The 72,089-nt window shown below is 32.9% G+C and overlaps 1 long non-coding RNA gene across 1 annotated transcript; it reads left to right on the top strand.

Moving 5' to 3' along the window:
- Positions 1-15,733: 15,733 nt before the first annotated feature.
- On the top strand, positions 15,734-69,627 carry LOC144581867 (uncharacterized). The gene is made up of 3 exons (XR_013533284.1): positions 15,734-15,887; positions 16,601-16,753; positions 68,977-69,627. It is a non-coding gene; the product is annotated as an uncharacterized LOC144581867 (long non-coding RNA).
- Positions 69,628-72,089: the final 2,462 nt, after the last annotated feature.

The raw sequence follows: 72,089 nt of genomic DNA, 5'->3' as shown, positions 1-72,089 counted from the left end.
TAATTTTCTTTTTCTAATGTAATTTGCTCCAGTAAATCAAAATAGATTTCTCAGCAGAAGATTGGGAAAAAGATACACTGTGTACTTCAGATGTCCGTGTGGAATCCTTTAACCAGTTATGTGACATTTCCTTTATTCAAAAGTCTATTTTTGAAAGGAATTAAGATATGGGAGTTTGGTGAGGTATAAGAAAGTTCCATCTGATAATTCAGTTCAGGACTCTCTCTTCCTCAGACATAAAGGAAGTATTTTGCTAGGTAAATAAAGTACCATCTTAATAGACTGACACATTCTCTTATGGATTATATAATCTACTAGCTACTAACAAAATCTCTTAGGTGAGGTCGTTCTAATTATGTATTATCTGCTACGTGGTTCATAATCACCACCTCTATGGTTGATTGTCATTAATTGCTGTATTTTTGCAATTGGAATCAAGAAGATCCCGTTATTAGTACTGACATTAGGGAATGTAGGTCAACAGAAGCATTTCATTTTATCCTCTGCCCACAGAAGGCAACCATCAGTACATCTCCAGGGTGCAGATGCTCCCTTTACCAATGACGTTCTTAGTGACTTTGTAAAGAGGTTACCCTCACAGCCTACTCAGTGAGTGGATCCCTTAGTTTGTTTTCTGTTCCTTATGACAGAATACCTGAAACAGTAATTTATATATAAAACTTGATTTCTTAATGTTTTGGAGGCTGAGAAGGCAAGGTCAAGGAGCCTTATCTGCTGGTAGAAACTGCAGGGTCCCAGTGCAGGGCATCACATGGAGAGGGGGCTGGGTGTGCTAGCTCAGGTCTCTCTTCCTCTTCTTATAAAGCTTCTGATCACTTCTGTGATCACTTCTTAATCTACTAGTCTGTTAATCCATGAATGAATTAGTCATTCATGAGGGCAGAGCCCTTATGACCTAATCACCACCCCACCTTAAAGGTCCACCTCTCAATATTGTCACATTGAAGGGTAAGTTTCATCATGAGTTTTCCAGCAGACAACCACTCAAACCACAGCGGTGAACATACTTAGTAGGTAGATAAGTTCATATTATATGATAAAATTTTCTAATACATCGATCTCCAAGATCTTGCTAAAATTTAAGTAGCTTTGAGAAAGTCTACTGTATTTAGTTTTATTTCCCAATACCGCCATTCTAAAAGGGAATATTAAGGGAGCCAGTCTAGTTTAATAGCTTTCCCATTTCTCAAGGGTAAGAACAGAAATTCAAAATGTATGCAATATATAAGTATATAAATATTTAATATTTAAATATATAATGCATATTTAATATATAAATTTACATATTTATGTATTATATTCATAAATGCAATTTATTTGAATCTGAGTTTAAAACCTGTTTCAATACACCATTCTATTTACCAGTTGCTCTTTAATAAAGGGTTAAGTCTCAAAGAAAGCCTGGCACTATTTTTTGATTAGACCAAAAATTTGAATGCCATTTATGTCAGCAAATTAAAACTGTTCCTAAAAACTACTGATCTGATAACCTAGTACTTTCAATATTCTCCAAATTCCTTAGGATACTAAAAGACACAGGTAACACTGTGGCTCCATGTAGGTGATGAGACTGAGATGTGCACCTAGCATAATATATTAATTGTTACCACCTACTCCAATACAGCCCATTTCATTACTACCTTTCTCCAGAAATTGTGCAACTACTTCCTTACATAATGCATTCCCACAGGTATTTAAAAATATTTAATAGTTTCACTATGAAACAAACTTACCTGTAAAGTGATCACACTTCTTGCTATAGTCATATCTTCCATCCCAAGTAGAATTAACTGGAGATTAGAATGTATGTAATTTATTAAATAAATTTCTCTGATTAAAACAGCTAGTACCTTAATAATGCAAATCATTTTGTCTTTGTCTTTATCTTTACAATCCATGATTGAGTGCTAAGTTAAAACCCTGCCCTCTTTCTTCTCTCATTTTGAGGTTCCTTATTTAATTTAACCATTTTTCTTTTGTACCCTAGAGACTACTTTCTTCTTTTTCCCTTGTTTTTATTTCTTGATTTTTATTCATTAATTTTCAGGACTGTCTACTCAGGTTGGCTGGTGGGGGGTGGGGAGTAACAGAATAAACTTAGAATGAATTTTGTAGCTCGAACAAGCAAACACTAACCAGTTGGTCCTCCTAACACCTCTCTTAATGTCATTTTTTTCATTAAGCTCATCAGGATTCTGACTTATTATTTTTTGGGACCATTCCAGACATAAGGGAGAATGATAGAATACAATATTGTATCATATATGCCTAATTAAATAGTTGTATTTTTAAACTATTATACCAAATTTCTATAAAGGGCAAGTTTCAATGCCATTTAAGGATTTTGGCTAGAAATTGTCTAATCCATTTAATAATTCCTGTACCATTTACAATTAGTGTACTTTAAGATAATTCTAATGTTTATACTATCTTTTCATATTTAGCCATCTTATTTACATTTTGAATTATAAACTTTGTAAAGCAAACTATCTATTACCTTATTCTACTTCTAAAGTTGTCTGGCACAATACTATTTTCAAAATTGTTTTTATGATTTTTAAACTACTTGCTCTGCATGACAGTTAAAAAAGTACTAATCAACAAAAGATGTTTATTTTAAACTTGATTATCAAACACAACTTGAAAATGTGATGTGTATAATATAAATACCTCAATCTATCCATTTATGTGAGGCATTTTTCCAGAAGTGGTAACACACCAATAATGTTTTATAATAAGTTTTATTAATTAAATATTAATCTTATAGTCATGTGATTTCAACTACTTGAAAAATTTTTTTGTGTTTTACATAGGTGTTAATTTAGTTGTTGAATTATCATGAGCTGTGATTCAGTATTCCTTACAGCAAGATGACTTTCCTGTTTTGTCTCTCTTCCACAAAAGGTAACCATTCAAGTATTATTATAGCAGCCATAAGGAAATCTGTAAACAAATTAATCTCTTGGCAATAATTTTATCTGTCATCAAAAAAAGATGTTATAACTGAGGTTAAATAATAAATTAGTTAAAAAAATTTTTCTCATGCTTTCCACTATTGAAAACACATTAAGCGTACACATGAAAAGGCCAATACAGTTAAGAAAATGTTAAATAATAATCATTACTTTATAGTTGGCCTGTATGCCAGAATTCCTATATGGAATAAAGATGGTAAATAAGATAGCTAATGGCTGTGGAGTAATGTAATGTTTCTCTCAATTAGGTATTATCGGTTGCTTATTTGTTTCATGTGGAAAATTGTTTGGATGTAGCTTTGACCATAAACTTCCCTGAATGTTTACATTTGCCACATGAGCATCAAGATCTTGTTGACTATTGAAAAAAATAAAAAACAAATGTGATTGAAGAGGAAACAAGTTATCTATGACTTATGTATTCAACACACATTGTAGATAACTGTTATGTCTAAATTTAGATATCCTACATACATGTTGAGGACCAGCACAATGCTTTTACTCCATGAGTATTTCCCTATTACTTCCAGTAAATTTAACCACTCCCATTACTCACTCTCTATCAGTTACACACAAATGCAAACAGGGAACTTATTCATCTCATTTGCTTATTCACCCTTTAAGATATTTTGAGTTTTGTAATTTTTAAGCGTGAGGTAAAAGAGAGCTGTAGGCCCTGTCACTTCTCTAACCTCACACACTGCTTACGTAAAATAGATGTTTCAATAATTTTAATAATTTCAGTTATTTTTGTATTTGTATTGGATTTTATTTTAGAAACTAAATAGATTACTAATTGGATATCTAGATATACAAATGCAAACACACACACACATATGAATAAAATTAATTCTATCACTGTGAAACATTTGCTGCACAGGAATTTCGTTGTATGCTCTACTCTAGGTTGATTGAACACCAATTTATGCCTGAATTTCAGAATAAGGAAGTTGTCTGATCCCTGCTACAGAATGGACACTATTTCATTTTCTTTACTTGATGTAATTTAGATAGAAAATGGAAAAAACATTTAATTTAAAGAAAAAAGTTCATAAGTATTAGATGCATGCAAAGTACCACAGATCATTCACAGATGTTTTGGTTTGAGATAACTATGTAGATTTATTTTTACTTTTTTCTTTTTCGTCTTTTTTTTTTACTTGATATGTTATTTTTTACTTCTATCTGAAAGCTGCCTAAGAAAAATTGGAAGGTAGCTACATGTGCCATAAAAGTTGTCATCAAAGTTATGCCTGCTGTTTTTTTATATCCTATGCTGTTTATCCTTATCCATAATTCATTGTTTATAAAAAAAAAAAAAAGTAAAGAAACAATCCAAAGAATAAATGGTGACATGGTGTCAAAGATGCCTTGGGAATCTGACACTAGAAAGCGGTTACTTTTGCATCTTACAATTATCTTTTCATGTAAACACAAATTCTCAGTGCATCCTCATTAATTTTTTTTAAAAATCTCAAGAATTGTATTAGTTTTATTTTTTGAGTAGGTGCGAGTCCAGAACATTATTTTCATTATATCCCCCCAAAAGAACTAAAACTTGAATATAATTATGTAGAATTTATATAAAGCTAGCTTAGTTTTAATTTTTTTAATAATGCACGTTAAATTATATAAAGGTAATCAGAAAACATGCATTTTCAAACATGCTGCTGTAGGTGGGAAAGCTATATCAGGAAGAGAGAATACTTAGCTACAGTTTCTTTGTCTTATAAGAATCCAGCACTCCTTGTTTAGAACCAGACAAATGTCTACGGAATTTGAAACTATGTAAGAAAATGATTTCCTGCTGATTTTTCAAAAAAATAAGGTAAAGTGATTATACCCTGTAGGAATAACAGGACAGCAAACAGTCAGCAGAATACATCAACACTTCATTACATTCAAACCAGTCTCCTTGCTTTGGGTCAGGGCAGAAAGAGGATTGTTTAAATCTTGCCTCCAATTCCCAGACATATTTTTTAAAAAATCCACAAACATGAACAACTAGATTGGTTTTATTATTGGTTTTATTAATACTTTCAGTGTAAACAAAAAGAAAGTCAGAAAATTATTTTGTAACTTTTTGAAGGCCAGATGACAGTAGTGTCAGAATCCCATCTACCCTGAGGGCTTTCAGGATAAAGACCAGGAGTCTGAAGAAAAATTCCTTGTTTTTTATTCCAAATATTCAACTTCCCAGGTTTGCAACCTTGACCAAGTTACTTAGCTGCTCTGTTTCAGTTTTCCCATTGAAAATAGAGATAATTATCATATCTACAAACCTGTTAGGGTGGTTATGATTAAATGAGTATGAAATTCTTATAACATTGCCAGGAATATACTAAATATGCCTACTATAAATCTTGGCTGTCCATTTACTATCATTCTTACCTGAGATATAATTATTTATAAAGTCTAAGAAATTCATTATTTCACCTAAATATATTGGAAAAGTTGTTGGCACCATACCAAACACTAAAAAAGATATTTCATATAAAAAATTAAAAAAGAAAAACAGATAAATTTACAATACAGTTAACAATTTTTTCTGGGTAAGATAATGAAAGAAAGGCAGAGACTCCTGGGTGTTCATGCGAAACGGTCTCATTTATGACTCTACCTTTGACATGGTCATATTCCTCTTTATGTGAGGTTTATATCAGAGTGCAACATGGTCCGTAAGTCCTTGCATTTTGTTTGGATAAGCAAAAGGAGAAACCACCATTATTTCAACCCTGTAGTATGGAAAGCAAACTATATAAATAGCAAAAGAGAACCAAGATTGTTTCCTCTTGAAAATAATGAATAAGTTAAGCCATGTCTAATCTAGTGAAGTGAAAGAATAATGTGATTGCCTAAATTTATTGTAAAAGAGAGTGATTTTATAAACAGTTAGTAGCTTTATTAATTTAAGTGATTTTAGATTTATTTTCTCTAAATATATGTATAATTGTATAAATCTTACAATGCTGTTTGTTAAAGTGGCAATATTCAGGGTAGATTTATGTTTTTATTTGTTTAGATATATTCTTAAATTAGCTTTAAACCTTTATTGTAAGCCTTTAACATGAAGCCCAAAGGAAAGCAGTTGAAACAGAGATTTATTTTAAAACTTGAATTAGGGTGGAGAGTCTTATAAAACAGATACAGAGACACCAACATTAAGTAGGCCTCCAGACAATTAAACTAAATTACTCCTTCAGACTCAGGCTGATCTAGTCACTCTTATAAATTTACTTTAGTCACAATGTGAAATTACTGGGAGAAAGACAGATTTCTTTTCAGTGGATAAACAACAAATAATTTAGCATCAACTGAATACGAAGAAAACAAAATTGAACAATTGGTTAGGAAACCATAATTACTTCTTAAAAAATTAACAGGCAAATTTTCCACAATGTTGACTTAATAATTGTATCATTTTCTTAAAGACAAAACAGATGAGTCATTAAACATGCAATAAGAGATTTATGGAATGCTTTGTATGATTAACAACCTGAAAATAAATTAAGATATATATATTTATATATTTATAAATATTTATATTTATATATATTTATGTAATTATATATATTAATTATATTAATTATATATAATTTTATATATTATGTTAATTTATATTAATATATTATATAATAATATATTAATTATATATAATAAATATACTATATTATATTATATTATATTATATTATATTATATTATATTATATTATATTATATAACAGAGAGGTGTCTACAACAGTGACCACGGAACAATGAAAATCATACAGTTTGAATCAGGCCTGAACAGATTAATAACCAGTACAAAATAGCATGCCCTGGTGTCTTGGGCTATCAAGTTCTTCTTTCTGTTCTACACATGCCTCTTTGCAGCTTTCATCTACATCCTAATGAGAAATTTACTAAAACCAGCTGGCAGAGAAGGAAGGAAGTTGAGCCTGAGTCTCATATGGCTCAGCACTTTATACTGGCACTAGCTGAAAATCAGTTGTTGCCACATTTCAGTCTCACTTAACAGAGGTCCTAAGGAACAGTTATGAAAAACTGTCTCAGATTTGTATGGTACATGTGGTCATTTGGTTTTTAAAGAAAGGATGAGTGACCTGAAGTATGTGGATTCCAGGATGGTGCCAAATGGTTTGAGAAAGTCAGTTCCTGGAAGGAGTAAAACTAAAATACTCAAAGTAGAATGTCTAGAAGAATAGTCCAGAGATAGACATATCCACATGGCATTCTGGGTTTGTGCCCAGAATGTGTGGATTTTTGTGTCATATGTTAGAGCTCAACCGAAATCTTCTACAGCACGTCAGCTCTCAAAACAGTGTTACAGGGTGGCTTGACTCGTGTATTTTATCTCTGTCCTCTGTCACCACAGTGTTTACACAATGAGATCAAACAGCCTGGGTGGCAGGAACAGGGGATAAGTATGGACCCAGAAGCTCTCCTTCACCAAGACTTATTTGTCTACACTCACTGAAGAATACACAACCTACCCAGAGAAGAGACTAATATTGAGGCCTTCATATCACACCAGGTATCTAAGTGGCACATTCAGAGAGTAGCTGGTGGTATATCAGACAACTTCGATTCATCCTAACCAAATCCATACTTTCTTCCCTGTTTACAAAGTGTTTGCCATACAAGGGCTAAGGAATGCTTAATCTAATCCCCAAATAACCCATATGACATTGTTTCTGGCCAAAAGATGCATTTTGCAGTGGAGCTGATAAGACAATATGTGCATGACAATGGAATCTAATCTTCTTACCATATACCTGCACATCCAACAGAACAGTCGTTAAACACCCAATTGAGGTGCCAGCTTAGCAACAGCATCCTGTGGGACTGGGTGCTGTACCCTAGGCTATAGTAAATCCACTTAAGCAGGTTCTGCTGAGATTCTGAGGATTCCTTTTTAAGCCTTAAGACTTCAGTGAGCTCCGATAGGAATTTTGCCAGTATCTGCATCTTGTTGCCTGAAGTCTTACTACAAAGCTATGTGCAAGGCAGGCTTATAGTGCCTGTGAATTAACACTTACTCCCTACAAGCATCCTTAATCACTGATAGAAGAGAATTTGGTACATAAACATCACAATTTGCTTGCCTATATTTCCAATTGTTTTTCTGTTGGGATTAAGTTCAATTAACAGCTTGATAATACACCCTTTGATGTCTGCCTTCTTTTCCCTAATGCAGTTCATCACTTCTCTACCAATATTTCCTTCATTTCTTAAATAACGTATTTCTACTTGAGATGTTTCTCAAGCTAACACCTGTGCAAAATGTATATCTGACATCTGGAAACCAAGGAGGGGATTATTTTGAGTCAAAATCTTGGCTCCTCCTGGTTTAGGCTTCGGAGGACACAGGTGTCTAGGAATTTATCCATTTCTTCCAGGTTTACTAGTTTATGTGCATAGAGTTGTTTGTAATATTCTCTGATGATGGTTTGAATTTCTGTGGAATCTGTGGTGATTTCCCCTTTATTGTTTCTTATTGCATCTATTTGGTTGTTCTCTTTTTTCTTTTTTTATCAGTCTGGCTAGTGGTCTGTCTATTTTGTTGATCTTTTCAAAAAACAAGCTCTTGGATTTACTGATTTTTTGAAGGGTTTTTCGTGTCTCTATCTTTTTCAGTTCTGCTCTGATCTTAGTTATTTCTTGTCTTCTGCAAGGTTTTGAGTTTTCTTGATCTTGCTCCTCTAGCTCTTTAAATATTGATCATAGGGTGTCAATTTTGGATCTCTCCACTCTTCTTATATGAACACTTATTGGTACATATTTTCCTCTAGAGACTGCTTAAAATGTGTCCCAGAGATTCTGGCATGTTGTGTCTTTGTTCTCATTGCTTTCAAAGAACTTCTTTATTTCTGCCTTCATTTCATTGTTTATCCAGTCAACATTCAAGAGCCAGTTGTTCAGTTTCCATGAAGCTGTGTGGTTCTGAGTTAGTTTCTGAATTCTGAGTTCTAGCTTGATTGCACTATGGTCTGAGAGACTGTTTGTTATTATGTCAGTTGTTTTGCATTTGCTGAGGAGTGCTTTACTTCCATTTATGTGGTCAATTTTAGAGTAGGTGTGATGTGGTGCTGAGAAGAATGTATATTCTGTGAATTTGGGGTGGAGAGTTCTGTAAATGTCTATCAGATTTGCTTGTTCCAGGTCTGAGTTCAAGCCCTGAATATCCTTGTTAATTTTCTGTCTGGTTAATCTTTCTAATATTGACAGTGGAGTGTTAAAGTTTCCCACTAGTATTGTGTGGGAATCTAAGTCTTTGTGTTAAGTCGTTAAGAACTTGCCTTATATATCTGGGTGCTCCTGTATTGGGTCCATATATATTTAGGATCATTAGCTCTTCTTGTTGTATCGATCCTTTTACCATTATGTAATGACCTTCTTTGTCTCTTTTGATCTTTGTTGCTTTAAAGTCTATTTTATCAGAGATGAGATTTGCAACTCCCGCTTTTTTTAGCTCTCCATTTGCTTGGTACATCTTCTTCCATCCCTTTATTTTGAGCCTTTGTGTATCCTTGCATGGGAGATGGGTTTCCTGGATACAGCACACTGATGGGTTTTGGCTTTTTTCCAATTTGCCAGTCTGTGTCTTTTGATTGGTACATTTAGCCCATTTACATTTAGGGTTAAAATTGTTATGTGTGAATTTGATACTGCCATTTTATGCTAGCTGGCTGTTTTGCCCATTAGTTGATGCAGATTCTTCATTTTGTTGATGCTTTTTAGCATTTGGTATGTTTTTGGAATGGCTGGTACTGGTTGTTCCTTTCTATGTGTAGTGCCTCTTTCAGGAGCTCTTGTAAAGCAGGCCTGGTGGTTACAAAATCTCTGAGTACTTGCTTGTTTGCAAAGGATTTTATTTTTATATTCTTTCTTCTGCTTGGTCAATTCGGCTGTTGAAACTTGTGCATGCTTTTCAAAGTTCTCATGTTGTGCTTTTCAGCTCCTTCAATTCATTCATATTCCTCTCTAAGCTATCCATTTTTGTTATCATTCCCTCGAATCTTTTTTCAAATCTTTTTTCAAGGTTCTTAGTTTATTTGCATTGATTTAGAACATGTTCTTTTAGCTCACGGAAGTTTGTCATTACCCACCTTCTGAAGTCTGATTCCATCATTTCATCACACTCATTCTCCATCCAGCTTTGTTCCCTTGCTGGTGAGGAGTTTTGGTCCTTTGTAGGAGATGAGATGTTTTGGTTTTGGGTGTTTTCCTCCTTTTTGCGTTGGTTTCTTCCCATCTTTGTGGGTTTATCCACCTGTCGTCTGAGTAGTTGCTGACTTTTCGATTGGGTCTCTGACTGGACGCTCAGATTGTTGATGATGAAGTATTTCTGTTACTTAGTTTTCCTTCTAACCATCTAGCCCCTCTGCTGTATGACTGCTGAGGTCCATTCCAGGTCCTGCTTGTCTGGGGTGCACGTGTAGCAGCTGTGCAACAGTGAGGGATGCTACCAGTTTCTTCTTCTGCTATCTTTGTCCCAGAATGATGCCCGCCAAATGTCAGTCTGATCAGTCCTTTTTGAGGTGACTCTTTGGATATACAGGGGTCAGGGAGCTGCTTGAGGAGGCAGTCTGTACTTTATAGAAGCTCAAGTGCTGAGCTGTGAGCTCCATTCATCATTCAGGGCTGTTAGGCCAGTATATTTAAGTCTGCTGCAGCAGGACTCATAAAATCCCTTTTTTTCCTCAGATGCTCTGTCTTGGGGAGTTAGGGCTTTCTTTATGAGTATCCGTTGCACTGTCTTGTTCAGCCATGAAGCAGTCTAGTCACTATTTGCCTGCCGAGGCTCTGCCCTGCCATTGTGGGGTCCGCCCTGCTGCCATGGGCTCTGCCCTGCTGCCATGGGCTTCACCCTGCTGCCGTGGGCTCTGCCCTGTTGGCAGTCTCTCTGTTATGGCGGGTTGCCTCAGCAATGGCAGGCTGCGTCAGCAATGGGAGTGTACCTAGTAGGGGTGGAATGCCTCAATAATGGTGGATGCCCCTCCCCCCGAGCTGCACTGTCCTGGGTTCAGCTGTGCCTGCAGTGAAACTCTCAACCCTGAGCATTTCAAATCGCCATTTTGTTTGTCCCTGTGGGGGTGGGACCTGCCGAGTCTGATCACCTGGCTCCCTGCCTCAGAGCCCTTTTTTTTTAAGTTGAACAGTTGATTCTCTCCCAGGTGTTTCAGTCACCTGCTGATAGGGCACCGGGATCTGTGTGATTTCCCGTGCAGCGACCCACTGCGCCAGCTCAAACGTCTCTTCCCAGGAATCTCCTGGTCTGGCTCACTGTCCAAGTTCCATTTAATCAGATGGATATGCTAATCTGCCCTCCCAAATCTCTGATTGCCATTTTAACAGGGCACCCAGACCAGTGTGTTCTGTGTGGAGTGCTGCTGCACTGCGGCGCTGGCCAAAATGGCCGTACGAGCCAAAACAGCTGTGCTGGTGTCCCATGTCTCTCCTACACCTGGGAATTTCCCTGTTCTGTGGGCAACAAAGATCCGTCTGGAAATGCAGATTGCACTCACCCTCTGCTTCTTCACTGAGAGCTGCAATCCTGATTTGCTCCTACCACGCCGTCTTCTTTTCTATCTCGTGATTTTCAAAACCTCTTCCATTCATTCAGATACAATGAAATGGCAAATAAAATATGATAAAATATTCTAGAGTGCATATACAAGTTTACAAGCAAGAAAGAGAAATCCTTGGACACAGAAATGAAGAAGGAGCTCTAACATGGAGTACTTAACAGTTATAAAATCAAAACAGCATAGGCAGGTATTAAATTCATTTCTAAAGACTGAGACTTTTACACCAATACCATTCTAGTTGTGAGGTGAAAATGAAATCTCTGGAAACATTCATGGGTCCTCAAGAGCTGAGGAACGTGGACCTGCAGCACGCTGACCTCCCTGGGCCATAGAGAGGAAGAGTCACTTGGAATAATTTTAAAGTGTAGAATTGTGCTTTGTAGGATGAGTGATCTGAATTCACACCACTCATATTGTGTGGGAACCTGTAGCTGGAAAATTAGCAAAAATCTCATCTATCTCTGGATTGCAAGTAAATGGGAAATTTCCCCATGGAGAGGCTTCACAAACATGTATATACAGGACTGTCACAGATCAAAAAAGTCTTTCAGACCATTTGTTCCAATTTTAATTTTTAAAACACATGAAAGGAAAAAAGCCATAGACACAACTACACCATAAAAAATTATAAATTTGAAAACCAAACCATAGAATATTATATCTGAGACAAAAGTAACTAAAAGAAAACTAGTGTAATATTATTTCTGTTAGAAAAAATAGATTTTAGACAGAAAATATTATTATAAAAATGAAGGTTATTAGTTAATTAAAAAGGAAAAAATTCCAAGGAAAATATAAAAGTTCTGAATATTTACATACTTAATAATACATTCTTAAAATCAACAAGTTCATCAACAGAATTACAAAGCAAGTCAATACATTTGCAATCTTTGTTCAACTTTAAAATGGAACTTTTATGGAAGCTGGCATATAGACAAAGCATAGACATTAATAGACATTAATACAAGGACCATTTAAGACATATGATTGAAAACCAATATTTTGGTAATTCATGGAGTGTTAGAGATTTGTGAAGTGTAGACTGACGTTTCTATTCTTGACTCATATAACTACAGAAATCCTTGTGTATTTCAAGGATCTTGAAATACACAAATCCTTGTGTTGATGACAATACATATAAGCTGTTCATTAAATCATTGTTTAAACTTACAAAATATTCTTAAAGAAATAGTAAAATACAGTGGACTAATATAGTGAGAAGCTTACAGAATACAAAATGAATAAATTAGCTCCATTTTTGCTAACATGGCTGATTCTCAAAAATATAATGAGATAAGATAAGTTTTAAAAAACATGCACTTAATTTGATTCCATTTAAAACATGCAAACTCAATTTATAAGGGATGTTGTTCATAGCTGCAGATATATATATATATATTTATATATATATATATATATATATATATATATATATATATATATATATATATTCACACTCACAAAAGCATGAGCAGAGTGGGAACTCCTCATCTTGAGCATATTGTTTCTGGAGAGGAATTTAGGAGAATGGGATAGACTATGACTTGAAGCATATCATGGTAGTATTTATGATTTTTAAAAAATCTTAACCTAGTAGGTCAAATATTCACATTTATTAAATCTGTATACTAAGTAGATGTCTGTTTTATTATTTTCCATACTTACCTTTGTTGGAAATGTTTCAGAATTTTCTAAAAGAAAAAAATGAAAAGAAAAAGGGACTTCAGTGCACATTTGTCACATACTTTTTTTTTTGCTTTGCTTACTGCATCAAGTGTGAATGTAGCTTTGAAACATTCATTCACTCATTTATCGCTTTATTCAATGAGCACCAGCTCTGTTGCCAGGCAGTGTACTAAATGCTGGTTTATAGAACAATAAGTGAATAACAAAGTGGGCCCCTTTCTCCACAGATCTCTCTAAGAGAAAAAGCAGATAAGTAATTTTAAAAGTCCGGGGACATGAGATCAGTGTTATAAGTGAAGTATAGTGTGGGATGACAGTGCATCACAGACAAAGGAATCTCCCACGGGAGGAGAAATTTTAGCTGGCACTTAAAAAATGAGAGAGATTTAGAAAGAAAATGGGAGTAAGGTTGATTGGGAGGCAAAGTAAGGATAATTGTTCTAGCCATGCAAAATATGTATCACCTTTGAGGACCTAAAAGTAGTTTATCATGTCTGAAGCATAACTCAGTTTGAAGAGAAAAATGAGATCAGGTCAGATCAGATCAGCACTTTTAGACAAGTTGGAGGATCTTTTAGGAACGATAGGAATCCACTGTGTAACTCCTAAAGGTGGGAGATATATGATATTTTTTGAAAGAAAACATTGTGGATAATTAATATGGAAGAAGGATCTATTTGAGAAAGTTAGATGGGCTACTGTCCAGGAAAGAGGTGTGATAGTCTGTATCCAGAAACAAAGTGAGAAAGGAGAAAGTAATTCCATAAATACATAAGAGATGAAAATGATAGGACTTCATCATTCAGTGATGATGTGGTTATGGAGAGTGAGATATTGGTACTGATGCCTACACCTATGGATTAGGAATGTGGGTGATTAGTGGTGCCTAGTATCAAGATCAAAAGCACCACAAAGGAACAGTTTGGCGAGAGTGATGTTGACTAATAGATATTCTGAATTTCAGTTGCATATGAATTGTTGAGATGAAGCTATCTGATAGGAAGTCATAAAGATGAGTCTACCTCTGAGGAGATAATCCTGGAGGGCTCATCTATTAGATTATGGGAATCTTTACTTTGCTGATATTGGTATAGGCTGGTAATAGGCGAGGACATAGTCATGCAATACTGACTAATACCAGTACTTAAGAAGTCCAGACAAAATTGGATTTTATGAAATTCCAGGAAAGGAAGCCACACTTCATGGGGTTAATGAAAGTAGAAGATACAGAAGAGTAGGCTACAATTCTGTTCAAAATTTATGATAATATGGAGAAAATCAGGGTAGTAATTGGAGTGTGCCTGAAAGAAAATAAGTTTTGGCGACTTGTATAGGTTTAAAAGCAGATGCAATAAAAATTCACTACTGGTTCTTTTCCTTTCTTTCAAATACTTGCCAAAGAATCTCTGCAAGAACTGAGGCCTCTGTACAGAGTGTTCTTCCAACAGTTCCTTCTGTGGCAGAGGCTTTTTCTAATTCAATCTTAGCTGAAACAGTACCTCTTCTGAGAGACTTTTCCTAAATTTCAAACTTAATGTTTTCCTCTCCCACCTAAACTCTGCTCTCATTCTTCATATCCTATGGCCTCATCATATTTCATTTTAATCAAGTTCATCACTACTTTAACCTTGTTTAGTTATTTTATTGTTTACTCTCTTCAAATTAGTAGTAGTAGTAAGTTAAATGACTAACTTTTCAAATGCCACTTAATCTTTGCCTTCCTGGAAAAAAATCAAAATTATCTAATTAAAATATATTGATAGATATTGATTTATTCAGTTTGTTAATATTTTTTAAATGATACAAATTTAGGTTATTGAGAAAGACTCTTCTCCACTTTCATATACAAGTTCTTTTCAGGTTTCAATTGAAAGGTTTATAGGAATTCTATAAAAAGTTGGAAAGCGCTTTTATACTCTCTGGGAGAATTTGACTCAGAATAATGTTATTTATACTTTAAATATTTGGAAGCTATCATTGGTCACACCATCCTGTGTTTTCTTTGTAGAATAATCATAACTATGCAACAAATGCTTTTAATACACACAAGACAAATCAGATTTTCCAATTATTTTTGTGTCAGTTTTGGTAAACTAGTATATCTAGAAAGCTGTCCTTAACATAAATTGTAAATGTTATCCTTATGAGATTCTTCTAAATAAGAGATTTGTTATCTTTCTCATGACTACAGTATAGGGCATTTTTCTGATATTGATTTCTTTATGATACTGATTGCTCTACCTTCTTCCTTGTGTTTTTTTTCTCAGTATTTCCAGATGTTTTCAAATGTATTAGACTTCTCAAATAGCAAACTTGCCGTGTACTGCATTAAGTCCCAAATGTATTCATCTCCTTACTTGAATTATGTCCAGCCCCAGGGCTAATTTCAACAAGACTTACACATTATTTGGTGTTTCCAGTTTTATTTTAATTTGTTTTTCTTGTGTTTTCAGAGAAGAATTTCCACAGCAAGTATTAGTGAAGAGAATGAAGGTGGAGGGCCACATATCCAATCTCGGGTAACTCACTAACAGCCCAATTGGTTAAACATCATTGACATTGGACTTAATAAAAAGAAAACAGGGATCTGCATTTAAATTCAGGAATGAACACGTAAGTAAAGCCAGAAAATATACATCTTCCTAAATTGGTCCCAGTGAAAAATATGCTTAAGTTCTTCATGTTTTCCCCTGGATAAATATAGCTGGTGACAGATACAATAAAGTGACATGTCTGGGATTGGAACTTGGCTGCTACTGACAGGGATCCTTCACTTCGTTTTTTAACTTCTATGTTAGATTTAGGGGTACCTATGCAGGATTCTATAGAAGTAAACTGCAAGTCACAGGTGTATAGTGGACAGATTATTTAGTCACCTGAGTAATAAGCATAGTACCTGGTAGGTGTGAGTTTTTCTTTTTCTTTTCTTTTTTTTTTTTTTTTGACTCTATTTTTAAAGTAGGAAGCTCATGCGCTGAGCTTGTAGGGAAGCTCATAGCCATTGGCTGAGCATGATGCTGATAATGAAGCCTAGGGGTTTCTACACACTTGAGATTCCTCCTTTGGGCAATCTCTTTATTCTGGACAGTTGGTTCAAGTGAAGCTTTGCCAGAGCCACATTGCAGTCTGGGCCACTCTCTGCTCAACTCTCTTCTTCCACATTATTGACCGAACTGTCTCCTTGAAAATTTCTATGATAAAGTCTTATTCCTTAGTACTTCAGATAGTAGTAACTCTAGTTAGAGATGAGGTCTTTGAAAAGGTAATTAACCTCAGATAAGGCCTTTAGGGTACAGCCTAATCCATTTTGACTGTTCTCCTCATAGATAAAGAGGGAGACACCAACACCAACTTTTTCTGTGAGAAAAGACCGTGTGAGGACACAAGGAATAGGTGGCAATCTGCAAGCTAAGGAGAGAGGTCACAGGAAAAACCAACCTTGTCAGCACCTTGATAGAAGATTTCTAGCCTCCATAAAGGTAAGAAAATAAATTTCTGTCATTTAAGCTGAATTGTCCTTCCCCTGCCCCCACCGTCTGCAACTGTTTGCCGGCATTCCTTTGCTTAGGGCCTCTTGCTTCAACTTCAAAGCTAGCAGCACAGCATCTTAAAATTTTTCCTGAACTCTAATTCTCCTGTCTCTCCTATTTACTCTAAGGATCTCAAGATACTTAGGGATCGTTTCTGAAAAGTCCCCTTTGCCAGATAAATTAGCAAAGATTAGGTTTAGCACATGAACATCTTTGGAGGATTGTCATTCTGTCTACTGCATAGACATTACCTCCTTACTCCCCAGATTAACCATTTGCACTCCTCACTCTCTTTCTGCAATAGGACTTTCACATCTTAAAAAATTGTCTCTTATTAAATGAAAGAATATATGTTCCATAAAAGAATATGTAAATATACTTTTTCTAGGTAAAATATTCTGAAAATAATAGGAACTCTTGAAGTGGACACTGATGCAGCTTTAAACATTTGCGTGATAATATCGGAATTTCTATGATAGATAATATCTGTAAAAATTATGTGCAAATTACATATTAAATCAACTTTCTTAAGAAATAGGAGTTTAGTAATTAAGCATATACTTTCCTTGTCTTTAAACTTACAGCAGCTCAAAGCGTTCACTGCAAAATGAAATCATACTGTCAAAAAATAAAATAAATGAAAAATCTTGATTTATCTAGAGAACAAATGATTTTTTAAAATTACCATCACATGAGGTCTAGACTTTCTTCCCTTTCTTTGCTTCTGTTTTCTGCACATATTTTATATTCATCATAAATCTGTTATTTCTCACATTCTCACTGAACTTTTCCCTAGATTACCCAGAGGGTTTTGACATCTCATAAGCCACAGTGCAGGCCACAGAGAAATGGCTGCTACTTCAAGACGCTGGCAGGGGAATAGCATTAAATATTCTCACCACGATATCCATCTAGAAGGAGTTTGCTCTCTCTAGCAGCTTATAAATACAAGCACATTTTATTTTATTACTAAGCACTTTGAATTCTATTAGTTATATCACATCTAGAAAACGAAGAATTAGCACTGATTTTTTTCTGAAATTAACTTCATATTAGAGTGAGAAATTTGTTCACCACAAACACCTCTCAGGTATTGCTAGTCACAATCATAGGACAGTTGGAAGTCTACTCAATTTATAGTGCCTTACTTTATTCTTTATTTTAACAAAAAGTCTGGGACACATTTAGAACGGGACAGGAGGCTGGGTCAAGAGAAACCTGGCCTTCCCGACTTAATACCCGACTTAAGCTCCTATGTCTTCTCTTGGTTGATGTCTATCTCTTGTCATTTTCAGAGACTACATCACCCCCCATAGTATAAAATTTGTTTCTGCAGTTCTGCCAAGATTCCATCTCTTTATGAATAACTTATGTCTCACTGGATCAAGAGACAATAGATTGGCCATCGATGCCTTATTTAAATTAGTACCTTCTGTTAAATAGGTAAAAGTCTTTCATCCTTCTAGCCTATGAATGATTTTTCTTCTAGTGATCAGTTCTATCTTACTAGTGTATCTGCAGTAGGGGGTAGAGATGAACAGTTATATTCCTTATGTTATTTTACAGTCCAGCCTCTTAAATGGAAAATTATTAATTTTTACCTAACTTGACATTACTTGAATGAATTGTGTATATCAATATATAAAAAAGTATGTCCTAATCATACATAACTTTTACTGTGGAAAATTCTCTTTTACAAAATAATGTCTAATAATTTTACCTATTATGCAAATATCTGGCTGCTATTTTATTTATTGTTCAACAGAAGTAATTCAGATTGCTTCTGTGGATACATACAGGACATTCAAATATCACTTTACCATAAATGCTTTCTTTGTATCTTTGGGTGTTATATAATAGTATCAAGTATTGAGCTGGGTGTGGTGGCTCATGCCTGTAATCTTAGCACTTTGGAGGCCAAGGTGATCAAATCACTTGAGATCAGGAGTTTGGGACCAGCCTGGGCAACATGACAAAAAACAGCCACTACTAAAAATACATAAATTAGCTGGTTGTGTTTGCACATGTCTGTAATCCTGGCTACTCAGGAGGCTGAGACACAAGAATCCCTTGTACCTGGGAGGTAGAAGTTACAGTGAGATGAGATCACCCCACTGCACTCCAGCTTGGACGACAGACTGAGACACTCTCTCAAAAAAAAAAAATCAAAAATTGGTTCTTAGATATTGAAAGTGCCTAAGACAGATACAGTTTCTCAGAGTACTTCTCTCTTTGGACAAATTTCAGTTCAAAATGTTAAATAAATAAATTATCAGAAACATTGTACTCTAATTTTTTATACTAATTTAACAAAAGTAAACCATGTTATGTCTTTTTTCATATAATCATTCACATATTTTCAGAATATTTTTACGAGCCTTTGGGCATATATACGTAAAAATGTATATACGTGTAAAATACATATACTTATTTTAGATATGAGCAAACAGCAATTCAGAGACCTTATTGAATTGCCTTTGACCAGTAGCTCCAGGTGAAAGACTGGAAACAAATTTAGAGTTGCAAAGCTCATAGCCTTGTGATTTTGCTGTGTCTCAGTAAGGTAATAACACATTAGAGTGGCTCATTAAGCTTCATATAGGCATAATGGGCTGAACACTTCTAAATGTTTGTTAAGAAATAACAAACAGTTATTCAGAAAAAGTAGTATTGAAAACTCTTCTTATCTTTGACAAGGAATTGATATCACTAGCTTAGAGGGGCAGAAATTAATGGCCTACCTAATGGTTAAGAAGCTTCTTTATCTGTGTGATTCTTCTTAGAACATGCAGATATAAAGGATAAAAACAGAAACAAAAGTAACAAAAACAACACCAAAAATATAAAACCACTACTTTATTGTAAATCATGGCATCATCTCCTAAAAGTCATTGGAAAATTAGGCCACAGTTTCTTGGAGTTAAGGTTAGCATTGTAGGAGACAGAAGCGTCATGAAGCTGATTTAGAAATGTCTTGCTTTTCTGGAATATTTTACTAAGAAATGACAGAGAATATGCCAAGATTTATCAAACCCCATCAACCTCTACCCCCATCTGACCAGTGAAGGAGCAAGTGATATTGCTAAAATAAACCTGCAATTTTATCTAGTAAATTGCATTTATTTATAGGGGACACAGATGGTGTTTTTATCTCATTTTCCTATTGAATAGTATGACATTAAAAGTGAAAAGAGTGTATGGAAAAATGAAGCATTGGCTAGGTAGATGGTGTTGAAGAACTGAATTTGGTTTGAGAGACTTGGCAGGAATTGGGCACTTCTCACATGGCCCAGGACGAATAGATCTGGCAGGACTTGGGGATCTGATTAAAAGCATTTTCAGCTAAAATGTGGAAAGAAGGGAGAAAGTGTAAAACTTGAAATGAAGATATTCCAAGGTTAAGAATCAGAAATGTGTACATTTTGCCGGTTAAATTGTCAAAAAATTATTCACTAAAGGTTTTGAAATAACTATGATTTCAGATGCTTGTAAAAAATATGGAGTATAAGAGTCACAAGTAACATCTAAAACTATCTCTATCAGTTAAGAATGATTTAACTAGTATATGTACCAGATGCTACCAGGTTAGTATTAAGTAAATACATATGTTGAACTATATACATAAATGTTTTAAGTTCCAGTATTTAAAAATGAGCCATTTTAGAATCAAAGGGAATTTCATTAATATTGTAACTATTTATTAATGTAATTTATATCACCTTACATTTTTTATCTCAATCTAATTTTCCTAAATATTCTGTGCAGGATATTTTAACTACACTTCTGCTATTTACCCTTTATGTAAATCTGGATATATTTTTATCTTCCCAGAGAAGGATGTTTATAAGAAAATTTTAACTCCAACTTTACTGAGGGAACTTAAGAAAGTTTTTTTTATTTTTAACTTTTAAGACTCAGTGTCTTTTTCTGTCCAATAGGAATTAATACTCTATTTCATTATTGTTGTCATGAGGATGAAGCAGAAATAATTTTGTAACGAAGTGCAAAGGCTTGGAGGCTAGGAAGCACAGTTGTAGAGGTACAACTGCTTCGTCTTCTTACTCCAAATTAGGCTTATCAAGAAGTCTGAGAGTTATTCTTGACTATACCTTCTTTCTCATCAAATATATTTTTAATTGCTACATAATAGGTATTCACGGTTTTGAATACATTCAAATAATTTATAAAGATCAAATCAGTGTCCTTAGGATGTCATCACCTCAAATATCTATTTTTGTGTTGCTATTGCTGAGACAGGATCTTGCTCCATCACCCGGGCTGGAGTGCATTGGTGTGATCTTGGCTCATTGCAACCTCTGCCTCCCATACTCAAACAACACTCCCACCCTCCCAACTCAGCCTCCCAAATAAATGGGACTGTAGGTGTGCACCACCACACCTGGTTATTTTTTGTATTTTTCATAGATACAGGGTTTTGCCACATTGCACAGACTGGTTTCAAACTCCTGGGCTCAAGTAATCCACTTACCTTGTACTCCCAAAGTGCTGGGATTACAGGTGTAAACCAACTTGCCCTGTCTTTTCTTTATGTTAGAAATATTTCAATTATTCTCTTCTAGTTCCTTATATATTCTGATTATTAATCCCATGTCAAAGGGTGGTGGTTTGTATAGATTTTCTCCCATTTTGTGCATTGTCTCTACACATTATTGATTGTTTGCTGTGTAGAAGTTTTTTAGCTTGATGTAATTTTATTTGTTTATTTTTGCTTTAGTTGCCTGTGCTTTTGAGGTCTTACACAGAAAAATTTACCCAGACCAGTTCTGTGGAACATTTCCCAATGTTTTCTTCTATTAGTTTTATAGTAACTGGTCTTATATTTAAATCCTTCCTCTATTTTGATTTGATTTTTGTGTATGTTGAGAGATAGGGAGTCTAATTCATTCTTCTGCATATGGATATCCAGTTTTCCCATTACCATTTATTGAAGAGACTGCCCTTTCCCCAGTGTATGTTCTTGACAGCTTTGTTGAAGATGAGTTGGCTGTAAATGCTTGGATTTATATCTGGGTTCCCTATTCCGTTCCATTAGTTTATGAGACTGTTTTATGCCAGTTTCATGCTCACTTGGTTACTAAAGCTTTGTCATAAATGTTGAAGTCAGTTAGTGTGATGCTTCCAGCCTTGTTCTTTTTGCTCAGGCCATTCAAGGTCTTTATGTTTCAAGATAAATTTTAAGATATTTTTCTATTTCTTTGCAGAATGTCCTTGGTATTCTAATAGGAGTTGCATTTAATATATTAATTGGTTTTTATAATGTCATTATTTTTAACAAAATTAGTTCTTATAAATCCATGAGCACAGAATATCTTTCCATTCATTTGTATACTTTTCAATAGCATTTATCAGTGTTTTATAGTTTCTTTGTATAGACTTTTCAGTTCCTTGGTTAAATTGATTATTAGGTATTTTACATTATTTGTACCAATTTTAAATGGGATTATTTTCTGATTTATTTTTGAGATTATTCACTGTTGGTATGTATAAATGCTACTGATTGGTTGTTAATTTTGTATCTTGCAACATAATTGAATTCATTCAATATGAACTCTTTTCTAAGAGTTTTTTGGTAGAGTCTAAATTTTTCAAAGAATAATTATGTCATTTGTTAGCAATGGTAAATTAATTGACTTTTTTTCTTCCAATTTTTATGACCTTTAATTTTTTTCTCAATTTGGATGTCCTTTATTTATTTTTCTTGCCCAGTTGCTCTGACCAGGACTTCTAGTACTATGTTGAATAATGTGATGAAAGCAGACATTCTTTTCTTGTTCATGATCCTAGACAAAAGGTCTTCAATTTTCCTCATGAATTACAATGTTAGCTGCGGTTTTTTCATATACGACATTAATTATGTTGGACTGTGTTTTTCCATACCTAGCTTGACAAGCATTTTTATTATAAAGAAATGTTATATTTTATTGAATGCTTTTTTCTGCATCAATTTAGATTATTACAATAGCATTTTACTTGGTTCTGTAACTGTAATGTATATTTTTATTGATGAGCACATACTGAACCCTCCTTGTATTAGTGAGATAATCCCACTTGATCATGTGAATGATCTTGTTTTGTTGAATTCAATTAGCTAGTGTTTTATTGCGATATTTTCTATTTATGTTCATTAGTGATACTGACCTGTACTTTTCTTCCTTCTTGTTTCCTCATTTAGGTTTGATATCAGGATAATGCTAACCTCACAGAATACATTTGAATGTTGTCCTTCTTTATCAATGTTTTAGTAGAATTCGAGTAGAATTGGTATTAATTCCACTTTAAATGTTCAGTGGAATTCAGCAGTGAAGGCTTCAAGTTCCAGACTTTTATTTGCTGAGAGGCTTTTCATTACTCTTTCAATCTTGTTACTCATTATTGGTTTATTGAGTTTTGCTATTTCTTCATCGTTCAGTCTTAGTAGGTTATAAGTTTTATTTCAGGTTTTCTAATTTGTTGACATATAGATATTTATAATAGTCTCTAATAATTATTTTCATTTCTGTGGTCTAACTTGTATCTCCTTTTTTTATTTCTGATTTTATTTATTTGGATATTCTTTTTTTAGTTAGTGTGGTTAAAAGTTTGTCAATTTTATCTTTTAGAAAAGCAACTTTTTGTTTTGTTAGACTTCTGCTTTACTTTGTCTGAATTTCGTTTGTTTCTGCTCTGATCTGTATTATTAATTTTCATATACAAATCGTGGGTTTGATGTGTTCTTGCTTTTCTAGTTCCTTGAGATGTTTCATTAGGCTGTTTGTATAAAGTTTTTCTACTTTTTTAATGTAGGCATTTATTGCTTTAAACTTTCTTCTTAATACTAGTTTTCCTGTATGTCACAGATTTTGGTAAGTTGTATTTTCATATTTATTTGCTTCAAGAATTTAAAAAAAATTAAATTCATCTTTTTATTAACCTATTGCTTCTTCAGGAGCATGTTCTTTATTTACCATGTGTTCATAAAATTTCTGATCTTCCTCTTGTTATTGGTTTCTATTTTTAGTCCATTGTGGTCAAAGGAGATTCTTTTGATATGTTTTCTACTTTTTGAATTTATTTAGACTTGCTTTGTAGCCCAAGATATGGTCTATTCTAGAGAATGTTTCATGTGCTGATGAATAGAATGTGTATTCTGTAGCAATTAAGTGACATAATAATCTCTGAATGCCAGTTAGGCCTATTTGGTCTAGAGTGTAGTTGCACTCCAGTGTTCTTTACTGATTCACTGACTAAATGATCTGTCCATTGCTGTAAGAATGGTGTTAAAGTCCTTTACTATTATTAAACTGCAGTCTCTATCTTCCTTTAGATCTATTTATGTTTACTCTATGTATTTGGAAGCTTCAGTGTTGGGTGCATAAAGATATGTAATTTGTATATCTTCTTGCTAAATTGACCCCTTTATCATTATATAATTACCTTCTTGAATCTTTTATGGGGTTTGAATTGTAGTCTATTTATTCTAATACAAGTATATTTACTCTTTTTTTTTTTTTAATTCCTATTGCAGGGAATATCTGTTTTCCACCTCTTCACTTTCATCTATGGGTGTCTCTATTTAGGCAGCAAGGAGTTGAATCTTATTTTATTATCCATGCAGTAACTCCATGCCTTTCATTGGAACACTGAGTATATTTCTATTTAGTGTTAATACTGTTAAGTAAGGTCTTACCTCTACCATTTTGTTGCTTGCTTTCTGGTTGTTTTGTAACTCCTTTCTTCCTTCTATCTTCCTGTTCTTCCTTTTTTTTTTTCTATTTGTTAAGTGATTTTCTCTAGTAGTATGTTTTCTTGCATTGCTTGATAAAAAACAGACTTTAAGTGTGTGCATTGTTTATTAAAATGAGGCTTACAAAAATATCTTATGATATAACAAATTATTTTTAAAAATAGAGACTCTGTTCTTGGATTGTACATTGTTACCATGAGGCTTACAAAAATATCTTATGATATAACAAGTTATTTTAAAGAGATGACAACTTATATCACAAAGAAAAGAATAGAAGCAAACAAATAGGAAAACAATTCTAAACTTTAATTACACTCCCCTCACGTTTTGACTTCTAGTTATCTCATTTTGCATAGTTTTCTATGACCTATCCTCTAACAGGTTGCTGGAGCTATTATTGTTTTTGATAGATTTGTATTTTAGGCTTCATAGTACAGTGATCCATCAATTGTAATCCACAATTACAGTATTTAGGTATTCTAGATTTGTCCATGTATTTCATTTTACCAGTGGGTTTATATCTTCATTTTTGGGTACATTACTGATTTGTGGTTTGTTTGTTTGTTTGTGGAATTAAAAAAATTATTCTAGCTTTACTTATAAAATGAGTCAGGTGGGGATAAATTTTCTCAGCTTTTGTTAGTTTGATAAGGAATTTTTCAATACCTTATAGATGAAGGATTACTTTTCTGGATACAATATTTTTGGATGGAAGTTTTTATTTTCTCAGCACTTTGAAAATATCACTGTACTCTCTACTGGCCTATGTGGTTTTTATTAAGAAGTATGTTGCCAGATAAATTGAAGCTTCTTCATATGTTTTGTGCTTCTTCTCTCTTGCTACTTTTTGTCCTTGATTTTTGAGAGTTTGATTATTACATGCATTGGGATAGTCATATTTGGGTTTAATCTTTTTGGTGTTCTCTACCTGTATATTTTTTCTCCTTTTTTCCTCTACCTGAATATTTTTTATCTTAATCACATTTTCAAACTTTTTCTGTTATTTCTTTGAATAAACTTTCCTCCCTCTTGCTCTTGCTTCAATCTTTGTTGAAAACCAGTCATTCTTAAATTTTGTTTTTTAAAGTAATTTTCTTTTTTTAAAATTCTTAAACATTTTGTTTTCTATTCTTTAAATAGCATTTTCCATGTTATATGAGTATTAATGCATACCTCAAATAAAAGTGATTTTATAAAGATTTTTAAAAGATTTTATAAAATAGATTCCCCTGGTTTTCTCTTTCTCTGCAATATTCCAACACAGCACTTTATGATGGCAAACTGGAGCATTTAGACAAAATACATTCAGATGGATAAATAAATGTTTCTACTAAAACCTTTATTGTCCATCTTGTAAGATTCCTTTGTACATATTCTGGTAAACTCACTATCTCTATATATGTTAGCCACCCCAAAATCAAGATGTTTTAGCTATTTTTGATTATCCTCTACATTGTGTCTTTTGTATGCTATGAATACTTAGACTCTTAATGTTTTTGAATTAGGTTTATCTCTCTGATTATTTCTTCATTAATTAGTTAAGTAAATCTAACACATAGCTGCTTTGTATCTATTCACATAAAACATAATTATGTGTTTAATTTCATATATATACATTTTATTGCACTTTAGGTTCTGAGGTACATGTGAAGAACATACAGGATTGTTACATAGGTACATACATAGCAATGTGGTTTGCTGCCTCCATCCCCATCACCTGTATCTGACATTACTCCCCATGTTATCCCTCCCCAACTCCCTACTCCCCACTGTCCTCCTCCTAGTCCCCCTCCACTGCAGAACTCAGTGTGTGATGCTCCCCTCCCTGTGTCCATGTTTTCTAATTGTTCAATACCTGCCTATGAGTGAGAGCGTGCGGTATTTGATTTTCTGTACTTGTGTCATTGTAAACAGTGCTGCAGTGAACATACATGTGCATATGTCTTTATAATAGAACAATTTATAATTCTTTGGATATATACCCAGTGATGGGATTGCTGGGTAAAATGGAATTTCTATTTCTAGGTCCTTGAGAAATTGCCATACTCTCTTCCATAATGGTTGAAGTAATTTACAGTCCAACCAACAATGTAAAAGTGTTCCTATGTCTCCACATCCTCTCCAGCTTCTGTTGTCTCCAGATGTTTTAATGATTGCCATCCTAACTGGCGTGAGATGGTATCTCAATGTAGTTTTGATTTGCATTTCTCTAATGACCAGTGATGATGAGCATTTTTTCATATGCTTGCTAGCTTCATATATGTCTTCTTTTGAAAAGTGTCTGTTCATATTCTTTTCTGACTTTTGAATGGGTTTGTTTGTTTTTTCCTTGTAAATCTATTTTAGTTCTTTATAGTTTCTGGATATAAGTCCTTTGTCAATTATGGATATAAGTCCTTTGTCAGATGGGTAGATTGCAAAAATTTTTTTCCCGTTCCGTTGGTTGCCAGTTCACTCTAATGATTGTTTCTTTTTCTGGGCAGAAGCTCTGGAGTTTAATTAGATCCCATTTGTCTATAGATACACAAAAAAAATCATTCAAAAAATCAATAAATCCAGGAGTTGGTTTTTTGAAAAGATCCACAAAATAGAAGACCAGTAGCCAGATTAATAAAAAGGAAAAGAGAAAATAATCAAATAGATGCAATAAAAAACGATAAAGGGGATATCACCACAGATTCCACAGAAATACAAACCACCACCAGAGATTATGACAAACAACTCTATGCACATAAACTGGTAAGCCTGGAAGAAATAGATAAATTCCTGGACACTTGCACTTTCCCAAGCCTAAACCAGGAAGAAGTCGAAGCACTGACTAGACAAATAACAAGGGCTAAAGCCACTGTTTCCAGTGTAGTAGCTGTAAGACAGGGGAAATTTTTCTACATGCTGGGTACTATGCAGAATGAGGGGTGGGACATTATGGATGTGGAAGATTGATTTTCTTACCATCTGCTCAGAGATTTTTCACTTTTCTGTGGTCCCAACAACTGTCTCATGTTCATATTTGAGTTTTGGCATATTGCTGGTGATAATCTGAGCACTGTATATTTATTTTGGTTTTCTGTTGTTAGAAGTGAAGGCAGCTTGCTTCTATGCCACCATTTTGGAACAAGACCCCCCATATCAAATTTATTTATCCATTGACTAATCTGAAAACTAAATATCAGTGATATGAACCTTCTCTTCATCTCGACTATCTGTGACTGAGCTTATGCCCCTGGTATCTATTACTTGAAAATTTATAATAGCTTTCAGCTTAGTCAACATGAAATTCAACCATAAAGCATATACTAGAGCCATGACTCCCTGACTTCAGCAATCCTGAATTTTGTTTTGTTCCAATTTGCTGGTTGGTTTGTTTCTTAAACAATCAAATATTTGTTTAAATTTCTCACAACACCATTAGTTGTCGTTGGGGAGCCAGTCATTTTACCTCTCTCAGTACACATATAAGAGCAATACTGAAGAACTATCTGTTAGGTTATAGTTCAAGCTTGGAAAATGTAAGCATTGCATCCCATGTTCCATATGGATTGATTCAAGAATATGAAGGGAACCCAAGTTTAGGCAATCACAGAAAATAGTTGGATTTTGCATACATGACCAAGAAACAGATAAAGAAGTAGATGATCTTTTCTTCTTAACTTTGAGATATATAAGCCTGTATTTTCTACTACAGTTTTTGCACACCTCAATGAACAAACATGTATGTCTGAGAAGAATCAATCCACTCAGAAAAGCTGAGCTCTGAGATGGGTGCTTAGGACCAAGATTATTAGGACTTCCTAGTTACTGTATCCAAGCCTCCTTTATGCTTGTGGTTTCCTTAAGCATATTCTGTCATTCATTCCCCTATATTTCTGTGTACTATTTCTTATCTGAGATCTTAGATTCCTCACTTAACACACACACGTATGCATGCACATGCAGACATACAAAAATGAACTCCCACATTCACATCCAATCTTCAATAACATTTCTTTGCTTTGCTTCATTTCCATCTGCACTTATCCCTTTATTAGCAAAGTGTTTAAGGATTCACTGTTGTTTTTGACTCTCAAACTGGTCTATTACTACTTTGAGGGTAGGAAATGGTATAGTATTTATATTTTGTCCTAAGAGCTTGAGTTTAAGGTAGGCATTTATTAGATTTTTTTGAACTGACTTCTATAAATTATGTATTCATTGAAGGAAAATGTTATAAATGTATTTTGCATGTGCATTTATACACAATGATAGAATTTTTAATGAAATGTGAATGTTTCAGAAAACTGGGAAAAAGAAGGACTATAATTACTCTTGCAAAATAGTTCATCTAAAGAAAAACAACAGCTAATATTAATGGAGCATTTGCTATGTAATACGCTCTATGTTACAAGTTTTTCATTTGATTTTGAAAGTAAACTTATAGATATAATATTAAATATTATAAAATAGAAAAATATTGAGTTTTGGAAAAGCAAATTCAATAGACATCACATTGTTCATTAAAAGCACCAGTAATGTTGTAACTCAGGCAGCCTAACTCTAACATTTAGATATTGAACAATTACACTACAGCATATGAGGTAGTACATATTGTTGACTTTTAAATAGTATATTTTTGAGACTTTTTTTATTTATTAATGAATTTACCTTAATTACTAGGGTTAATGAAACACCATTTTAGAAAAATTTCTAGTTGTGCTTTGTGCCAAATCAGTTATCACAACTCTTTGCTTAGAAGGCACTGTAATTGATAGTAGTGCCTATTGAACCACCCTACCACCAAACGTGTTTTGAACCTCCATTCAGCCTTTTTCTAGATAAATAAACATGTCTCTGTGTTAGTTTCTTCATTTGTTAAAATGGGCATATGAGCAAAAATAATTTTGGAAGTTAATCAAATTAGGATTTTACATATATAAACTAAGTTAAATTAAAGGCATTCAGTGAAGTTTATTTTTTTAAGCAGTGAAAATAACACAAATAATGGAATATTGCAGTTTGAGGGGAAACTGATGTATCTGTCTTAAAGGTGTAATTAATTAGTAACATTCAAAAGAATAATCACTGCCTTCAGAACTTCAGATTTTATATATACTTAAAGGTGGTACATTCCTCTCTACATGGTCAAGTGTCCTAAGAAGAAATCTTATGAACTTACGCTTACCTATTAGCTTATTAGTGGCCAACAAATTAAAACAAATTTTGGCCGGGAACTTATCTATTAGTTTTACCTTTTTCTGAAAGTAAAAAAAAAAAAAAAATGCGTATTTGAAACATTAAAAAAATAGAGAAAGCTCTTAGGTTCTTTGACAGGGAGAGATAGAAAGTAACACTGATGTGAAAATTGAAGGCAATAATATAAAACTTATAAAAGCGAAACACAAGTTTGCAGAAATTGGGAAATTTGTAGGAAATGAATTGAACATGAGATAAAACAGAAAATCATTCAAAGAATATCAAATGCACCAAAAGTTTTTAAGAGTGTTTGAGATTGAAGGCTGATGTGCTAAGTGTTCTTTCAACTGGAATTAAGGGACATATTGGATAAATCTCAGGGGCATTGATTATTTCTAACGCATCTTTGAATCCTCAACACTTTACCATCTTCTTACACATAATTGAACTTCATAACTGTGTGGCTGATGAAAGAGTAAGCCCAGTCATTGTGTAGGAAAGTAACAGAATTCAGTGGAATTAAACTAATTGCTTTTCTATTACCCTGTCATTTAGATACCTTCATCAAAACAATCGTAGTTTTAGAATAAGTCATGTTGACGATTTTAGAATTTCTCTTAAAACTTAATCCTACATATGCCAGGTTTGATAACTGTTAAAAGATTCGCTATTGATGTTAAGCACAGAAAAATAAATAAATAACAATGGTTTAAAAGTTGCAGATTAAAAAAGTTGAACTGTTTACTTCCTCATCATTATTTTTTGCATTTTTAAATAAAACTATTTTCAGTGTTTTAAATGTATCAAAAACACTCATTTATTATTCAATTCTATTCATTTACACTCTTTTTTCTTATATATTTTACTACTAGAGTGATTATGAATACAAACTGATATTGTAGTATTTATCCTCTGTAATTCAAGCAGCTGAATAATTAATTATGCATTTCAGTGAAATTGAGCATGAATGTAAAACCAAAAAGAAATATGAGTAAATCTGTATTGTTAACTAAACCACGAGCAAAAGGCTCAGACCCTACCAAATCATGCTCTGTACAGTAAGTTAACTCTAAGTCAGTAAAACATTTTCAAATGGAAAGGATAATAATAAATTGCTTTAAGCATGCACTTGAGTGCATGGACTTCTAATAAAATATCCTGACCCAGTAATATTTAAAAACCTGCTGATCTCAATTGAGCAGAAATATTACAAAATTTAAAAATTATTCATAGAGTGATTGAGTCTTGTTTCTGTCAGACTCATGGTAGAAAATCTTTACCAGCTTTCCCATGTATTAGAAGAATTATTTATTTTATATAATAATTTATATAAATTTTATATAAATAAATAAATATTATAGAGCAAATACAGTGAATCAAAAAGAATCAGAAATAGTTAAAAAACATCTAATTTTAGAGCATTATTAATTTAGAAGGGAGATTTGCTTTCTGAACCTATATGACACAATAGTAAATTGAAGGTAATACATTACTTTTTTGGATTTATGAAATGAAAAATAAAGGATGATATGAAATTTGGACAACCTTATATAATTAAGAGCTAATTTAAAATTGCATTTGAATATTAGACTTAAAACTTTGATTTATATTACATAAGAAGTGAAGGAACAAAATCAATTCTTCTCACCTTCATGGAGTCTAAATAAGTCCAAGCAATCATTAATATTTGAGGTCAGTTTGAAGGGGGTCTAGTCTTTTATAAACTGCATAGTACTAACCAGGAAAGTGAGAGCACTTATAGCACTACTAGTTTTTCAACGAACCCTAATAAAAGTCAGACAAAACTCTATGAGTGAGCCTTTATTGAACTTCCTTAATTTTTTGCGGGTTTTCTATTACAGTGCTATGTCATCTAAAGCTGCAATTTTCATGTAGATTTATGCTAATTTCTGGTCTTAATAGACTCAGCAATTAGGTTTAGTTGACTACTGATAATTAGACAACTCTAAAAGGTAGGTTCTTTAAAATATCTCTCAAGAGCTAGTAATCGAAGTAAGTGAAGTTGAAGTGTTCAGGTTCAAGTTGAATGGCAGGTTCTTTGTTTTGTTCAACTTCTTGCGAAAGTGCCCTTCTTTTTTTTTTTTTTTTTTAATAGAGAGAATACTTACGGACCTCTATAGTTTAGTTTCTGTGAAGATACGTCAAAACTGCCACAGATTGTTGGCTCCTTCCCTCAAAATCAATACTGAAGGAACTCAGGCAGCATCCAAAAACTTGACAAATCTCTGAGGAGATTAAGGAACTTTTAAAATTAATGTCTGTGTAGAAATTGAATTGCCACAGCCCAAAGAAGAGAAATTCTGGAATAAGATATAACAGAGTAGATTGAAGAAAAACTTTTAAAAATGTTTCTCTTGGTTCTCCTGCATATCCCTCTGAAAAGCATTGCTGGATTGCTCTGGGTGGTAGCAGTGTAGCACAAAACCTGTGCTTGGATAGTAAGTTGAAGACAGGATTTAATGACCAGTGGGCCTGAGGCATTCACTGTCATTGCTCCTTATGTGAGGCTGCAGGGCTGTTCGGATACTTTTTGTGGAGGTAGCCTTCTTTCATTACTGCTTCTTCTCAGTGGTTTATAGCTTTTACCAAGCCTTATCACAAGGATATTGTTCCTATCCGAGTGATTCGTGATGGCTTTCCTCCTTGTAAATATCCTCAACAGAGGGAGGAGAAAAACTCATCCTCTACTTTGAGAACACATTAGAGATAGTACATCCCTCAGAAGTTACCTCCCATCCCATTAGACAGAATTCAGTTCCGTTGTGCACATGTCCACAAGTGGTTGCAAGAGAAGCAAGGAAATACAATGTGTGCACACACAGAGACAGGCACACCCACATATGTTTATATGATATATATGATATATATATACACATACATATATGTATGTGTGTATATAGGTGTGTGTATATATGTATATATATGTGTGTATATGTGTGTATATATGTGTATATATGTGTGTATATATGTGTGTATATATATGTGTGTATATGTGTGTATATATGTGTGTATATATGTGTGTACACACATATATATAAATATTTTTTGGGTGAACATATGACCTATAATAATTAAGTTCTTAATTACGGAAGAAAAGTTCAATGTGTTTCCTGAGTTTCAACTAAAAGCTTCTTCCATAATCCAATCCATTCCCTTTCCAAGTAGTCCTGCACACTCATCTCATCTTTTTAAAGAATATAAACTCTCTTACTTTCTATATGAAACAATACAGATCCTACTTCATTTGTTGTATCTACCTTAAAGTTCAGAATCTTTGGGTCATGTGTGAACTTCTTCAGATTATCTCCTTGCAGTGTATCACATACACAATTGCATGTTAGCATAGTGAAAGTTAGCATAGTGAAATTTCATTTAGAAATGGAAGGAGTAAATATATCATGGCCACTACTCAACAGCACACTGCAGATCTCATGGAAGAGCAGAGACTTTCTTGCCAAGAAGGAGACTATGTATCTTGATTTGTTCTCTTTTGTACCTTTTCTTCCATGGCCACATGCTCTCCAGCATTGGAGAGCGTGCATTTTTGGACTCTGAAAGACTTTCACAGCCTGGTTGTCACTAATACTAGTTTAGCAGCCTGAAACTGGAAAATGCTACAAATGAGGACTGAAGAATATGTTAATAGCACAGATTAAACTCAAAACTGTCTTAACTTTAATCATTATATTGTAAATAGCACAAAAGATTTGAAGAGATATCTTTCCAGCATTTGAAAATTATAATATGTTTAGCAAATTAATAACACACGTGTTCAATGAACAAGCGAACGTCTAACATATGGCTTTGTAATTTCATTTTTCTCTCACTTGTTAATGCAAAGAAAATATCAACAAAATGTAGTGTCAAAACTACCCATGTTCATCTGGTGTAGCCATAGACTATTGAAAGAAGTCAGAAAATGCCACCTCAAAATATGCCGCTCTGGCACACTAAGTATTTTGAGTCAAAGGCACTTGGAAAACAGCAGATGCAAGATAAACATTCTGACCTTCCTTCTGTTATTTAAAAAAGCAGGAAATAAAATTCTAATAGTAAAGATGCTTTCCTTATTCCAGGACTATACATTCTTATCATTGAGGTTGGGAAGTTGAGGCTAGAAAAATCTGTAAAAACAAACTTTATTAAACTAATCCTCATGTTCCTAGTAACTTGTCCACCCAATTAACTACTGTAGCCCTAGTTCCTTAACCTTGCCACATTTTCACAATTTGCTTTCTTTTGCTCTAATTCAGTTTACAAGTGTTCAACTCTGTGTCATTGGGTTTTAACTTCATTGAAGTCTTCACTGAGCATAAAACTTGTATCAAATAAATTGTATACTTTTTTTTCTATTGATCTGTCTTTTCTCAATGCAACTGTCATGTCAAACTGAAAAATTCTAGAAAGTAGAGGTAAAATTTTGTTCTACTAAACTACAGATATGAGCATTTCACCAAAATTAACAGTAGCATTCTATAAAAATCAATTGACAAATTTACTACTTGAAATTATCAGTGAAGTATAATTCACATTCTATTATTATTTGTAAAGTATTTGTTACAATGCCTTAACATCAATAACGTTTATAATAAGTATATATATATTTTTGTGTGGAGAGCTGGTTGTTACATTTATAATATGTATATTTTTATATGAAGAGCATACCAATGGCCATCAGATGGGTATACAAAGTTATACTTTCTGCATGTTTATGTATGAATTACTCAAAACTAATAGTGTTGAAAAGAAGAACATATCTAACATGATAGTATTTGTATAAATATATACAAATATCTCTAAGCATTATAAATACGTATATAATATATACAGAGTATTTTGTTAGAAATACATGTAGTTAAGAAATTGAAATGACTGTGTAAACATATTAATGCAATTCATGATACTTCTTATTCATATGATATTTGAGTAATAAATCGAGGTAGGCGCAAAACCTTCAAATATATTTTTTTGAAATTTTATTTAAGATAAGTAGTGGGTGCTTGTGGACATATTCTATTATTTCTTAGAATGTACTAAATGTCTAAAGTATTTCATGATTTAAAAACACTAAGAAGAAATCTGGCTCCTTGGTAATATGTTTGAGTTCTTGAAACAATTAAGCAAACAATATAATCTTATTGTTTCTTATATTAACAAAAAAGAATACTATTGATTTAGAATGAGGAGAAAAAGAACTGAATAAAGGAGAAGGAGAAACAATTTATAATTAACACCTTGCATTAATGTGCTACTTTTGTTATAGTATATGAATCAATATTAATGTACTATCAACTGAGGTTTACAGATTTCATTCAGGTTTACTCTTTGTGTTGTACATTGTATAGATTTTGAAAAATAAAAAATGCATAATCAATATATTTTAAATATAGAATTTAATCAAAATGGACAAAAATGTTAATGTGACTAAATTACACATTTATTTCTACATTTATGTGATATGATTTCTCTCCCTACTAGAATATTAGCCCCTTAGGAGTCCTTAGTCTATTTTGTTTACTATTATATTTGCAATGCCTAGAGCAGTTTCTTGCTCAGTAAATATGTGTTGAGTATATAAATGTGAATTTGAAAAGAGGCAGTAAATATTTTTGAGGCAGAGTTCATATTTTTTATTTCAAAACAAAATGAGGGACTGGGACAAACAATTTTAAACTGCATTTGAAAATCTCAAAAATGTTGAAATGATAAAGAAGGAAAGAGGTAAAGAAATTAATTATGAAATGTATAATTTTTATTCCCCAAATAAGAGATATAACATCTCATTAGCTACCATATCCAGTGAGGTGTTGGCAATTAGGTCACATTTTCAACTGAAATATAAACATTATTCACCATTGATGTTCTTCACGTAAAATAGAAAATAAAAAGGGGAAGCCTTAAATAAATAATAGAAAACAGAGTTTATGGAATATAGAAAAATTAATTATTTAGCACAGATAACATATATTTAATCATAATTTGTTAGAGAGTGAAGGAAACCACTATAAGAGTTGAAAAAGTCATGAATATCCAATATGTATAAAAATATAATGAAACTGGTTTGATGACGTCTGTGTATCAAGGTTTTGGAAGAAAAGAAATGGTACTCCCCAATATTCTAAAATTGAGTCATCTGAAGCGAATTAAAATAGTTACCCAGATGTGGGGCAGACCATAAGAAAAAGCAAGGGATGATACAGTGCCCATTTATAAAGAGAGGGGAAAATAAAGAGACAGGGAGAGCTGTGTGGAAAGGATCACCTGGCAACAATTCTGTCTTTCATGAGATTAACACAACCAATGCACAGAGATATGCAGAATAGGAGAGAGCTGGGAGACTAAGTACCTCTAACTCTCTCTTTTCTCACTCTCTGAGTCTTCTGTCAGCATGTCTTTTTGTTAAAATCTCATCATAAAGTGGAAAGTAATCAATCCATTGATGTGGCCAATAAGGGTCCACCTCTCAGTCAAAGAACAGGATGCAGAAAGTAGAGAATAACATCAAGTATCGCTTTCAGATTTGGTATTTTGTCTGTCAGGAAACATTCTTACTATAATTAACAATAATCTTTACTACATTTCCAGATTGCTAGAAGAGGCTAATTCAAATGTTTTTAGCATAAAGATAAATATTTAAGGTGGTGGATAAATATTTAAGGTGGTGGATATCTCAATTACCCTGCTTTGATCTTTACACACTATATGAATGCATAATAACATTACATGTATCATGAAATTATATACCTCTATTATGCATCAATTAAAATAAAATATTATTATTCTTTGAGTGTACACTTTTATCTCCAAAATAGAAGATACATAATATTTTATTAGTTATCATATCCTATGGGATGTTGGCAATTAGGTCACATTTTTAACTAAAATACAAATATTATTCACCATTGGTGTCCTTCATGTAAAATAGTAAATAAAAAGGAGGAGCCATAAATAAATAATATAAAACATAGCTACTGCAGCTGAATATAAGGCTTGAATTGATATGCTTCTACCACACGCCTTATGTTTTCTTTACCCTCTGCCATTACCTGGGATGCACCTGATTCTCTAGCTACATAACCAAAATTACTGTAACATCTGAATTCTTGTTAGCATTGTCTTTATACAGTTTCATTGCTTTTCAATTGACAAGGAATACAGGGCAAGAGACTATAAGAAGAGAGTAGCTCATTTTCTGCTTAGAAATTTGGACATACCAGCTACCCATGTGTTGAGATTCACACCGTTATAGGTGGTATGGGGAACCTGTAATGGCCAGAGAGCTGTCTCAGATTCTAAAAGGATGATTTAATTGCCGTCTTCCATGGTGGAAGCATATCTGTGTACACAACAGAACGTTCAAACCTGTGGAAACTAGTGGCTTGTTTGATATAGCAGTAAAAAGGACTATGGTTATCTTAAATCCCTTGGTTTGTGGATCTATATTCTGGCTATGGAAGAGACAGTATCCTTTATTGGTTACTGATTATGTTACAAACTGAATTATTTGGGAAAGTACTCCAATCTTATAGGAAGTTGTCTGCATTGAAGTTGAGCATCCTATGAGTCATAACACAATTCTGTCAAACCAGCTGCTTTTGAATTATGGAGCATATGGTAAAATAATTTTATGGGTGTGACCCCTTGTCCGTACTCCCTTGGTCAAACAATCTGTCCCTCATCAGGGATGATGTTTAAATGGGAAATCAGGGCAATAAATAAAACCTAATGGCAAAAGCCCTATGAGCAGGGCTTGAAATATCTTTGCTAGAAATGTCTTTTTCCCAAGGGGGAAAAAGTCATTGCTTATTTTATGACAGAAAATGTCTTTATTACAATGATGGCTACTTATTTGGAACAGACTCAAAGGTAAATGACCACATATTGGGAGAGGAAAAGTGTACTAAATGCAGCTATTGCCACAGTGCAGGATTCTGCTTCAAAAAGACCCAACGCCATTTGAGTTGATCTTTGCTAACTGGCTTAGGTCTGGAAAATGAGTGTAAGTTGATTGAGGTTTCTGCCAACCAAACTCAATTAAGTATCACCTAATCAGAATATCCATATGTTATATTTTTAGTGACCTCTTATTCAGTCAGTCACAATATTACTATTGCCCAGGGCCAAATACCCATAAAACCACAGCTGGAATCAATCACAGTTAAATTTATTATTTTGCTATATCAATATAATTGGAGGAGTCAAGAGATGTCCTTGTAAAGAGAGGATATTATAAGGTGTGAGCCAATAATTAAATGACATGGGACAAGAAAGAGCACTCAAGGAAGCAGGGGTCTATTCCAGATTAGGCACTGGGAGGAAAGGAAGAGATTTGATGTGTGTGTGTGTGTGTGTGTGTGTGTGTGTGTGTGTGTGTGTGTAAGTGAATGTATATATGTTTACACATGTATTAATCTATCTATCTATTAATTATTATGTATATCTCCAGTGAAAGACAATTATTTGGAGTTTGTCATGGCGTAGTGGTACCCTTTTATTTGGCTATATTCAGACATCTCTTAACAATGAATATACAGTGTTCTTGTTTGGATCTTGTTTCATCCTTGTTCCATCAAGTCTGTGAAGAGTCCTCATATACTGTTTATATTTTGTAAAATTGCTCATGTCTAGTAGGAAAGACTCCATGCTGTTTTTCTTCTGTTCTCAACTGGATCCTATAAGGGACAATTTTCTTCCTCCCTCAGCCATCCTTTTTTTTTGACTAACAGCAGCTGATATCAGGCTACATTCAAGCCATAGGATTTTAATTTGTTGAGGACAGATTCACATGGTTTTGAAGATTGTGTTGATAAAAAAGTTATTGTCTATAGTTGGAGAAGGGTGTGTCCCTCTGATTCCTTTTGTATCATGTTGAATTGCTGAATTATCTAATATGACAATGGCTTTATATACATTATTATCAGTACTCTAAATAGCAATCATTGGCCAGCTAAAATCCTTGCAGTTACAAAACTGAAAGGTTGATTTGTTCCTGTAATGAGCTATAAAGCTAGGGCCTAGAAAACAAATCCCACTTATTAACAGGTGTTCTAACATCTAGCTAGGTTATTTTTTTAGACACAATTGTTCTTTTATTTTAGAGAAGACACATATTTATATAAGTTCAGTTGAAATTTTATATATCACAATTTTTTTTCTCTCCTTTCTTTCTCTCTCTCTCTCTCTTTTTTTTTTTTTTTTTTTTTGAGATGGAGTCTTGCCTTGTTGTCAAGGGCAGAGTGCAATGGTATGATCTTGGCTCACTGCATTCTTCACCTCCCAGGTTCAAGCAGTTCTCTGCCTCAGCCTCCAAAGTAGCTGGAATTGCAGGTTCCCACCATCACATCCAGCTAATTTTTGTATTTTTGGTAGAGGCAGGGTTTTACCACGTCGGCCGAGTTGGCCTCGAACTCCTGACATTGTGATTCCCCCTCCTCGCCCTCCCAAAGTGCTGGGGTTACAGTTGTGAACCACCGAGATCGGCCAAATTCTTTCTTGGTTAATGAAGAGGAATAAAGGGATATCCACTGGTTTATGAAACCAGTTAATCAGTACAAAGGAATTTTGAGAATCTCTAAAACATAAATACTGTAATTGATTTATTTTCCTAGGTTCAGAAACCCCAATTTGAAAAAAAAAAAAACTTTTTCCAGTTTTATTATTGTATCATTGAAAATGTGGCTCATACATTATGTGTAAAGAGGGAGTAAGTTACTCTTCTTGGGAGCTCTCTTGACTAGGTATGCTTGCCTTACTTTTGAGTATCTTTTTAAGAAAAATATATGACAGTAGTTTTAGATCTATGAAAGCCTCTAACATTTGCCAGAAACATTACACACAGGACAGATGGGTATGCAATAAGCCAGGTAAGCCTAATTGAGAGTGTAAGAATTGTTTATTACTAGGAAAGCAAGCCAATTACTAGTATCTGAATGCAGGTAAATTTTCTTAGTGAAAATAAATAGTAACTACAAGTGAAAAATTCTCTTAAGAGAATAACTACAGCAAAAATTATAATTGCAGTATTTATTTTCACCGTTGAGCTGTTTTCTGTTGATAACTCTAGTATTACTTTAGTGAGAGAATTTTCTTGACCAAGCGTAGAGGAGAAAGCCAATTTTTACAAGATTAAAGGTTGAGGTTACTAATGACAGGACAATTTATATATCAGAAGGAACCTGTGGAAGAAAATACAATATGCCTTCGAAGTGGTGAAAGGGATAGCTAGTAAATTTATGTCATTAGAATTACATGGCATATGACAAATGTGGGCTTTAATTAGATTTAGATTGCAAACTATAATGTGAGAAAAATAAGAGTGATGCCTTTCCTTAGGTGATAAAAGGAGGTACGAAGTGAAGAACAGCATGGTGAAGATACTCAACAACAACTAGAGACCAAGTGGTCTCAGAGGAAAAAATATAGTATAATATTATTATCCATTACTGCAACAGACCAATATATAGGTACATATTTTCATCATTTCCAAAAAATAAAATAATATAATTATTAATTCTGTCCTTTTACTGTAATGTTTTCTTTTATATTTGTCTTTCTCCAAATTTCCTGGCATTATAATATATGCAAATTTATGCAAAATGTAATCACTGTCTACATTTCTTTTCTGTACATTATTATTATGTATAACTAATAACTTTCAGTTTGGAAGTAAGTTTTCAAAAAACTATCCTTTTAAGAACAAATATGCTATATATGCCACTGTTTTTCAGTGTTCTTTAATTTAAAAAAGGCCTCTCATGTTTACTTTCCTCTGATAGAGTTTCAAAAATAGAAAACTTGATTAGATTATATGAAAAGAATGGAACTCAGAAAAATTTGGTGTTTGGAATCTACAACGTTTAGCCAGTTTTAAATATCTGCAAAGCCGTTTTTTTGGTAATTAATTCAGGAAAATTTGGGATAGACTATAATCTCTTTGGACTAGATACCTTCTTAGATTATATCATATTCTAAATAACACATTTGTTTTTCTTGGCATAATTTAAGTTTCTCTTTGAATAATTTTGCTGTTCCTTAGGTAAAGTATTTAACAAAAAAAGTCAGAGAATGTTGTTGTTTTGTAAATAGCAATATGTCATTTATGTATTTTATTAAGTAAGAATCATAAGAGAATGCTAGATTCTTAGGTGTTGGTTGCTGATGTATTAGAATACAGGAAGTTTCTGTAAACCCTATTGGTATGTCAGTCTAGGGAAATTGCTGATTCTCCCACGTACAGACAAATATTGATTTTGTATCTATGTGAAAATAAAGAAGAAAGAACAAGTCTACCAGTCAACCAAAAATGGGTGACCCCAACAGCTACTGAAGACAGAATAGTATTTGAGCTATTACCCATAAAAAGAAAAGTATTACAAACTTGTTTATAGCTCATAAACTCAAGAAACTTTTTTAGCAGTGGAAAACATGAGTGTTAAAAACCTAATTAGTTGAATTACAAGTCACTTTTCTATGAAATATTCTACAATAGGCTTCAGCCATTTTTTGTGTTTTGGGTTCAATTGATGTACTAATGACCCATGATTAAAATATTTCTCATGAATTTGTAGGAAGGGTCACGTGTGAAGAGCTTTGACTTCACCATCAAATTTTTATAGCCTTCACCTATTAAGATTTTTTGGGAGTGATATTACAAATAAGGAACATATATTTGCTAAGGTGAAAAGTTCCAGTTACAGATTTTTTTAAGGGGAGTATTCGAGAGGAAATTTAAATCTAAATCTCTTTAGATTTATGATTTAAAGTAATCTTATGACTCATAGAAAGTGATACAAAGAATGGTAGGATTATGATCCTAATTTATGTCCAGTTGTGAGTCTTTGATCTTAGTTGTTTTAAAAAAATAATTGAACATTGGGCACACAGTTTTGCTTGGAATGCATTCATATCCCTTCAGGAAAGGCTTTCTATTGCTTTTTAAAGATGCCACAATTAATTTTCCATGGCTATTTTATTCATGATATTAGCAAATATTTTTGTAGAAAGAATTTCGTTATTTATATTGTCGTTTTCCCTTAAGGGAGGGGTATATCCATTAAGCCACTTTATTTGTAAGGCAATACTTTCATTTTAAGCTATGTTTTTAAAAACATATTTTATTTTTAATGTCTCCTGATATTGTGCAGCCAAATGCTAGAATTCATGCAGTGAAACAATCTGCCAGCCTATCTTTTGTTTACATACTAGAATTGCAATTTCTGGTTTGAAGCCATTGATAATGTATTAGAAAAGGCCATGAAGACATTTGGATTACTGGCTATCCCCACAGATTGTCTCAATAATGCTCAGGATTTTCTCTTTTGTCAGTTGCAAGAATGAATTAATGTCCAATTTAATTTTAGCAGGAAAAATATGCAGTTTTAAAAACTTGTTCTAACATGCTCTGAGATATACTACTTCAGTAAAGTTTACTTCATTTCCTTCAAATGGTGTGCACGTGCTCCCTGCAAAACTTATTTGTTAGACAAATGATTACCAATGCAACATTGTGGGAATTGGGGACTAATGGCACAAAACAAAATGGTAGCTGCACTATAAAGCAACTGGAAATAGAGGATTTAATATTTTTAAACCTTGAACACCATAAAGCACTCAGACAATTTTAGTAAAAAATGCTTATATACCTTTTAGATTGTCTATAAAAAACTAAAAATAGATTTAAAATGTAAAGGCATGTAATATGCATACACTTCCCTTCTCCAGAGAGTAATTATGTTAACAAGTTCCTCCATTAGCAATTTTACAGGCAATATTTTCTGGTTGTGATACAATTATACTAGAAGTCAATATTCTTTCAGCAGTCAGAAAACATATTTCTATGAAAAATTGGAAACATTTTCTTAACTATTGTAGGAAAGAGCAGAAACAAATTATAAATTATGCTATGGTAATTAGAAAATATGGAAGAGAAAATCAGTACTAAAATTTTAAATTACAGAGTAATTAAATAAAAAAACATTTCATTGGAAAATATTGATATGAAAGATAATGCTGTCTGTTTCTTGACAAAAAACAAATACTTCAAAGTCTTCAATAATTTTAATAATTTATCAGAACAATCACTAGTAAGAGTCAACAACCACACATTTAGCATTTTTTAGTAATATTTAATGGATTTGGAAATAGTCAACAACAACAAAGCTAATTCACTCAGCAAATGTTCCTAGAGCTCTCACTACATGCCAGGCACTTTTCCAGGCCTTGAGAAACAGTTTGGAATCAGCAAAACCTTTGACCTCTTGTTTGCATTCCAGTGGAGAAAAGCAAGCAATTATGGAAAGTAAATATAAAATAATGCAAGAATGTAGACTTGCAATTTTCTTTTAAAAAAAGAGATGATCAGTGAATATCTCAAGTGTATTTTCAGAAGAAAAATACATTGGGAAAAAATCTTACTATTTGAAAAAAGTCATGCAACTATCTGGATAAATTATATTTCATCAATAAAATTGTTTTAAAAAATAACAAATATCAAGGTAATTAATTAAAAAGACTTTTAAAATCTTCATTTCTTTTCATTAAAAATTTAAATTATAAAATATATGGAAGATAAAATACATCAGCATTAGGAAAAAGAGAAAATATAATTCCTCATAATGAAAATACTAAAATAATTATAAGAAGTTACATGATATTAACATTATGTGCATACCTATGACAATAAATTTAAAATAGATGCGTGATTTCCTAGAACAATATAAACAACCTATGGTGATACAATAAAAACAGAATAGAAATTGAAAAATAAACAGAAGATACTGTAAAGTTAGTGTTCCCAGTATTTTAAAAAGACGTTTTTAAAGAGACATTTAATACTTGTTTTTCTAAACTCGAAAGTAAAAACTTAAAAAAGCAAGTATTCTAAAGAAGTTATCTAAAAATTGATTTGATTTTGCCTCAATAAAAATTAAATATTTTATGAAGCTAAGATAAATGTAAACATCATGAAACTGACATGGGGAAAAAATAAACACATCAGTCAGGCAAATAAAGACACTAGAAAGATGAGATGATAATATCAGGTTTTTTTTTTATTGTTTGTTTTCTGGTCAGGACCTAGCAAAATTTATAATGTACATCATCCTTTGTACCTCTAGAAATTTATTTCACTTATGTCTTTCTCCAGTGGTATAAATACAAAATGTTCATTGCAGCATCCAAAAAGAGATAAAGATATAAGCATTAGCTACAAAGATATATGAAAAGTTCATCTATATGAAGGTTCATGAAAAATATACAATTTAGACATAGAAATATTTATAAAACCTATTCTTAGTGAATACAGATTATTCATAAATATTATGGACAGTAATTTAAATAGAAAAAAATATGTGTATGTATAAATTAACTATTAAAGTGCATCAAATTTCTGAAAGATTACACAAAATTTAGAGCATATCTTAGTGGAGGTGGAGGGAAAAATAACTTTAAAGTTCCATCTTTAAATTTTTCTACAAGGTTTTAAAAACTTGTTAAATGAGAAATTATCACATAACTGAAAAAGATAATTAAAAATAAAATAGAAAAACTATAGGTTAATGCAAATAACTTAAATGACAAAAATGTTTCAAACCAGTTTGCTCAATTCAATCTGGGCAAAAAATATTCTCATGCAAATTCAGTGTTTAAAACCTCTTTTTTGATAAAGGAAGTTGATATATATGAAAGATAGTGGCATGAATCTTCCAGCTGAAGTTAAAGTTGATAAGAAAGCTCATTACTGTCTAAATAAGCAACATGAGAAATTAAATGCTGGGCATGCCTCAGGAATAACTGCGTAGCATATGCTACCATCGCATAATAAAAATCATTTGTGCAGTACCACATGAAGTGTTACAAAGCCATTATGATAATATTTGAGTTTCAGAGTTTATTGAAATATTTGGTTCTTATTTGTCTTTTGCATTTTCAACTGATTTTATTTTTATTGGAAGTGAAAATACTATTAATGCAACAGTGGATTTTTGGAGGATATTTTTAATGCCTATGCAAGAGTAAGCATGTTAAAATTGATCATTATCAGATGAAACATCACACTTCACTAGCAGCAGTTTATTTTTTTAGACTGTTTTTGTTCCTGAGGCCATCAATATACAAAATTAGATCAAAATATTAAAAAAGCATCATCAAATGCCACTGGCAAATGGAAAGATAAGATTTGTGTAATGTATCACTAGTATTCATTTGTTAAGGCAATTTCCTGGACTCCCAAAGTATTTTAAATAGTTTCGCAAAACTAGTCAATGGTTCCTACTAAATAACCATGTAATATAAAACAAAATTCAGTGGGCATGATAATAAAGGTATCACTTTTCATTCCAAATTGAATTGCTTAATATAAAATTTTCATTTAAATCACATTTGAATTTATCAAAATTTTATTTTTTATGATTTAATAACAAATTTGTTTAATAGCAAATTATAAAGATTCAAGTCTATTTGCTATAACAACAAAATTAATTTTAAACAAGATAATTATGGAAGATACAAATTTTATTTTCCTTCTTTCTTCTTTAACATGGACAAGAATAGGAAGTCTATAATAGTAAGAGTGTATTCATGGCATAACCCGTCTTCTAACTTGGAGGTCTACCATTTCTAAAGTATTGCCCAGACACACTTGACTAGTGATATCTTCAGTCAAAGGAACAAGATGTATCGAGAAAAGGAAATGTATACTCTTTCTCAATGAAGGCACAAAGGAGATTTTTTTGTTCTCACATTTTGTTTACAGAGTGTGTTCACAGAGATTAGAGAGAACATAGCTGAACAGCTAAACTAGAGGCTGGTAAATGTACTCTCAAGCTGGGTTTTCAGGTAATCAGCTACTTTTTTAGGATTTGCATTATGGAAAATGGTAGAAGGGATTATTGAGCATAACTCAGACTTACAAAGATTTTTGTTAAAAAAATATTTCACATTATGCAAGAAAAATAACTATGATACTGTGGGGATTATAATAAATATATTAAATTAACAAAAGCTTAAGACAAAATTAGAACAGCTGACAAAGTAGAATTAAGTAATGTGGATAAAGTATACATTAAAAAACTCTTTTTTTTACGTCTTTCTACCTAGTTTCGCTTTGCCCTTTCATTTCTCAACATTTCAATCTAAAACCTTTCAAAACTGTTCTGCTGAGATGAAAAGACAGACTACACTATTATAGTAGTGTTAGCTTACAAGAAAAATAAACCTAGACTTTTAATTTTCTTCCAATTATTCTCAAGAAAGATCTTACTTCTATAGAGGAGTACTTCAATTTAGAAAATAACATTTCTTTCCAAGTCATTTGTCTTGAATAAGTTTTGTACGGCCATTCTATATATTTATGTGTCTAACATTCATATCAATGTCTAGAGTAATGACTTAAAAAATATTTTTTGTCTGCAAACAACAAGAATCATCTTCCTGTGAACACTAGCTTCTATTTTTTCTTGGTATTCTATTGCTCTTCATTTCTAGGAAAACTAAAGTCCACTGATTATCATCAAAACAATTAGTTGAGATTAGCAGAGAAATGACAGTTTTATTGTTACTGGGTGAAAGGTTCCATAAAATGTAGATTTACATTAAATTGAATAATAGTTTTTTCTAAGATTTCTATTTGTTATTGATTTCCATGTAAATATTCCTTAAATTGTGGACAAAGGTGTGTTAAAGCCATGAATAATAATATTGAATTTTTCTATTTCTCTTTCCAGTATATTTTTATTTCGTGTGATTTGAATCTTCGCTCTCAGTTGCCTAGACACAGGATTGTCACATCTTCTCAATGAGTTGTCCCTTTTATTATTGTTATAGGCCCCTCTTTTGAACTATTAATATCTATCCTTATTATTAGAGTGGGCCATATTTGCAAATTTTCTGCTCACTAAAATTTATTTTTAACCCCGAAATCAGTACTCAGAGATTTTCTCAGTCATTAGCAGACACCTGCAGAGCCACAAAACAGAGTTGCCCAACATTCAGGTACCCAGCTGAAATTAAACAAAATGACACTGCCTTCTTATTTCATCTTGCATGTAGAGTTCATCATAAAATGGAGTTGGCAGAGCAGAGAGTGTAAGGGAAGAAGCTCTGGATTTGGGGCCAGCTGCAGGGAGTGTGAATTCCAACTCAGGCAGTGAGGTGATTGAGGCAAGCCAGTTAACATTTCTGAGTCTGTTGTTCTTTTTTTGTAACATTAATAAAATTAAATCTACCATTTTTTTTTTAGAATTTAAGATTATAATCTATGTAAAATGTGTGTGTTTTTGTGTGTGTGTGTGTTTGTATACCTACTCCTTAGAATCATGGTTCAGTATTCACTAATTCAGTATTTGTGTAACTTTGTAGAAAATAAATACTATAAGTAATGTGATTAATTGCATTTCTTTTTCTAATGCGTATTTATTATGATATTAATATAGCTATTCCAGTTTTTTTTGAATAGCATTTGAGTATTATACATTTTTATGCTTTCTAAAATACATATCTTATTTTAAAATAAGATTTCTGGTTGACCATTTATAGGTAATCTCCTATGCCTCTTCCTCCTCCACTACCTTCTCTGCCTCCACTTCCTCCTTGTCTTAAGTTGACCTTGGCAATCTTTGCTATTTAACTGTGTTTCAACCTTTTATATTTAATCCAGTTGATGATATGGTTGACTTTAAGTCTACCCTTTCGCTGTTTGCTTTCTCTTTGACAACTTATTTTTGTTTCTGTTTTCTTTCATATCTTCGTACCTCCTTCGGGTTTTATTTAATACCATATATTATTTACTGTTGGCTAATTAGCTATATTTCAGTTTTCTTCCTTTTTCTTTTATTTTTTTAATAGTTCAATCTCAGTTTTACAATATTTATATTTACCTTATTACAACATACCTTCCAACAGTATTGCAGACTTTTTTACATAGCATTAACTCCTTATACAAATATCCTTCAGTTCACCTCTTTCATCCTTTATACTGTTTTATTAATAGTTTTACTTCTGAATGTTTTACATAATAAAATATTGTTATTTTTGTTTTAAATAATCAATTATCCTTTGTTTACTTATTTATTTATCAGAACCAGGTCTCGCTCAGTTGCCCAGGCTGGAGTGTGGTGGTGCAACGATAGCTCACTGTAACCTCAAACTTCTGGGCTCAAGGGATCCTCCTGCCCCAGCCTCCTGAGTAGCTAAGACTAAAGACATATGCCACTATGCCCAGCTACTTTTTCTTTTATTTATTTATTTTTTTTTTTTGTAGAGATGGGATCTAATTGCCTGGGCCAGGGTTGTCTTGAATTCCTGGTCTCAACTGATCTCTCTGCCTCAACCTCCCAGAGTGTTCAGATTATAGGAGTGAGCCGCCATACCTGGCTCAATTGTGTTTAAAAAAAAAAAAATTGAAAAGGCAAAAAGGGCATATTTACTCACTATTTACTAATTCTGTTACTCTTCACTTCTATATGAAGTACTCAGTTTCCTCCTAGGTTAATTTTATTTCATTTTGAAAAAAATGGCTAAGTATAAATTTTAGTCAAAGTTATTTGGTAATGAATTCTACTTGGTATCCAAGTTATAAGACAAAGTATTCTTTATACTTCTGTTCCTTTCTGAAGGCAATGGAAGTCTCTTCCCAAGTTACACTGTCTGGAGCTGGGGTAGGGGTGATGCAAGCACACCCTTGATGTCCCTGCTTGTGTCTCACTGGGTGGTGTGGAACCTCAGTCTACTAGCTCAAAACCCAGTGCAGCACTGAGATTTGCCCAAGGACCACAGTTCTTGTAGCCTACAGTGCCTTTTGAATTTATTCAGGACCTAGAGCACAAACTAAAGCTCATGATTTCATGAATTCATGTTTTCATGAATTTTGGAAACATTTAGTACATCACTTCTGATAGCTATTCTTTTTGTGGGGTGGGAACAGGGAGAGTCTCACTCTGTCTGCCACCTAAACTGAAGTGCAGTGGTGCTATCTCACCTCACTGCTACCCCCACCTGCAATTTCTGCCTTTGGTTCACGTGATTCCCTGCCTCAGTGTCCCGAGTAGCTAGGGCTACAGCATGCGTCAACATGCCAGGCTAATTTTTGTATTTTCAATAGAAATGAGGTTTCACCATGGTGGCCAGGCTAGTCTCGAACTCCTGACCTCAAGTGATATGCCCATGTTGGCATCCCAATGTGCTGGGATAACAGGAGGGAGCCACTGCGCCCAGCCAAACATACATATTCTTAAATGTGTGTGTGTGTGATTTTTTTTTCTCCATCTTCTGTCCTCCAGAGGCTCCAGGTGCACTTACATTACCATTGCTTATTAACCATCAAGCAACTGAAAATGTGATTATTTTTGGTGCATTTTTTTCTTCTTTGTTTTTCATTTTAAATACCTTGTTTTGCCATTTTCAAGTTCATTCATCTGATGTCAAACTCCATCAATGTATTTTTTAATTTCTGATATAATTTTTAGCTCCAAAAATCTCTTTGGTTCTTTCATGTCTTCCATTTGCTCCTCGTGATACTCATGCTTTCCTTAGTATCTTTGAGTATATTTACAACATCTCTTTTAAATACCTTTTCTACTGTTTTCTTGTTTCTTTGAATATGTAGTCATAATTAGATACTAACATGAATGCTATGTATTTGGGTGTCAGAATTTTTAAGTCTTTCTTTAAAAAATGTTGAAGTTTACTTTTGCAGGTAGTTGAGCAACTTGCAGCAGAGCTTAAGCCCTTTAAGATGTAAGTCTGGTCATTGTATATTCAGGGTAGATTTTTCACTAGGACAAATTTTCTTCTATTTGTAAGGCTTGCCTCTTCCGGGACCTCTATTGATACTTCCATCACTCAGTGAAGTCTGCCTAGTCTGAATAGTCAGACCATTGTGTATTCCATGTATCAGTGCATTGCCTGAGACGATGGAGAGTTTCTGCCAGTAAACAAAGATAAAGTAAATACCCAGAAACATTGACCACAGTTGGCTCTTAGCTGTAAGTGCATTCTATTGGCTTATAGACCCAACTAAACAGCCCAATATAAAACCTGCCAAAATAATTGCATAGAAACAAAAATCAAAAGGCCCCACTCAGCCTTACCTATAGTCATACTCCCTAGGAAGTAGGGAAAAGGGAAAAGAATAATGATATTATAAGAAAAGAAAGAAAAAGAAAAAAATTATATTGCATTCAAATAATTGAGAAAATTAGAAGTGCCAGTCACCAGATGAGAGAAAACCAGCACAAAAATTCTGACATCATAAAAAATCTGAATTTAGTAGCACCATCAAAGGATTTCACTAGCTCTCCAACAATCATTCCTAACCAAAATAAAAACTCAGAAATAACAGACAAATAATTAAAAAATGAATTGCAAAGAATATCAATGAAATTTAAGACAAAATTGAAAATCCACACAAAGAAGATTTTAAAGCAATCCAGGAAATGAATAAAGAGAAAAACATCTTAAAAAGAAATCAATCAGAGCTTCTACAATTAAAAAAAATCACTTAAAGAAATTTAAACTACAATTGAAAGATTTATCATTAGACTGGACCAACCAAAAGAATTTCAGAGCTTGAAGATGGATCTTTTGAACTAACTCATCTGACAAAAATAAAGAAAAAAGAATACTGAAGCAACAAAATTATTTGAGAAATACAAAATTTTGTAAAGCAACCTATGCATCGTTGCCATTCCTGACAGAGAAGGAGAAAAAGTAAACAATCTAGAAAACATATTCGAATATTCGAGGGAACAGTTCAAGAAAACTTCACTAATCTTACTAGAGAGGTAGACATCCAAATACAAAAAAAATTCAGAGAAAACTTGGGAGACAATCTATAAAACAAATATTACCAAGGCATATCATTAACAGACTGCCCAAGGTCAATGGTAAAGAAAAAACTGTAAATGCAGCATATAGAAAAAGGTCAGATCACATATAAGGGGAGGCCCCCACAGGCCAGCAGTGGATGTTTCAGCAGAAACCTTACAAATAAGGAGATATTGAAGGCCTATTTTCACATTCTTAAAAAAAAAATTTCTAACCAAGTTCCAGATATCCTAATATACTAAGCTTTGTAAATGAAGGAGAAATAAAAGCTTTTCCAGACAAGCAAGTGCTGAGGGAATTCATTACCACTAGGCTGGACTAATGAGAGATCTTTACAGGAGTTCTAATAATAATATAACATAATATAGATATAAATATTAATATAACAAAATAACAAAACTATGGTAACTGCTACCCCAGAAACACACTTAATGTGGGGAGTAGTGGCTCCCGCCTGTAATCCCAGCATTTTGGGAGGCCAAGGTGCGTGGATCACCTGAGGTTAGGAGTTTGAGACCAGCCTGGCCAACATAGTGAAACCGTCTGTACTAAAAATACAAAAATTAGCTGGGCATGGTTGCAAGCACCTGTAATCCCAGCTACCTAGGAGGCTGAGGCAGGAGAATTACTTGAACCCAGGAAGCAGGATTTGCAGTGATCTGATGTTATGCCATTGCACTCCAGCCTGGGTGACAAGAGTTGAAACTCTGTCTCAAAAACAAAACAAAACAAGCACACACTTAAGTACATAATCCACAGACCACATAAAGAAACCATAGCAGAGAAACTACAAAGCTACCAACTAAAAACTTCATGGTGAGATGAAAATACCACCTATAAATATTAACTTTGAATCAAAATGATCATGTCTTATTTAAAAGCCACAGAATGGCAAGTTAGATGAAAGAAATAAGACATTCATCTTCTGTGTTCAAGAAACCTGCCTCTCACTTAACAAAATCCATAGTTCAAAGTAAAGGACTGAAGAAAGATCTACCATACAAACAGAAAAGGAAAAGGAGCAAGAGTCAGTATTCCTACATGAAGAAGACTTTAAAACAATAAAAGTGTAAAAAGACAAAGTAGGTTATTACATAATGATAAAGTATCACTTCAACTAGAAGACTTAATTATCACAAATACATATGCAGCCACCATTAGAGCACCCATATCCATAAAACAAATATTTCCAGACCTATGAAAAAAAAACTTAACCACATAATAATAGTGGATACTTCAACAACACATCTACAGTATTAGAAAGATCATTGAGGCATTCCAATTTTAAACTCAATACTTAACCAATTTCACCCAATAAACATCTACAGAATACTTCACCTATCAAACACAGAATATACAGTCTTCTCATCTGTACATGGAATATACTCCAAGATTAACCACATTCTCATCCATAAAGCAAGTCTTATTCAAAAGTTAAAATAATACTGAACCTACTCTCATACTACAGTGTAATAAAGATAGAAATCAATACAGAGACAATCTCTCAAAACCTTACAATTACGTGAGAATTGAACAAGTTGCTTCTGAATGACTTTTGAGCATGCAACTAAATTAAGGCAGAAAGAAGAACATTATTTGAAATACATAAAAATGAAGACACACAAACTAAAATGTTTAGGATTTAGCAAAAACAATATTAAGAGAAGGGTTTTAGTGCTAAACACCTACTTGAAAATGCTAAAAATATCTCAATTATCTAAGATCACACATAAAGGAACTAGAAAAAAAAAAAGCAATCTACTCCAAGGCTAGCAGAAGAAAAGAAATAACTAAATCAGAATGAAACTGAATGCAATTGAGACCCAAAAACTCATTTTAAAAAAAAAGTGAAACCAAAAGTTGTTTTTTTTTGAAAGGATAAACAAGATTGTTAAACCACAGCTCGGTTCATGAAGAAATAAAAAGAAGATTCAAATAAGTAAAATGCAAAATGACGAAGTTACATTACAACTGATCCTATAGAAACACACAGAAACACAAAAGATTCTCATAAAGATGTTTATGAACACCTCTGTGCCACAAACTGGAAAATTTGGACGAAATGGATAAATTCCTAGGAACAATTTCCCAATATTGAATCAGCAAGGAATTGAAACACTGAAGACATCAATATGGAGTTCCAAACTTGTATCAGTAATAAAAAAAAAAACTTACCAAACAAGAAAGGCTCTGGACCAGAGGGATTCGTAGCCAAATTCTACCAGATTTACAAAGAAGAGCTAGTACCAATTCTACTAAAGCTATTCCAAATAGAAGGTTAAAAGGCCTCTTCCTTAACTCATTCTATAGAGAAAGCATCACCCTCATACTAAAATCTTGGCAAAGACACAATGAAAAAAGAAAACTACAGGACAATATTATTGATGGACATAGATTCAAAAATCCTGAACAAAATGGTACCAAATTGAATTCAACAGCATATCAAAAAGTTAATTCTCCATGATCAAACAGGCTTTATTCCTGGGATGCAAGATTGTTTCAACATATGCAAATCAATAGATGTGATTCACCACATAAACAAATTTTTTTTAAAAATCATGTGATCATCTCAATAGACATGGAAAAAAACTTTCAAAAAATTCAACATTCCTTCATGATAAAAATCTTCAAGAAATTATGTTGAAGGAATATATTTGAAAATAATAAGAGCCATCGGTGCCCAATTCACAGACATTTTACTAACTAGATGAAAGCTGGAAGCAGTCCCTTTGAGAATTGGTACAAGACAAAGGATGCCTATTCACACTACTTCTATTTAACACAGTACTATCCCTAGTACTGGATTTTCTAGCCAGAGCAATTAGGCAAGAGAAAGAAGTAAAACTATCAAAATAGGAAAAGAAGAAGTCAAATTATTTTGTTCATGGATGATATAAATATCTGCCTAGAAAATCTTAAAGACTCTGCCAAAAAACTCCTGGTTATGATTTAAACTGACTTCAGTAAAGTTTCAGGATACAAAAATCAATGTATAAAAATCAATAGCATTTCTATACACTAATTATGTTCAAGATGAGAGCTAAATCAAGAATGCAATTCAATTTTCAACAGCAATAAAAAAATTAAAATACCATGGAATATATTGAACCAAGGAGGTAAAAGATCTCTATGAGGAGAATTACAAAACACTGCTAAAAGAAATCAGAGATGACACAAATTTTAAAAAAAATTCAATTATCATGGATTAGAAGAATCAATACCATTAAAATGACCATATTGCTCAAAGCTATTCACAGATTAAATGGTATTCCTTTCAAACTACCAATGTCAGTTTTTCAACACAACTAGAAAAATCTATTCTAAAATTCATATGGAACTGAAAATAACCTAAGTAGCCAAAGCAACTCAAATCAAACATAACAAAAGCCAGAAGTATAACATTACATGATTTTAAACTATACTATAAGGCTACAGTTACAAAAACAGCATGGTAATGGTACAAAAACACAAGTAGACCAATGGAATAGAATAGAGAATCCAGAAATAAAGCCACATACCTAGAGCTTTCTGATCTTTGACAAAGTCAGTAAAAATAAGCAGTGGATAAAGACTTTCTAGTCAATAAATGTTTCTAGGGCAACTGGCTGGCCATATGCAGAAGGATGAAACTGGACCCCTATCTTCAACATGTACAGTAACTAACTCAAGATGAATTAGAGATAGAAACATAAGAATCTTAGACAAAAATCTAGGAAACACCATTCTGAACACCAGCCCTGGCAAATAATTTATCACTAATTCCTCAAAACAAAGACAAAAATTGACAAATGTGACTGAATTAAATTAAAAAGCCTCTGTATATCAGAAGAAACTATTAATGGAACTAAAAGACAACCTACAGAATGGGAGAAAGTATTGACAACCTATGCTTTCAAAATATCTAATAACCAGAATTTATAAAGAATGAACAATGGAACAAGCAAAAAAGTTTCAGTTGCATTAAAAATGGATAAAATCCATGAACAGATACTTTTCAAAGGAAGAGATACAAGCAGGGAATAAACATATGACAATTGCTCCTCATCACTAATCAATGAAGAAATGCATATCAAAACCACAAAGAGATACCAACTCATACTAATCAGACTAGCTATTATAAAAAAAAGTCAGAACCAACAGATGTTGTCAAGATGGCAGAGAAATGGGAATGCCTTTACATTGTTGATGAAAATGTAAATTACTTCAGCCACTGTGGAAAGCAGCTTGGAGATTTTTTGAAGAACTTATACTTCCATTCCACCCAACAATCCCATTACTGCATATATATCCAAAAGAAAACAAATCATTCTACCAAAAAGACACATGTATTCACATGTTTATTACAGTACTATTATTCATAGCAGCAAAGATATGGAATCAATCTAGATGCCCTTCAGTAGTGGATTGAATAAATACAATGTGATACATATACACTATGAAACACCACACATCCATAAAAAATGAACAAAATTATATCTTTTGCAACATAGATGGAGCTGGAGGCCATTGTCATAAGGGAAATGATTGAGGAACAGAAAACCAAAAACTACATGTTCTCACTTATAAATTGGAGCTAAACATTGAGTACTCATGGACATAAAAATGGCAGGAATAGAAATTAGGGACTATTGTAGTGGGAGGGAAGAGATGAAGGTTTGAAAAATGAACTCTTGGCCACTATGCTCAGTACCTGGGTGATGGGATCATTTGTACCCCCCAAACCTCAGCATTACACTCTACAAAAAACTGAAGACACAAAAATTAAATTTTTGGGGGATTCAGCAAAAACAATAATATTTTCAGCAAAAACTTGCACATGCACTCCTGGAATCTAAAAGTTAAAATTTATTTTAACTAAATAAAATAAAAAGGAATATAATTAACAAAGTAGACTATGCTGCTACATGACAAACTTCTATGATCCATAATTCCAGAAATTTGCAAACTTTTATCTTCTCATTAGTTATTCAATGAGTGCTAGTATTATTGCTATTTCAATAGCTGCTTAAATAAGTCAAATAATTGTCACCTTCTAATGAACTCAGTTACTACGCTGGCAGATCTACCTGATCTATAGTATCTCAAATTGGAACATAACTTTCTTTTGACTGTTTCCTAATCTCAGCATGTTGTTATTGTCAACTAGCAGCCAAGATATCCCATCAAGATATAAAAAGAAAGTTCTGTTAATTATACAGTGTTTTGATACGTCACTGACCTTTTCAAAATTATTTTTTTGTCAGTGTTTCATAAACCATTTCTGCAAAGACATAAAAAATAAACAGTAAAAGGTCATTGTTTTAGGCTATTTTTCATAAATGATTAAAGGAAAAAAACTTAGTTCTACATTTTTGCAATATTTTACAAATAATATTTTTCAGGTAAAATTTCTTGATGATGTTGTATTATGTGCATAACTATTTAATATATTCAGAATAACAATGGCTCAGGTCTAAAGCCCTTTGAATCAGCCACTAGGATAACATAAACCTTTGATAGGCTTACATCTTAAAAGAAATCTACCCTTTCTTTTTAATGTGTGAATATAGATTTTTTGAACACATTTTGCATTTTTCATTAATGATTTTGCAGAAGATAGATGATAATTTTCTTGAAAGTTTATAAAAAAGCTTTTTGTGCTAATTTTATAAATTAGCAATAACATATATCAATATGTTTTATCTCTACATAAATATAAATATACATTTCAGCCAGTCCCAATGGCTCATGCCTGTAATTCCAGCACTTTGGGAGGCCAAGGTGGGAAGATTACAAGGTCAGAAGTTCAAGACCAATCTGGCCAACATAGTGAAACTCCATGTCTACTAAAAATACAAAAAATTAGCCAGGCATGGTGGTGGGTGCCTGTAATCCTAGCTACTAGGGAGGCTAAGGCAGGAGAATCCCTTGAACCCGGGAGGTGGAGGTTGCAGGGACCTGAGATCCTGCCATTGCACTCCAGCCTAGGTGACAGTGTGAGACTCCATCTTAAAAAACACAAACAAAAAAGAAAAACATGCTTCTTCATAAAATCCTTGACTTGATAAATACTTATTGAATGTCAGGTAACAGGCAGTTTTCTTGGTCCTGGAGATATTGTACTGTGGAGAGGATGACAAAATTATGGCATATTAGAATTCATTCTAATGTTGAGGGTCAAAAATGTATATATGTATGAATTTATTATTTGTTATAATTGTATTGCCCTGTATTTATTGTGATGACATTCATTTATCATATAATTTTTTTCTTGGTTCATTTGCATTTTTATATTTTTAATGCATATATTTATTATTTTCCATATAAAAATTAAAGTATGTATAATAAATATATACATTAAAATATGTAAAAGTCCAAAAGAACTGAAAAAAGACATTTCACACAAGAGTGAACAGCATGAACAAATACTCTGACGTGAAGGGGAACTTACCTGGAGAAACTGCATGGAGACAGAGAGAGCTGACAGAGTGAGGGTTTGGAAGCACAGTAGATGACTTCAGAGAAGTCATGTGGGTCAGATTACATAGGGCCTCGTAATTCATAGAAAGAACTTTGACTACTATTCTGATACAATCTGGTTTATAATTTTAACAGGATCAATCAAATGCTATATTGAAAATATAAGAAATGCAATCATGGATACAAACAATAGTAATAATAATTACACGAACAGAAGACAGTGATAAAACTGTGGTGTGGGCTAGAATTTGACAGATGGTCAAATTCTGGATGTGTTAGGAAGAGCCTAAAGGATTTAAATAAACATATGAGCAAAGTGCAGTGGCTCGCTATGAGGATGTCTAGGAAAAGTATATTCCAAGCTGAGGGGATTCTAATTGTCAGTTACTTGGGGTGGGAATGTACCTGAAGTGAAGGAACAACAAGGAAGACACTGTGGCTGGAAAAGAGTGAATGTCTTAATGACAGGACACTTAGGAGGAGGCGACTGCAGGGAACAGGAGCCAGGTTAGACAGGGCAGGGTCTGATGTGGGAGAGAAAGAGAGAATTTAAGGATAATAACAAGGTTTAGGAACGTGAGTAACAGGACAAATTTAGTTGGAAGTAACTGAAATTAGTAAGGCTGGAAGTGGTGTTGGTTTGGGGGAGAATATAAGCTTAGTTTGTATGTGCTGAGTTTAGAATGTGGAGGTGTCAAGTACGTAGTTGGATATTCTTGTCTAGAGATTTCATAAAGAAGAATGGGTCTGACAATACAGACACATGATTTATCAGCATTTAGTCAAGATCATTTTGGGAGTAGGCTAGAAATATAAGTGGCTCCTGGAGTGAGCCCTGAGCTTTTAATTGCTTTGAAAAAAAAAAAAAAAGAACCGGAAAAATAAACTGAATAAAACCTCATCTATTATGTGAAGCCAGTAACACAAGATTATTCCCCAATTCTATTGATTTTATATATCTTAAAGTGACAAGTTAGATATATTACGTATGTTGATATGCAGCGTTTAATCCTATTTCATAAAGCGTTTTTAGGACTTATAAAACTATTTGAATAATAATTTAAGAATAAATTTGTTTTTGTATTTTCTGAAAAAATAAATAAGAAATTTAAAAGAAAAAAGAAGTTACCTATAGGTTGGTAAGTAGAGAGGAAATGGGGAATGGTACAGGACTTCTAAATGGAGACTTTTTTTTGTAGTGCTTCTGAATTCGGAAAAAAATAATTTTATGATCCATTTGAAAATAAAACAAAAATTTTAGAACCATAATTATATTCTTAATGTTAGCAATAGCCATTTCTTCAACAATTGTTTTCTAATTAGTTTTAGGTCTAAAAATAAAAATTACCAGTTTAAAAGAAAGCTTGCATAAATTACTGACTACAAGTTGATTTGAAGTTTAAATGATTTCTCACAGTTTTCTACACTATATATTCAAATCTTAAAATGTATACATTTGAAGATGTTTTAGCAACTTGTTTTCATTCTCTACCAAGAAAAATTCAGTTAAATTTTCCAGTCATGTATTTTCTATTAGTTTTACTGTCTTTAAAGGGTAGTAGAAACACATTTTAAATGCTTGACCTTTTCTGCGTGAGGTGATTTTAGAGTTAACAGAGCTACTGTTTCTGTTTTGCATGCTTTCCACATTTATAAGCTTACTGCTAACTATTTTGTTGTTTAAATGAAAGACTGTGCTGACAATTAAATGGAGGTTCATGCATGCTTCAGTGCCACATCTTATTACCATCGACATGAGAAGAAGCAGAATGCTGAAATTACTGGTTGTAGCCTGCATCTGCATGGCCTTATTATACCGACCAAGGTGAAAACGTCAACTCTAAAGAATGTAATTATATAACTTAAACTGCGGTAGTGCAGTTTAAAAAGCAAGGTTAAATTCTTGCTTTACTGATCTTAAAACAAACCATAGTTTCTAGGTCTGGAAGTGCCTTTTGTTTATAAATTTGACCTCTCACTTTTATTTCCTCTGCTGTTTTTCTTTAATAAAATTTTCAACACAGGTGTTAATTCAATATAGATTTTTGGGCTTTTTTTTACTTCATGCTTTTTAAATACATACTATTTCCAACAATGAGAAGGCATGCAGCATACATATTATTGTTTTGGACTCTTCCCATCTGAAACGTCAAGTGTAAAATATACTTTAAGATGATTTGAGGTAAAGCAACTCAAGTTAAATGTCAGTAATTTTACTTTGCAAATGCAAATTAGAACCTAGTTTAATAAATGTATTGTAAAAATTATTGCTAAAAGCTAAATGTTTTTAGTTATTTAATTATCTATTGAAAACTCAATTATCTCAATAAGTCCTTTCACTTGAGATCTTTTTTAATGGTTTGAAAACTCTGAGAACTTAATTTTTAAAACCTATATGATTTTGGTACTGTTGATGTAGGCTTAGAAATGATAACTTGCAGTTAAATATGCATTTAAGATATCCAAAATAATATTCCTAATTAATATGTAATGGCAAACATTATGACTTTCAAGTATGCATCTTAATAAGCACATAATTCTTAAATATAACATAATATTCAGTGTATTCTCTGCATGACACCATGGAAAATATGGAGTTGCACACTCCATTCAAATGTTACCAAAATGATAGAGGCATTTAAATATATCACAAAGTCATGCCGATGAAGAACCCTTTAAATATTGTAAAACATAGCAAAGAATTCAAGGAAGAAAGAAGGAGCTTGTAGCAACAAGGATCCATGAGTGGTTCTTAGATTTAATAACAGAGTCTCCAATCATGCTGGATAAGTTTTCTGGATATAGGAAATGGGAAGAATAAAGACATAAGATGTTAGAAATGGATGTTAGAGATTTGTTACACTTCTAGTCTGAGTATAGGAAAGCATACGCAAAAATATTTGACCAGAATGCACTTTAAAAAACAAAATATGCAGATAGTATACCTTCAAGATATAGAAGTTACTGGGAAAATGAATTTATGTAGACAGTCCAATTATCATTTAATGGTTGTATTTATTCAGTTCGGCAAAAAGACAAATAATTGATTCATCTGTTTTTACCTTACCTTGCAATATAAAAATACATTTTAAAAGCTGTTTTATATTAAAGGAAAAAAGAATAAAGTATTCAAATATACAATGCATCCTTTTAATTTTAAAATATAATTTAAAATAACATATATTTATAAAAAAGGTAAAGTATTTGTCTATATCAACAGAGTTTTGTGCAATACACCCACATTCAATTGGAAATACCCTCTGCTTCATGGAGAATTGGAATGCAGAGAGAGAGAAATAATAAATATTTAGCTTTTTTTGTTTTTCCGAAAACAGAAATTTGAAGGGGAGCCATTTCTGAGCTAGTAGTTTTGGTCAATTTTTGTTGAACAGAGCTTAGGGGATTTCCTGGATATATCTATGCCCATACTTATATTTATAGTTGTGCTGCTACCTATGTCTATCTATCTCTAGTTCTCTCTATATATATCATTTATACCATAGAATACGATGTGTAATGGAATATCTACCAGCACAAAGAAGTTAGAGAAATTTGGAGGACAGAAAATGGAGACAGATGCTATCTGATTCCCTCAATAATTTGGCAGTTGTACATTTATCCACATAAACCTGAGTTTCTGTATGTGTTTGGAGGTCGGTGGGTGCGGGGGGATCATGAAAAAGACAAAAATCCCAAGCTCCATTAGTTTATAAGGAACCTGTATTAGTTTATATGGAACCTGCTGCAAACAGAAAGGGCTTCTCTGTTGTTTACTGTTAAGCAGTGTGTTGAACAATTGCATCCTTGCTCTCAGATCCAGTTCTCAGTTGTAATGGCTTTTTGTTAGTAAATTTAAATGTGTACCTCTGCCCCACTCACCACCATAAATCCTACTGGAACTGTTGTCAACCAGATAGAAAAATAAGTTTTAGTAAATTAAAGAAGTTCATTTGCACTTGTAATTGAAATATACATGAGATCCTTTCAGCAAAGTCATTTATATTAATCATATAAGCTCTTAACATTTAGAAGAATATTGTCCAAACCAATATTTATTTTAACAACAGCATTGTTATTGCCAATGTTTACTCTTTTACTGTAGAAAATTTTCAGATTATATTTGGTCTTATGTAATAAATAGTCTTTGTGGGTATATGGTAGTCAAGAACATCTCTTCTTTCCCTGAAAGAACCTAACACATAAAGGAGGGCCATCACCCTTCTATGTAAAATGCCCCTTTGGCCATGGCAAATCAATATCAGGGTAAATATATCTGATGCAAGCTAGACAGGATTTTCTCCCCTATAAATTAAAAGTTTATAATTTAGCAAGACAGAGATGGGAGTTGATAGAATTGACAAATATTGATGTCAGCTAGAAGAAATGGACAGTTGTTTATTTAATAAATATTTAGGATTTCACCATATCCAATGAGATGTGTACTCAGGTTATATTGTTGCTGAAAAGTAGATACACGTTCTGAAATTTTGTGGTTTACAATATAATAGAAGTCAGGATATATAAATAAGAACATACATAAGAATATAATTTCAGCTTGTGGCAAACACACTGAAGGAAATTGTTAAAGAACAGTGATAGATTTTTAAAAGAGATATTCAAATTTTTATGTGGTGATGAGGTAGAACTCACTGAAGTAATTGCAGTATCCAGTTTGAGAAGAACTCTGCTATGTAAAGTCCTTTTTAGGGAGAGTGAGCCAAACATATAAGGTCTTAAGACAGAAGAGATTTTGTGTATTAGATAAAACAAACAGGATGGCAATAATTTAACGGGGTAAGGAAGAAGATGTAATATGTTTGAAAATTTAATTGGGGATTGATCCCAACATATCTTATTGGCTGTAGTAAGGAAGATTACTTGAAAATATTGAAATAATTGGTCATTTTCATATAGTTTGAATGGAGAGATGATGGCACTGGCCAGATGGAATTCAGTTGTGTCATAATTGGAGATTTGAAAGCAAGGAAATATGTGCTAACAAATGTTCTAAATAGTTTGAAGAAGCTGTTATAAAGCAACAGCTTAATAACTAGAAAGGGGCATTGAGGACAGGAGGGTTCTTTCGAATTTGAGATACTAGAGAATAAAGATAGACTATGGCTATTAGGATCCCCACAGCTCCTTTTATTTCTTCCATTTCTGTCTTTTGGTTATTTTGATTTAATGAGATATAAAGAGAAGACATTTGTTCTTGGGTCTTCCTAGAATCTCTTTGGAAACTACCCATGAACTAGAGGAGTCCAGTTTAGCTCTACCTAAAGTATTTCAAGCATTTAATAAAGTATTTCAAGCGTTAGTCTGTCATTCTGGTAGGGCTAACTCCTTCCAGCATTTCCGCAGGTGAACGTGTAATCATAGTGGTACATGAGGGATAGGCAAGAGACCAGGCTGTGTTTATTAAGATCCTTTCCAAAATTTTATGAAAGCATGGCAGCAAAAAAAAAAAAAAAAAATCAAAGCAACCTGAAGTGAACATTTTTTCAAATATTCAGGTTCTCCTGATTGTAGTGCTTCCAAAAATCAACGTTTTCTTCTTGAATAGCTTTGTTCCTCTTTGTTTATACACTAAAATATGTTATTTTTTCACTATTGAAGGGGCAGCTTATTCTCTTTGTTATTTCCTTTGGGTACTGTAACAACTAACTTTATTGTCTCACAGTTCTTCAGGCTAGAAGCCTGAAATTGAGGTGTTGCACCATGCTCTCTCTGAAACTTCCCTTCCTCTTCTGGCTTCTGACAGCTTCAAGGTATTGCTTGGCTTGTGGCAACAAAACACCAATCTTCACATGGCATTCTCCCTGCTTCTTTACATATTATTCTCTCTCTGCATGCCTGTCTCTGCCTCCGAATTTGTCCTTTATGAGAACACCAGTCATTGGATTAGGGCTTAACCTAGTGGCCTCATTTTAAATTGATTACTTCCCAAAAAAACTTTATTTCCAAATAAGATTACATTTTGAATTACTGGAGATAAGGACTTCAACATATCTTTTTGGGGATACAGAATTCATTCAGTAATAGCCACTTATTCACATGAGCAAGGATATAGCTAATATAAATATCCCTGGTCTTGTGGTGCCTATCTTATTTATTTCCCCCCCCCAAAAAAAAAAGGAGAAATGAGATACCAGTCTGGTGAACCACAGGCTAGGCCTATGTTTCTTTCTGGATTACCTCTGTTTAAGAGCCATACATCTTATGAGTTCAGCGATCCTTCTGCCTCACTTCTTAGCCTTGGGCTAGAAGAAAGAAACCATAAATCTCAACTTCCAAGTGAATGAGAATTTCCAGGGATAAGTAACAGACAGTGCTTATTAGTTCCTCCTAAACCATTGCCTTCAAACACATTCATGCACTCCATAACCGCATTTCCATCAACAATCGACCACCTATATGTCAGCAGTCTGATAGATTATAATATAATATTTTATTGTACTTTTTCTATATTTACATGTGTTTGGATGGACAAATACCATTTGTCACAATTGACCACAGTATTCAGTAGTAATATGCTATACCGATTTGTAGTCTAGGAACAATAAACTTTACCATGTAGCCTAGGTGTATAGTAGGCTATCGAATCTAGGTTTGTACAAGTACACACTATATATGTTCTCTCAATTATGAAATTGCCTTAAGGATGCATCTCTTACATTTTATCTCTGTTGTTAAGTGACACATGACTGTGGATTTATGGTTATATATTTTTTTACTGTATTTGATTTGAGTATCTATCTATTAGTTAGAATCACATTTCTACAGAGAAAAATGTTGATCTTGACTAGACCCTTTATAAATCAAGTATCAGTTTAGTTTATTCTGACATTTCCTTTGAAAATGCAGTTTAAGGTCCAAATGTTTCTGTCATTCATTGGACACTGTCTTTCTGTTATTCACTGATTCATGAAAAATTAGCCTGCATACTATACAAAATCCATATGTAATACATTTTGCCAATTATTATAAATGTACACTTTTAATTTATAAAACAGCATATAATATATCAATATTTACTTAACTTGACTTGTTTTATAGTTTATTGTTATTTTTGTTTTTCTGTGCCATTAATACACACATAAAATGTGTTTATAATTGCTTACATGCACACATTACAATGTATTTTAGATGCAAAAATATTACTGACATTTATTTCTTTAAACTGATATTAATATATGCTGGAACATGTATTTGGTGAAATATGAGTTTTAAAAATTTTCTGTAATCCCAGAATTTTGGGAGGTCTAGGCAGGTGGATCACTTGAGGTCAGGAGTTTGAGCCCAGCCTTGCTGACATGGTGAAACCCAGTATCTACTAAAACTACAGAAAGTTAGCTGGGCATGGTGGCATGTGGCTGTAATAATAGCTAATCAGGAGACCAAGGCAGGAGAATCACTTGAACCTGGTAAGTGGAGGCTGCAGGGAGCCAAGATTGCATCACTGCAATCCAGCTTTAGTGACAGAATGAGACTTCATCTCAAAAAAAAAGAATGAATTATCCATTATTTCATATACAATTGCAAAAATTCAATGGCAACCTCTGTCATTGCAAAAAGGAAAATATAATAAAGATTTTCAAAAGTGGTATGTGTGTGGTGTGTGTGGATGTGTATATATAATTGAGAACCCTTTAAAAACTCAAGGTAGATCCCTACATAAACCTGTAAATTGAGTTAGTTGAAACAACGTATGAGAATCCTTGGTGTTGTCCTGTTTAATAACATAGCCAACAGCCATATGTGGCTATTTAATTTTAAATTAATTAAAATTAAATAACATAAAAATTTAGTTCCTTTGTCACTTTAGTCACAAAAGTAGCTACATGTGGTTAGCATCTGCCAAATGAACAAAAGTTTAGGAGATTTTTATTAGCATAGAAAATTGTATTGGATAGTGCTTCCTTAGCATCTGAATAGTTTATGGATATGATTGAATACTGGTTCTTTAGATGATTTCTGACAAATCTGTTACTCATAAATGTCCAAGTTATTTCAATGTCCTTTTCTTATACTGCCTTATAACACCACTCCGAATGCCAACACACCATATGACTTTAGTATGTGTAGGCATGTCATAAGACATATTATATATTCAATCCAAGAAAATGAGGGACAGCAACCAGCTTCTGATGAGGCTCTGGAGTTAGGTAACATGTAGGGTTATGTGCAAACTTTCTCAGAGTATTATGAAATAATAAATTTTGCTATTAGTTGATGTCCTAAAAGACAAATGACTATTCCTTCAAATGAAACAGAATAATACAATTCTCTATGTTAAGAGGATGTTAGAAAATAGAGATCAGAGTATATAGGAGAAGCAAACAGGTCACAAAGAACAGGAAGACAAAAAAAAATTTATTTCAAGAGTTAACAAGATTAATACATCATCAGCTTTAAAAATACAGTTTAGGCCAGACATGGTGGCTCACACCTGTAATCCAAGCACTTTGCGAGACAGAGATGGGCAGATCACAAGGTCAAGAGACCCCAGTCTCTACTAATATACAAAATATTAGCCTGGCATGGTGGCACGCACCTGTAATCCCAGCTACTCAGGAGGCTGAGACAGGAGAATCACTTGAACCAGGGAGGCAGAGGTTGCAGTGAGCTGAGATTGGGCCACTGCACTTTAGTTTGGGAAACAGAGTTAGACTCTTGTCTCAAAAACAAAACAACAAACAAACAAAAATACAGTGCAAGACAGCAATGTTGCATTTAAAAGGCAAATTTGGACTTATACAAATGTAAACATAAGGGATGATTTCTATTTATTTCACGGGAATCTAAAATACATTGACATCTGAGAGAAAAAGGTGGATATTTATACAGGTACCATATAGCACGTAGAAGATGAACCAGAATTAAACAAGAAACATGAAAAAAGAAATGCATATAGGCTTATAGAATCAAATCTTGCTCACACTGATCATTGTTATCTAATCTTTAATAAAAAGAAACTAAAAGCTTAAAAAATTTAGAAAATATATTACTAATATTTTTGAATCTCTGTATAAAGAGTATGTGTTTAGATTAATGTGCAATTTGCATCTATATAATTTTATTAAGATATTTTAAAATATGAGCTATCCTTAATAAATTATTTTATTTTAGAAAATGAATTAATAAATTTTCTCATACACACATGTCCAGACAACTAGGAAGAGTGAGCCATATTTAATTATTAAAATAAAATTTTTTTAAAGAAATAGCAGTATATTATTTATTAAATTTGTTTATAAAATGGCTATTTCTGGCATACTATAATGTATTATGCTATACACGTGTACAACATAATCTTAAGCACTTGGTTTGTAGTCATAAATACTCTGTATTTATGGGTCATGACATTTACCACCTTTTTGACCTTCGGGAATTAATTCATTCCACTGATTTCCTCATCTGTAAAATAAGGATAATATTTCCTTTCTAATTGATATGTAATATTTAAATGAGATGACTATTTTAAATAACTTAGAAGTCTGCTAAAGGTAATGGTCAAGTTTTTAAAAATAGTTTAAATAGTTTGCACACGAAGATATCTTAAAATAGAAATATTGAGTTAAATGCATATTTTTTGTCAAAATTATCATTCACGCTTTACATTCCTTTTCCTAGATACATTATTTTCCAGCAAACATGGCTAAACATATTTTGGCATTTGATAGGAATTATTTGCAAATAAAATCTTCTGGGACTCTGAAAGGAGTGTCTTGTTTTAATTCTTGGCTTGACCCACTCTGACAGGTAAATCAGGTTCTTCTTTATTCTTCCAAGGTCATTTCTTCCAATTGTGCTATCTACTTGGTATTCAGGCTTGCAAACCATTCTTTGAAGTTGTAGACTTGTCTTATTCTTGATAGATCTTAAGCTTCTTTTAACCTGAAGCAAAGTTTGAGTAACAGTTCTAATCACCAAAGAATTCTTTCCAAAGCATGTGATTGCCCCCGCCCGGTTCCGCTGCATTTCACAGGCTTTATATTATCTTATAAGATAAGAATAGAAGACTTTTGAAATGTACTACTGTCTTGAAACTTCACTTAGATTTATAGATCTCTGATCCTTCTAGTTGTTCTTTAACAACATCTAGGGTAAAGGGGACAGTTCCTATGATGGTTTTCAATATCCAACAATAGAATAGTAATTACTTACATTTATTTGTTTGACATGTGCTAAGAATGTTTGGGATATCATTGAAGAATATTGATTTTTCTTATAATCACTGTACTCTCCTAGGAATAGTGAGAAAAAATGCTCTTTGTCTTATTTCCATATTCTATCTATAGTAGCCAAATAACTTTTCAAAATATTAGTGTTGGATAGAGCTCTGGAGAACAAGTCATTTTTAAATTATTTTGTATTTAAACCATTTCGATTTGTGAAAGAGAATGCAAGAAACTCATCAAAGGCTACAATGGAAGTACATAATAGAGCTAGGATCTGAACCAAATTTGTGACACCTGTTCTTTCACAAAATGCAGCATAAGAAATACATTATATTACATGTTACTTTGTACTTAACAAAATATATAATACATCCTAGAATTCATTTAATATCAATTCACAAAGATTTCTTTTATACCTGCAACATACCTGCTTTTATATGTGCTCTTTTACTTATTTATATACAATTCATACCCATTTAAGCCACAAATCTATGGATATTTAGAAGGTTTCCGATGGTTTGCTGCTACAAATAATGTCACCATAATTGACCGGCAAATATGTTATTTCTGCCAATAAATTGATGTGATTCTTCAGAGCGCATTCTTAGAATTGAGGTTTCTGAGTAAAAATATAGATTCTAATATAGTTTACTTAGCTTTTGTCCAATTCCCTTCAAGAAAATGGTACAGTTTTGAATTCTAAGTAGATGTTATTCATTTATTGACATGCAATGTACATACCATAAAATTTACCAATTTGAGGTATACAATTTAATAGTTAATAATAGTTTTTAAAATATTAATATATTTGTGCAACCACTACTACTATTTAATCTTAGAACATTTTTATAATCCCACAAAAAAAATCTCAAACCCTTTGGCAGTCACTTCCTGTTGCCCTAACCCTACCTTTGGCCATTACCAATCAATTTTCTGTCTCTATCGACAAAATTACACATGTCTATTCTGGATATTTCACATAAATGAAATGATAAATATGTAACTTTATCTACCTGGCATCTTTCACCTAGTAAAAAAATTTTCAAGGTCCATCCATGCTGTATCACTTTTTTTTTTACTTTATTTATTTTTATGGTTGAATAATATGCTACAATAATTTTGTTTATCCATTAATTAGTTGATGGACATGTAGGTAGTTTTTAGTTTTTGACTGCTTTGCAAAATGTTGCTGTAAACATTTGTGTACTGTTTCTTGTGTGGCCATGTTATATGTACTTAGGAAGGGAATTAATGAAACATATGATAACTTTATGTTTAACCTTGTGAAGAACTGCTGCATTCCTGTCTAGACCTTTCCAGGCAGTCAATTTCCTCTCCAGCATTTAAATTTTCCACCAGCAATGTGTAAGGATTCCATTTTCCACATACTTATTAAAATTTGTTCTTTGATGTCTTTTTATTTTATTTCTGCCATTGCTGTGGGTATAAAGTACTGTCTTATTATAGTTTGGAGCTGTCTTTTTCTATGTACTGATGATGTTGAACATTTTTCCATGTTTTTGTTGCCTTTATGTATATCCGATTTGAAGAAATCTCTATTCACATTCTTTAGCCATTGGAAATTGAGATTGTCTTCATTGTTCTAGTCTTTATATATTCTGTGCATAACACTGTTATCAGGTCTATAATTTAAAAATATTTTCTCTTATTATGTTTGATGTCATTTCAGTTTCTTGATTGTATCTTTTAAAGTGTAAAGTCTTTTTTATTATTTTAATAATGTTCAGTGTATTTTTGTTTCTCGGCTTGTGTTTTAGGTGTTATTCTCGGAAACTGTTGCCTAATCTGAGGTCACGAAGATATACTCCTACGTTTTGCTATAAGAGTTCAACATTTTTACTACTTACATTTAAGCCTGTCATTCATTTTTAATTAATTTATGTACCTGGTGTTCTCATTCTTTTATATGTAGATAGCCAGTGGTCTCAGCCCCATTAGTTAAAAAGGCTATTCTTTCCTCATTGAATTAACTTGGCACTGTTGTTGAAAATCAATTTAGTGTTAAATGTAAGCATTTATTTCTGGACTAGCCTTGTTAGCTTAACCAGTGGGGTTAAATTTTACTTTCTTATAATGAGTGTAATTAAAATTTCTTTCATAGGTTTATATACTTATTACATAACCATTTTTTATGAAATGTCATGTGTCTTGCTCAGTTTTTTAAATCAAAATTATGCACTTTTTTCAATTTTGTTCAGTGTTATTTAAAATTCAGTGAGAACACACTTAGGAAGCCATACAAATAATTTAACATTAGTGTTCATGCAAAAATAAAATTATTTTTGATTCACTGCCTTGAAAAAAATTTGCCCAAATATTAAAATTCTATTTTTTGTCGGTTAGTCCTAGTCTTATATATATTACAGGGAAAGCAAACCAGACAGTCCAGTATGTGTCATTTATTTATAGGAAAGATATAATTTTTATGTTATTTACTAAATAAACTGTAAATTTCACTTTGTTTTCTACTTTTCAAAGAGATGTGGGTTTAGCTACTTTAATTTCTTCGAACACCTAGGAATCACATCTTGATAAATCTGTATACTCTACTTTATTCCAGTGGGAATGATTTATTCTCCTCCTCTAATAAAAGAATCCTTTTCAGGGAAAAAAAAGTTAGAGAAACTCTATCTTAGCCTATAGAATCGCTACCTGCATCCTCTACAAAATAACCTGGTGGCACATATCAAACCCTTCCTGTGAGAATGGTTTCCTTGTCTCCTTAAGGTACTTCATATTAGCTACAGTCAGCACTAAAATAATCTGAATACAGATTTGTTGACTTCAACATTCTTATCATTTATTTATAAACATTAAAGCCACATGGGTAGAAAAGTTAATATTAACCCGACCATTAAAAAATAAGCAAAGATGAAAGTTTAATATATTCTGATGACAATAAAAGTGTATTTGCTTATTGACAAACTGATGATGAAGCATGTGTATTTATACAAACAGTGATTCCTGTATGGTTCAATAAAAACTAAATCTATCAACAATAAACCTAATCCTCTTAAGTTGCTAGATAATGGCTTTTGACATTGGCATTCATGGTTTCATAACCTCTCATCTTGAAGATTCCAACAAGCTTGGTAATATTTTTTAAGCATACTCTGAGAGACAAACCAAACAAAGGGATTACTGCAACACACTCAGAAATAAAAATGCTCAACACTACACAAATGTACATGACAGAAAGTAAAGAAGCATGCAACATCCAATTGAAACTACATTAAAAATTTAGGTGAACAAGATTACTCAGCTTGGAATGCAGCCAGGAGAAGGATAGAGAGTTTAGAGTTATCAATGTGAAATAATGTGGAAATGCTAACTGCTAACACCAGATATCAACTTCTATAGTTAAAATAACTTTCTCACAATAAGAATAAATATCTTATATGTATTTATACTTAATATAAATGTATCAAAATTATTATAGTACTCAGAGTACTATAAAATATTTTTTATTACAACTGCAACCACAATAAATAAAATTTACATTAGAAAAATGACCACTTAAAGATATTTAACCCAAGTTGTGTATTTTCCTCTAATAAAAATAATTTTGTTTAGTGATTCATTTAAAATTGAATGCCATAATGTTTCATATAAAAATCATCAAATGTGGCTTACAGTATAGAAATGTTTTAAACTTTCTTTTCAGAACAGTTTTGTGTTCACACCAAAACTGAGCAAAAAGTAAAATGGTTTCCCAAGTACTCTTTGTCTGTACACATGAGTAACTTCCCTTTCTTTCTTTCTTTTTTTTTTTTTTTTGAGACGGAGTTTAGCTCTTGTTACCCAGGCTGGAATGCAATGGCGCAATCTCTGCTCACCTCAACCTCCGCCTCCTGGGTTCAGGCAATTCTCCTGCCTCAGCTTCCTGAGTAGCTGGGATTACAGGCATGCGCCACCATGCCGAGCTAATTTTTTGTATTTTCAGTAGAGACGAGGTTTCACCATGTTGACCAGGATGGTCTGGATCTCTTGACCTTGTGATCCACCCGCCTCTGCCTCCCAAAGTGCTGGGATTACAGGCGTGAGCCACCGCGCCCGGCCCCACTTCCCTTGCTTTCACCATCTCCCACCAAAGTGGTACATTTGTTACAATCTTTGAACCTACATTAACACAACATTATCAATGAAAATGTATAGTTTCCACTAGGATGCACTCTTGGTGTTGAACATTCTATGGGTTTGGACAAATGCATAATGACATATATCCACCATGACGGTATAGAGAGCAGTTTTACTGCCCTAAAAGTCCTTATTATTTGGCCAACCATTTATCTTTGTCCCCTAACCTCTGGCAACTATTGACGATTTGATAGACTCCATAGTTTTGCGTTTTCCAGACAGTATAGTTGTATTAATACAAATATAGACTTTCAAACAGGCTTTTTTCACTTACTAACATGGATTTACCTTCCCCCACATGCTCTTATGGCTTGATAGCCATTTAAATTTAGTGCTGAATAATAATTCATTGTCTGGAGGCATCACAGCTGTTTTATCTATTCATGTACCAGAGAATATATTTATGGTTCCAAAATTTGGCACAGACAATCTTAAACATGTATCATCTTAATGTACTAGCACATTATCTTTATCATGTATTTGTTCTGATCTATATCTTTAAAAATAGTTTATATCATTTATCATATACAGTTTGAAATATAATTTTGCAAAGGCATATAATTCAAATATTGTACATGATAATACTGTCCTGTTTTAAGATTTAATGTAACCTGTGGAGAAAACATGGGAATATTGTTGCAGTTGCAGGATACAATTTAAATATCAACAAATGATTTTTTTGTTCTTGAGACAACCTCAATCTGTCATGCAGGCTGGACTGTAGTGGTGCAAT

This window comes from Callithrix jacchus, chromosome 3 (assembly GCF_049354715.1).
Source record: "Callithrix jacchus isolate 240 chromosome 3, calJac240_pri, whole genome shotgun sequence".
Classification (NCBI taxonomy): domain Eukaryota; kingdom Metazoa; phylum Chordata; class Mammalia; order Primates; family Cebidae; genus Callithrix; species Callithrix jacchus.
This window is presented reverse-complemented; position numbering and strand designations above follow the sequence as displayed.